We start from the raw sequence: 72,089 nt of genomic DNA on the forward strand, positions 1-72,089 counted from the left end.
GGTAATACGACAATGGTACGGCCATGCTTATTGCATAGTTTGGTTACGTACAGTTCCTAAGTTATCATTCATACTGTTATAATTTATGTAATGAATTGTCATTGAATTTTTAAATTGATCCATCTATTAAAAGTCAGATTATTTTAAATAAGCCAAGCATCATCCGAAAGAGTTTTTTTCTGAGCTTTAATCAATCAGGTCCTAAGGTTCGTCAACCAAGCTCTTAAAAAACGTAGCCTACGAGTTTGGGGGCTTATTTAGCATTCATTTAATGTGTCCTAATGTTTGTTATAACGGTAAACGACATACGTTTTCTTGTAAAATTATGTTCCTCTAGACTTTAATCAGTTTATACAATTGTGTTCATAAAGATTTTTTATTTAACATATTTTACAGTTTCATTTTAAAACAATAATGCGGCCTGGTCCACATTGATCCCGTGACTCTTTATTGTACAACATTGAAAACTATTTAATCCTGACGACGCGTTTCCACGCGACGTCAACAAAGTTAAATGTGTAGTCGTGATAGAACGAAGATAATGTGCTTAACACTGTATTGCTAACGCTGCATATTATCAGCCTATTTTGGAAGAAGACCATAGTTTCGCTTGACTATACCTTCTCAAACAGGACATAATTATAGTTTGTTGCAATTACTGGATTGAGTTATTACAGTAATGAAATGTAAAAGCTCAATCCAAATATGCCACCTGCTCAATCTGTTTAAAATCGAATATACACCTGATACATACCCGCGTCGAGTTAAACCAAACAACAAAACACAATGTATGTTAAATATCGCAACCAGATAACTTTAAACAAAGTGTAAACCTCCATGCTGAAAGTGTACGTAGCAATATGTCTGGCTAATATCAAAACGCGTAGTCTCACAAATATAGCTGATGAAAGTATGACGATCAACAAAATTGTTTCTAGACCAGGACACAATTATCAAATGAAGTGTCGATTCTCATATACACCATACAGCTACGATCAACGGCGGTCAATGCCTTGACGTAATAAGGGGGTTAGTTGGGTCAACATTATGATTTTTTGTTAATCCCATGCATATTATTTCTACCACATTGTCATAAACAGGCAACTTCGGGCATTTAAGGAGGGGAGGTCGCCGGGTGTAAAATCCGCTAATGACGATGTTACTCGAACAGGAATCTGCAGTTTATCAAATAATAGCTTTTGTTAAATCAGTGTACACTACAAAGGCAACCTCCATTTTGTCCATTCTAACTGAGCAATATCCACCTTTCTTTATTTTGCGTATCTGTTACAGAAATAATATTGAAGGTTTATTTCAATAAATTTAGCCTAAATTTGTCACATTTTTGAAGCTAGCTCTAAGACTCGTTCCGTTTTCATGACGGCGGTTACTGTGAGAGTTTACAAGAGCTCGGCACCATTAAGGACTATTGGTTTACGTACCATTTCTAAGAGACTCGCAAAAGTTACGAAATTTATATCAAAGGAGGAATTCCGTATTGACATTAATGAATATATCGATTAAAGACCTCTTGCATCGAACGCGATACTGCATTTCATTATCTTTTTAAGTTCAATTCTTACGTGTTTGGCTGACTCGGAAGAGTAGATAGAGAAGCAATTTATCTGTTCTGATTCATTTTTGCGCGATTTGTAATCGAAAATGACACATGAGCATTAAATGACAGTCGTTGAGTGGGTATCCCAGTCTGTTGCATAGGCACACACAATGTCAGTTTGGTTCTGGAATGCCAGTTTTTTATGGTGCCAGCGTGATATTTTCCGCCTTTAAATGCCCTACGAGCGATCCAAGCTAGGAGGCTTCTAGGTCTTTGAGGACCTTGTCGATAAACAAAGAATCCTCCTTGTCCGGCTGACGACTTGCTTCACCGAAAGTTGTGATGACGAAAATTCGTTTACCAAAATATATTCATAAATAGATCTTCCTTGTTATCTTCATGTCAACAAATGTTTTTAGTTATTACTTAACTATTTATGATATATTCCCTTCTGCCTTACGCTGATTATTATGCGCCGCCTTGATGATTTCGTTCCAGTATGGCTTTGCATGTTCATTATATTTACTGGGTGGTTATTCCTGAGATGCATTTTCAATATAATTCAATATGTGTCCGTAAAGAAACGTAATATTTTCTTAAAATGTCCTTGCATTTAATACAAGCGACAAGTAAAGTTATTCCATGCTATAAATGAGCTCGCGTTGATGCTTAACAAAATCAAAGGGATGCTCAATTGTGCAATAACTGGAAGATGATCCGAAACGGTCCAGCAATCACGGTTTATAATGGCGTTTTCATGAATTAAACACATATGCCATTTGCCCATCACGATATAGTCAAATGTTTTGCGTGTAGGCGTGAAAGTTTGATTTCCGGGTTCGTATGCTGCAACGGGATGCAAACTGTTCTTTTCAAGGAACGCCGTTAAATTTATCTTATCTTATCTTATACTGCGCGCGTTCATCGTTCTTGATGATCCGGCGGACGTGACGTCACAATATGATCACTGTAGAATATCAATTTCCTTTTGAATAATATCAGTCTTTAGCAAAATGTCTACGTATTCCATATAGTTTTCTGTATCATAGTTCACTGTCGGCATGTTAAAAGCAAACAGAAATACTTCAAAGAATATTTTGTACATATTTAAAAAAAAATTACCGTATTGTATAAATCATATTTTTATTGGATATACATTTTAGAGTTTGGTTAAATAAGAGAGTAAAACCACTTTCCCCACATTAGGGGGGATCGTCAGATGATAATATGCCGTTGTAACTGTAATGAATTGTGCTTAAAAATAAATTTGAACTTGTTCATAATCTTATGTTTAGTAACAACCGCAATGTTAATACTGCGTTTATTAAGCTAATGCCTCAAGCTCTCGTCATATGAAATTGCGCTTTTAATGCCACATGTAAGTAATAGTAAACGTAGGTTGACAATGGGGTATGTATAAAGTTCATCAGTTTATAAAGTAAAACAAGTTGGTGTGGACGACCGACAGGCGACGTTTATCTAACTATTGTGAACGCTTGCGGAAACAGAGAGTCTTGATTCGCCCATGAACCAATCTCTATATGTTGCTTGAATCTTCTTTAAGGTTTGCTTCAAACACTGTAAAATGTGAGCTGGCGAGCACTGCATCTTTAACTGAAAGGTCGGACAACAAAAAGGAAGGAAACTTCCTTATTATGGCTTTGTTATGGTCAGACTTTTATTACCTGTCGAACGACTGAAACAGAATATGGATTTATATTTTAGAACATGTACAGATTCAGCATTTGATGTTAAAAGGCTTTGTAAAGAAATGCCGATAAATATAATTTTTCATTGTTCTGCTTATACAAAACAGTTTGAAATAAATACGTTTGAAAAGCTTAATTTCCTTATAAGTCTGTTCACATGGCATTTTTTATTTGTAAAACTTTAAAGTATGGTAAAATGACGCTCATTGTTTGATAGTCTTAAAAATAAATAGCTATTAAATCACGGGGTAAATTTAAGTTCCTTTTTAATTCATCAACCAAAAAAACGTAAAAAATGAAGGTTGCAATCTAAGCTGCGTCATTCATGTAGTATAGTGCAATATCAAACACATTTAAATCTGTGCTCTGTATATGATAGGATTGTAAACGCTCATGATAATTTTACATGATGCATGTCTGTAAGTATTTGAAAAGGGATATCTTAGATACACGGCCTCTAAACGCCAGCTCCACCACTTTACGGTGGTGCAAAGAAAAAGAGCTGTCGACACTTCCGTGGTGGAGCTGTGGACTATGTTTACATAAACAAACGTGAGTATGATTTATATTTCATTTGATAATTTCATTTAGCGGACATATTTCGCCGTTTGTTTTCGAAATAGTTTTCAGTAAGGTTAAGGTAGTTCGCGTAGAGTTTTGTTTCCGCAAGTAGTATGCATAACCAGCATAATGTTCAATGAATGATAAACATAGCAACTGTTGTATTCATTCCAAAAGCGTTAACTTTTTATATTACTTCGAGCGCAAAACATACTCGATAGCGCCACCAATAGGGCAACAGCGCCACCACTTTTATAAATATGTGCATTTTACCATTTTAAGAAGTGCTTATCAGTTTTGTTGTGTTCCGGCATAAGTACCATACATAACAGTTATGTTTGCATGCGTGAGAATGTTCTTACGGGGTGTGTAAGCACCGAAATGTACTTGCTATTCAATCAGATCTCAAAATATGCACAAGTTCGATTCGGGAGAAAAGCTCCTGACACCACAGTTTGCACAATATTGAACTGAAATAGTAACCAGCCTACAGTAGAAGTGTTCTAACACGGTACCACATTCTCCGATTTTCGAAATATGTCAGTAAAATGAAATTATCAAATAAAATATAAATCATACTCACGTTTGTTCATGTAAACATAGGGCACAGCTCCACCACGGAAGTGTCGACAGCTCTTTTTCTTTGCACCACCGTAAAGTGGTGGAGCTGGTGTTTACAGGCCGTGAGATAGAGTAGGTGAGGAAAAGTGTTCATATACACTAATTTAAAGGGGCTTGACACCAGATGGTCCAAGACTCGGGAAACACAGTATTTCCTCAAAACAAGCTTACAATTGTCAATGCGAGCTAGCAAAAGACCGATGATACGTCACTTAACATGGTTAATATGATAAACGCAATAATCGTGTTGCTGTCTCATCTGTGTTTTTCCGTTTAAATTAGCGCATTATAGTTTCCCAGTTTAAATCGTATATATCTATGAGTTCAGATAAATAAACCGATGCTATTTTTAAACTGACTGGGATTTACTTGGTAACTCTAGCAAAATTCAAATTGGTAAATTGCGCGAAAACTGCGAAAGATGCATGCGACGTAAGCGATGTGATACGTCATTAATGAAGATTCAATGCGTTGTACACAACGATGACGATTTTATGTAAGCTTTTGACAATTTTCTCTCTTTTTCTCTTGCAATTGTACCATCTGGTGTCTAGTCCCTTAACCAAAAGTAAACCCGTGTTCGAGTTACCTCAAGCGTCATGAACGTGTTAAGGCTTTAATGCCGTCACTTACTGATACAGCTATTGTCTGCTTGCGATGTTAATGTGTTTTGTGTGTCTCTCTAAATGTCGTTTTGTTAATAACTCAGCCTCTAAACAGGGTTTATATTTTATGTTTAGCTACTGTTCGCCCCTGTAGTTTTCATTTTGTATTATTTATACATTTTTAGGGGGGGGGGGGGGGGGGTAACACGCCATTGTCAATTTCTGAACTGATACAAACTGAGGCATTCGGAGCTCCTCGGCCATTTTTTTCAAAAACAACCTCGGATGTATTTGGACGGTTTACATACTAAAAAAGTGGTACGTTTAAGTCCGCTGTAAATAGATCGCGTAGTAATCTTCTTCGGCAGTTGAACTTTGTGACTTAACTCTTGGGAATCTTAATAATGTTTGCAATAAAACACTTCACTGGCAATCAATTTAAACCAAGATCAATAAATACAACTCTTAAACACACCATTTAATTAATAATATTATTCAAAAATTTACGAACTACTTCAACTAATGCACCGGCATACATCCGAGGTTGTTTTCGATAAAATGGCCGAGGATTTCCAAATGAAACTGAGGAAGTTCCTTTTAGTTTCCATTCGTTGAATTATTATTTTCCGTGTCCAATTTAAATTGCCGTCGTTGCAAAACAGTGAAATAAACAAAAACGAATTTCTTATACAATATTATAGTAAACTTTATTTTTGTTTTGCCGGTATACAAGGCTAATGTGAATTAACAGTTATAGACATGAATCTAAACGAGAGCAAATTTGATCCAGTTAACAGTTGCAATCTAATATGTAAATAAAGCAAACACTTTATGGGAAAAGGCAATTATATTTATAAACTGCACAACCAATGTTATTCTTTAAATAATAGACAATGAAATCTTGAGTAAGCATATATTGTTTGCGCTACTGAAAAAAATGGAATCATAGATATTTAAGCAAAACACTTATTGGGAAATATAAGAAAAAAAAACAATATTAAATAAATATGCAATAACTGATGTTTAATATTCTAACTCAGATATCCTGAATAATGCAAGACATTAGATTCGTCCATTTTAATGATTTTTTTTTTTCGTGTTTTTATCATCTTGATTTACATTCAACGATGTATTATGTATGATTCCTTTGGAGTAAATCGATGGGATCTTCTTCATGTTAAACAAGAATCTCTTTAATCAAAACCTCATAAAAATCTCTAAACACGTTCTTTAAATAATATAAATCATATAAGGTCTTTGTGTTCTATAGTTTCAGAAAGAGTATTGTCCAAATTATACAAAGACGTGTAATGCTCGTTTTAAAACGTCTATGCATACGCAAACATGATACATAATATCATTTTTAAGACCAAACATAATTTTACCATGCTAGATTATATTGTTACATTATTGTAAAATGACAGTGTTAGGATATGTATATATGAATATATGTGCTGATAGTCCCTTGTTATTCTATAAAAGAATGGCCACATGCATATTATTATATTGTACAATGTGGACTTGGTTTAAATGAATGTATGTGGATAAGACTTTCATAAATAAGATATAGATGCAACATTTTGCTTGCAAACTCTTCGAAATCCCCCTTACAGGAATGATTTTCAATTATGATTTTATACAAGATACAAAACAAATATCAAAACCGCAACTGATGGCATGAGGGGTATCGTTGATGAGGCACTTTTTTGTTTCGCAGGTATCGTGTCAGATCTGGTGCAGTAGTTGCCATTAAATTTGATGGAAACAAACGTGTTTCTCATTGCCTCGAGTACATTCATAATATAGCCTAGACCCTTGGCGTCTACAAGTGTATCAATCGTGCGGCAAGAGTCTTCGGTGCCTTCTGGCAATGCGATGCACCGACGCGTCACTACCGTTATATTCAGACCGACATCTGGAATATATATGACTGTTTGGCCTGTGTACTTCCGAATTTTTTGGTAATTGACTATCAGTGCAATAATATGCATGTACTGATTTAATATGGGGTTAAAATATTTTATGTAAGAGTATGCAATATTTATTTATTACATTGAGCTAGACATGTATCATAGACGTTTTTTAGGGATTCAGGAGATAGATCAAAGCAAAAATTATTACCACTACCTGCCTACTGAAAAACGTGCTCTTTTAATCTCTTTTTATGCGACAAAGTTGCTTAAGGGAGTCAGGGCCTGCTTTAACAATACATCAGTTAATCTTAATTGCAGTTGAATTATACATCTACTGGCCTTGTTGATGATTGTATTATATATTTGCATGAATTCAATGAAAGCCAGTATTATAGGTTAATACAAAGTTAAGAAAATGAAATGAAAGAAATGTGCGTGCTCTCTTTAGGAAGTTTCTACAGATTTTATGTTGGTTGTTACGACTATGATCCTTCCATCAATTGGACCCAAGATGAAACTCATTTGCTCAGGAATTGAATAGTGCTTGCATTAACAATATACCTGGCAGCAGAAAGTAACCCATACACGTCATGGTGAATGTGGAGCTACTGCACGTGTCAATAAGACCTCGAACAGCAACTGCGCAAGCTTTCGTCGGGGCTGTGTTGCTAGCACATGACTCGTCCCGTAAATAAGTCAGGGACGACAGCATTCCATTAACTATGCTTTCGGTTTGGGCCGGCATGTTGAAGTATTTAAAGGTAACGTGCATACAGGTAGAGCATTCTGAAATAGTACAGTAAGAATTCATCATTAAATAATATTCAATGTGTGGTCAGAATTATTTCCAGTTTCATTCGTGATATAATTTTAATCGACAAAACGTTTTAACATGTGTTGAGTTTGTTATACATATCAACACAACAATCTATCCTTTAATCCATCCGTCCATCCATTCCGTGTAATCTAGATCCATTTATCAATTCAATTCAATTCAATCCCATCCCATTTGATCCAGCTATCCATCTAATCAAAACACACTCCCATCCACTAATCCAATCAATCCAAAATCCCATCCACGCAACAATTCATCCATGAATGCTTGGGTACACCTGTCTTAAGCTTCGATGCGATACATGAAATATTCACAAAGATATTGACTAAATGTGCTAAGCCTTTACCAGAACGTCGAATAATGAAAGGCTATAATGAGTAGTGTATACAAGAAAGAGTTATTTATTAATAACTTGATCAAGTTGGATGGATGGAAACTCGTGTCAAACACGATATATGGGGTATTTGCTGAGATAGTGACTTACATGCAAAACCTTAACAAAGGTTTGTCACCCGAGCCGATGCCAGGGTGAGTAGAACAGCACTCACTGTTTTCAAATATTCCAGCTTGAAATGGAAGAGATATCCCCAAAATTCATGAAAATTGTCCATAAAGTAAAAGCTTTTAATCGATTGCTCGCCTCTTATATATATTTCTCTCTATACAAATTAGCGGAATATATTTATTTGTAATACTGTTTTAATAGCTTCAACCATGTGAACAACTTAAAGATCACAATGTTAAGCATATTCATTTCATTCATAATTTGAAATGACATTTGTTAAAACACCCTAAATGTAAATGATCTTAGCCAAAAAAGAAGCATAATGTCACACTTTGATGTTCTTTTATATGTGACATAAAGGTACATACGAGTGTGTTTTGAACAAAATAGGTTAACAGTTTCCTATCCAACAATAAGCGTAGTCTTTCAACATTTTAATAAAAAATGTATAGACTATTTGACTTTTAATATAAAGAAATGCGCATTAATATGTTAACTATTTATAGTACAATTTTAATGCAATTGAAAGGTCATCGATTCAAGTCCATCAGAGCCCAATATTCCGAGCACTCTATTCCTGTTATTAGCCTACTTTCCTGAGTCGATTCATATTTTCGGTCGTGACGTCATACTAAATGATGTAACTAAGGTATCCGTTTTACAGCTAAACGTTTCATTACATTAAGCCGATGGTTACTGGTAACCCCATGTTACTTAGATAAATAATGAATTAAATTAATGCAAAAAGAGTTATGACAGTTGATAGTTTTGTTCTTTATTTCATCTGAAACGGGAAGTGAAATTACTGATGTGTTCAAACAAGTCAAAACAGCAGATTTGCAATATGGTATCGGTATAATTTATATTTGCATATTCTTCGTCTTCACATTAAACCCCTATTAAAGATACTCCAATATTTATATGGCTACCAGACATCAAACGTTCACATAAATTTACATTGAATACCCTTAGGTTACAAGACTACACTCGTGTATGGTTTAACGGTATGTGTACCATGTATGCCGATCGATGTTGTTGTCTAGACAATATGTTTCTTTACTTTATAAAGATTAGTGTTTTATGATGTTTTCGATTGTTTGTATTCAACAAGTGATTTATTCTTTACCTGGCACATTTTAACAATATTGAATAGATCAAACTAACTTTAAACAACATTTTTGTCCTTCACATAGTTATAACATAAGACCAGTTTTCATACCTAGACCAATGTTTATTGGAAACCTTTGGAAACAGTTAATTCCTTCGCCGTGAAATAGTTGACCATTAATGTTATGCAACCGGGTGTAGTTAACAGTTTTAACAATATTGGATTTCTTTCTTGAACCATTGCTACATCTTCCTAATCCCTGTCAGGAACGTCGCCCGGTCGACGCACATTGAAGTCTTTTTCTTTCTTTGATTGTTCAACATTTTGGATTGGCTTGTTAATTTATAACTATTCTTTATTTAAAGTGGATATCCCACATCAACTAGCGATGCTCCGAGGCTGAACAAACAATATTATCATATACAATCAATGGTTTAGTTAGATTTTAATTGTTTGATCTAGAATTAATCCAGATTATTTTGAATATGATATTATTTGTCTTTTTGAATCATGCGGGAACCCCTCCCCCCCCCCACATTATTTCTGTATTTGAAATAATGATTAAACAAAGAAAATTTCCCAATCATCGAGCTAAAAGAAATGAAATAGCGGCGGATTTATAGTTTATAGACTCATTACGTCTCTAGCATAAGCAAATATTTCCGTTTGTGCTGACTAGACTACTTTTTTGAGCAACAACAGATATATGTGGGTAAAAAAAAAACCCGAAATAAACAATTTATAATTACTACCATATTTTGCTTTGCATTCAATTTAAAGGTTTTCCACTAGTTACAATTATACAAATGCTCAATATAATTCCAACAAATATCAATGATATTTATCCCTACCTGAGCATGTCACAATCTTAACATTGACTCATTATTTTGAATATGAAGAAAACCATGAATTGTTTAATGATATGGTTTACCTTAATTTATAAACCGAGCGATAGGCAGCTTGGTAAACTCGTGCGTAAGCCAAACAAAAACATCGCTTTGTATGCGTTATATTAAAATATGTGAAATCTGTATCAAAAAACAATATAAAAAACTTCCTCGCTTTGGTTCAAGTTGTCTTAGTCGAATACACACCTCGTTGACATATCTATGAAATACGAGTGTGAATATCAGATCTTCTCCCCCTGTTATGTACCTATAAACTTTTTAATCGTTTTTGGAATACTCTTAGTATCTCGACAAATGTTAATTACAATCGCTCGTATTGGAAATCATACATTCCTGGCCGATTGCTCAACTTTTCTAAACTGAGATAACATGATTAAAAGGATTAAAAATGTTTAATACTAATTATACATACCTAAAGCGATGCATGGTGAAATCGTGAACAAAAACAGCAAACAAATCCTTGTGTCCATTTCGAAAATATGCTTAATTGCAAAGCCAAGATTTTATTCCGTTTTTTTTTCAACTGGCTTATAACAATACATTTACTAAACTATAACATTTGCTGCGATGTTCTTTCTAGATAGAGATGCGCTAGGCTGAGCATCATTCTTTGTCGGCGCGGGGTCTTGTTACAAACAAGGAAAAATTTGGGTAAATTACTTAGTTTCCGTCTTTACTGAATAACAGTCAGTTTTGTGGAGTTGTGTGCGGTTGTTTCATGTTTATGATTGGTGATTGTTTGTTTTGTGTTTTATGTCTTTGGCGTTGACCCTTGGCCATAAAACGGGGTTTATATTTAAACTTTCGACTACTGTGCTTGTTTCTGTAGTTTTTCATACAGACATTGTGCTTAAATACCAACTCAACTAAACAATTGCCTCTACGGTCACCTGGCGTATCGAATAAAATATGAATTTAGGAACAAATAAGTACTTATTCCAGAACTTAGCCATCGGCATTTTGTTAGTTGTTGCAGCTTGCCTTTTTTTATTTAAAACGGTTTATTCCCATTTTCGACATTGCCTAGAATATGATTGTCTGAGTCTTGCACCCTTAACTGATGTAACTGCATAAGCAAACTGACCCCGTAAATAATAATCAAAGATATTTGTTATATATGGAAAATGTTGAGTGATTTATACAACCCCCTTTTCATTTGAAACAAAACGAATTATTTTTCATTAAAAGAAGAATAATCAAAAACTTATCCAGAGCTACTGCAGCCACAATGTTTGAAAGAGTCTTTAAAGGGGACCAATTACAGAATCACCAATCAGTATAAATAAATTACTAGGAACAATTTATGACCATTTTGGGAACAAGCATTTTGACCAAATAGAAGATGGCTGTGTAACTGGTATTGAATCAATTTAACCCCAACGTAGTGATCTCCCTTGATGAGCATAGTGTTTTATAATCTAAAGCAAAGGAAGTGCAATGTAGTGTTTTTAATGGATTTAAGATCAAGACTCTAATATATATAAATACATGTATGCTTGAAATTCTATGTCGCAATACACTTTATTAGTTGCCATTACACTTTATTGAATGAAATTCCAAAATGTTCGTTCATCTATTTAAGTAAATCAACACATTGCCAACTTTAGAGCTTATCAGGGTAACGACGGTCTCTGTCGATTTATCCTCTCAGTGCAATAGTAGCGTTAAGATACGCTAGTTTAGCAATTATTTATCTACTGGACGTAGTGTAAGATTTAGGCAGATAAGAAATACAGAATTTAATTTAACCCATATGTATTTCCAAAACTGCTATTGAAACTTGAAACATTAATATTTTATAAGACGAGTAACGTTTTAACTTTCTGTAATAGTGATTGCGATTAAAAATGGGAATAATATTTGCCAAATATATTACTTTCTCAAGTTTTTGTACACAAACACAATATATGACATTTCTTAACTACTAATGTAAATGAATAATCGAGTATCATATATAATTTCATTATATAATAATGATAAATGGGAAAAAAATCGAAATAGTCATGGAATAATTTTATTGTTATATATGACGAACTTCGTTGCACATGTCATACCCAGTGTCATAATTTTGCCGATTGATAATTTCTATCCTGCTGTGAATAAGCCGCGGGATGGGCCATAAAACCATTATCGTACAGTTGAATACACAATTTCTGGGAATCGATTTCCTACAAATTTACATGTTCAAAAAGGACCAAAAGATATTTAAAAAAATATTCATTTCGAAAAGTGCATTTGAAAGAGAAAGAAATTCTGCATCGTAATCCGTTGGAAACTAAGCGATCGGATGTCTATAATAACTTAAAATAGCAAAACAAGTTTTAGCTCCTTCTTATTTCAATGTAACTTTTAATGACCAACAAAACCCTATAAAAGGACCAAAATGTAAAGATCATACAATTAATACAAAACCATCATCTTCAAGGGCAAGAATTATCCTAACATATACGTAGGAAGTAAGCTGATCTGTTGAAAGACTAAGTCGTGAGAAATATTTAACCATATTTTCCCTATATAACTCTATAGGCACTTTCGCTTCAGCGGATTTCTCCAAAGTTGGCAATGGCAACATCAGCATCTGTGACTCTCTTATTCTATTTTTTTTCGGATAAAAGTTAACTTATAGCCTTTATCCAATTGCTATCTTAAAAGAAATTGTTTTGGATCCATAGAATTTGTCCAGCAACCAAACCAACGCAAACGTGATTGTTGACCATGTAAAACACAACGTAAACACAATAGTTATACCAAAACAAGTTAATCAGTTTACCCCTTAAATTATGTTGAGTTTAAAAAGCATTGCAATTTGCTGCTCTATCGCCTTTATTTATGATGTATTGAGAGATTGGGAGAAATGTAATTTTAATAGGTGTTTCTTTGTGATTTTAAGAAAGCATTTGACCCTGTTCATTTTGACAAGCAAGATATGATCACGCTTATTCTAAACTGCTCACTTACAAACTACCTGTTGTTTAAAATAACTGCATATATGTATATATATATATATATATATATATATATATATATATATATATATATATATATATATATATATATATATATATATATATATATAATTATATATATACATATATGCAGTTATTTTAAACATTACTTTATATAGATTATATATATATATATATATATATATATATATATATATATATATATATATATATATATATATATATATATATATATATATATATATATATAGATGCTATTATTAGATCTTGCACTTCAACAATCAAGTATCCCCCATTCATTGAAAAATATTACAGAAAATGCCGAAATGTTGCCGAAAGTCATTAGTAACGCTATAGAAAACTTATTGACGGACATCAGCTTTGAAATTACAAAATTCTGTTCAAATTAATATCAACAATAATGTGTTTGTGTGTTGATTAAATAAAGTTATCACTTTGAACAAATTTTGAAAATAAAATCACGTTACCAACATTAAATCTTTGAACGAGTACTTTTTAATATCAACAATAACTTCTACTGTGCTTTTATCAACAATAACTTCTACTGTGTTTCCAGGTGTTCTTATTGTAGGGATATATAATAGTTTCTATAAACACCAAACACTTGGTGGTAACGTCCTTTTATCCTGGATGTTTAAACATTTATTCCTTATTCGGATCCTTTTAGTTCAACTTTATCTGTACCAAAACTAATGATTCAGTACCATTAATCTAAGTTTAAAGACTGAACGCTCCTAGAAACATTTTAGACAAAAGTTATTTCACCGCGCCCAGGTGTAAAGTTCGTTGTTTTCATTTCCTATACATGAATTAACGTCAATTGTAATTGAATTTAACAATCAGTCCGCTTTTTAGGTATTGTTTGTGTCTTCAATTCATGAACACTTATGCGTGTCTAAGGACATTGATAAGATTTATATTAAATACCCTCCCTCGTAGCCATTGATCAAGATAATAATTGCTTTGAGGCTATTCAGCTTTTTAGCGCGGGCCGAATAACCAGCTAAGATATCGATTTACTTTAATAGTAGAATCTGAGTGTTTTGATTGGACTGTAAACATAACTGGCCAATAGAGTGAAAGGAACTACTAAGGCATATCTAAGGATAATAACAATATTGAATACTGACTCAGTACAATCGTGTTCTTTCGATTAAAATTATAAGTGTCCCTTAGGAAAATGTGACATACATTTTGTGTTTTCTTTGGGTAATAACTACTAGAGTATTACCTGCATTTCTACACATTGAAAAAAGTATATCGACCTTTAATAAGCTGAATCGTTATGAATTGGAGTTTGTTAATAAAATTGACGTCATACACGTTCGCTTCTCTCGATCCACTATTGAATAATGAAGATTTTACATTTCATATACCAACTATTGCTTAACGAATTGTTACCCGAACGGGTGCTCTTAAAATTAACTTTAATAAAATAGAAAACATAAACATCTTTGAAAAAAGTGTGACAACGAGTTTTATTTAATGAAAAATAAAAAATAAAACACAGTAAAATACAAAACAAATGTATATGAATGGGCAATTTAATGACATGCATAAGGTTGATTAGGTTTCTGATTATTTAAGGCATTCAGAATATATAAAAATGACACATGATGTGTAAACACTCAAATCCAATGGTTGGTTGTATCGCCGATAAACTTTCGTAACAGACAATAACTCGGGATTGTAAAACAAGTAATAAAGAAATAAAGGTAAAAACTCCCAAAAGCACGGCACGGCAAGCAGATAGAGAAATTCCAATAAAAGTATTTAGGCACAGTCATGGTCCTTGCTACGCAAGTGCGTATATAACGCCTCCAAAATAAAAGACGCAACGCCATTGGTCCAGGACTGGTCACGCGGTGGCCCCATATTTTTCCATATTGGGTCACCAAATTTTATCGTGCCAAAATGGCGTCAATTTTCTGATTCCGATTAATAAATGAAACATTTAAACATGAAAACAGGTTGTCGACGTGATATATACGTTAAAGGGTTAGTAGGTGACCCGGTATGGGATATACGGGGCGCAGGAAACCATATTCGTGTACGAGCTTCGCTCTCACCCGATATGGTTTCCTTTGGTCCGTATATCCCATATCGGGCCACCTACTAACCTCGTAACTTATAATATTGCTAACACACATGTGAACCTTATATTAAATTTCACGTAAATATCTACTAGTAGAACGATATTTTAGTTATGGCCAAAACAATGATAATAAAGTAAAGGACGATGCTGTGTCAGAATATAGGCCGATTATTTTTTTTTTAAAATGTTGATAAAATGGAGAATTTGTTATAGGAAAATGAATATTCATGCTTTTTATTACACCAGAAATTTGTTACAAAAAGGACACTTGACAAAATCTCCCAGGCTGTTCAACATGTCAAATTCATCGTTAAAGGTTATTGTTTAAAGTTGTTTCCGACAATCTAAACTTGAATTAGAGTTGTGTTTGTTGCGTTTAATGTATTTTTCTTGATACCGTTCATGTGTTCAATACATGAAGCACCATTATTGTACAAAAGTTGTACTGGGAAACACATGGAAATCAATAAACATTTTGTTTAGTATAACTAACGTTTTTACAAGTAGAAGGTAACATACCTTCTTTTTTCCCTACTGCATCGTCATCTGAGACTGTGATGTAAGTATATCGAGTAGCTGAGTACTTGAGTTTTTTTATTTATCATCTTTTCCCAAACATGATCAATGCTACATCACTTAGCGAAGGATCACCGTATACGATTAAGGAATGATACTGTGTTTGAAATAAAACCATTAAAAAAACTTTGATGACTCAAGCGAGAAAGAGGGACAGGCAAAAGGTAACAAATTTGTCGAACAGTCAAGCTTTATATACTGGATAAAGCTTAAGAAAGGATATATCTATATACTCCTAGCATATATGCAGTCATCTTGCATTTTCGTCAGTCACATTACACAGCTTTAGGGTAAAGAAATAAGTGCACTTACTCGATCTAGACGATTCTTGCGCGTATACCACCGCACTACGGTTATACATACTTCATATAAGCCCCACTACTTTCTGTCAACTAGCTACATAGAAACGGTTTCGGACGGACAAATGTAAGACCTTTTCATTAGTCAAAGGGCCATCACTATTGAGTTATTTACTCGATCTAAGTGAATCGTCCATGCACCATTGCACGATGGTGAAACATACTTAACATCAATTTGATTAATTTCTGTTACGTAGTTACATATTTATGGCTGAGGACGGGTGTACGGGTGGACAACGTTCTCACATATCAGCCTTTGTTAGGTATTTTCCAATTACTCGCTTTATAAAACATATACTAACTTAGTCCCTACTTACCCAAACTAACCCTTACCAACAAGTGTATGTCCTATACGTACTGATAGAATTCATACCAAATATATACCCATTTGTGTGCGCGGAAATACATACGAACGGACGCACAAAAAGACGGAGGGATTGATATTGTCAAATATATATATTCATCCACCGACAGCGTTCGGCCGGAACAGAGCTTTTGTTTACGTTTAGCATTATTAACGGCTAAATGATATTGCAAGCTTATTTGTACAACTTTTATTCATTTATACTTAGTCAAAAACATGCAAAGGTCCGGAGAGTTCATAATACGTAAGTGAAGTTTAAAATTTCAACAAAACTGCCTCTGTTTTTTTCATTGTCCAATAAACTGATCAGATGTAAATGTGTTTTCGCTACCTAACTTAACAAAGTACACATTTCCAAAAGATTACACATCATCATCATCATCATCATCATCATCATCATCATCATCATCATCATCATCATCATCATCATCATCATCATCATCATCACACTGAACGAAATGAACTGCAGATAAAACTGAAACAAACAATCATCCTCTCTGTAAATGTTTTTTTTAAAGTTTATTTTTGGTCTTCTAACATAGTAATTGAATTGAAACGTTCTCACTGTTGTGTGCAAAATGCATCGTAAATGCCTTTATAGTAGCCAATAAGCATTTGTTAGTTTCTAAATTACTCGTGACATTATGGAAATTTTGCGGTTTTATAATCTATTACCTTGAACTTTAAACGTACGCGCTCTTCTAATCATTAAACGTGAATCAATCGGTGGTTCCGTTTGCGCAAGCAAGAGCCTAAAAACTAAATATCAATATCAAACAAGAGAGGTTTGTCATTATACACCCCCCCACCCTGAGTGCCACGTTGTCATGATTATTTGGACAACTGAATGAAATTTGCATGGACCGAAATGACAGCTGATTTGTCATTGACATTGAATGCCTTTGAAACAGTTTAAAGATTATGAACATTTAAATTGTGGAAATAGTATGTACAGATTTTAATCATTTTCAGATAATGACTGATATTTGCCGATAAAAATGTATCCTCTGAATAGCAGGGAATAAGAAAATATGACAAAAGTTTAAAAATAAATATGAGTTACGACCATGACTGTTGACCTAAACATCCATAGGAGTCATCAACTGGTCAGCTAAAACCTAAATGTTAAGTTTGAGGGCCATGGCTGCAGGCATTGTCAAGTTATCACACAGTCACGCTTTTTGCACTCAAGATCACTGTGACATTGACCTTTGACCCGATGATCCCCAATATGATAAAATGTAAATGATGAATACGACATATGACCATGACCGTTGACGTAAAAATCCATAGGGGTCATCAACTGATCACCTAAAACCTAAATGCTAAGTCAAGCGTTTTGTGCTCAAGGTCGATGTGACATTGACCTTTAACGCAGTTTGAGCGCCATGGGTGCAGGCATTATCGAGACAACATTTTCACATTGGCCTTGACATTTGACCGGATGACCTAAAATCCATAGGGGTCATCTACTGGTCAGGCCCAGCCTTCATGTAAAATATGATGATCATAGGTCCAGGCATTGTTGAGATATCAGTGAGAAAGGTTTTGTTATTTTTTGGCATTAAAGGTCTCTGTGACTTTGACCTTTGGCCCGATGACCCCCAAAATCAATCGGGGCCATCTTCTGGTCAGGCCCTATCTTCAAGTCAAGTTTGAATTGTAGAATAACCTTCAAGTTCACTGTGACCTTGACCTTTGACCCGATGACCCCTAGAATTAACAGGGGTCATCTACTAGTCAGGCCCAACATACAAGTAAAAGTTAAGGGTCATGGGCGCAGGCATTATCACTCGGACAACCTTTTTTATTCAATGTCACTGTGACCTTGACATTTTGCCCAATGACCCCAAAGTCAAAAGTGGTCATCAACTGGTCAGGCCGAACCTCCAATTCAAGTTTGAAGGCCATGGGTGCAGGCATTGTCGACAAATCACTGGGACATCCTTTTACCATTCAAGGTCACTGTGATCTTGATCTTGACTCGATGACCCCTAAAATGAAAGGGGTCAACAACTGGTCAGGCCCAGCCTTCAATTCAAGGTTAATAACAATAGGTCTAGGCATTGATGAGTTATCACTCGGACAAGCCTTGGTCTATCGACGGACCGACCGACCGACCTACCGACCGACCGACTGACTTGTGCAAAGCAATATACCCCTCTTCTTCGAAGAGGGGCATAATTAATATGAGCATATACATAGATATTTTATGCGTATCTTTGAATACTTACTCATCGAAACGAATGGTGTAAACAACAGCAATAACAAGAGACCAACGTTTATATCCATTTTATTTTATACTATAATAAATAGAAAATAATACCGTCGTGTCAAGCTAAACTTAGTTATTACTAGTTTGGCCGATGGTCATGCTGTTATCCTGTTATGATAAAACAGCAGTATTGGACAAAATTCAACAACATAATACAGGAATACAATAAAAACAATACGAGTAGATGGTCTCCTGAGGTCATTTTCACATACCTTACAAGCACATTCAACGGGGTCGGCTTATAGCAAACCATATAACAACGCACTTTTTTTTGGTAAAAACAGTAGTTAGAATCATGCTAAGAAGATGATTCTATAATAAAACTACAAAGTATATCAGCAGATTCAACTGGGGTTAAACCATGAATAGAAACCATTTAAAGAATGTCAATTCAATGGTCGGTCCGATTGCAACAAAGTTCCATGAATGGTCATAACTGGACAAGGTGTTGATAAATTGGGAAAACTTGTAGTGGCCAATGCTGCACGTACTTAAGCCAGAGTTCAGTTTGGCTATACCTTCACGAACAGGAATTTATCATAATTTGTAGCAATCATTGAACTGAGTTTTTACATTGATGTTAATATCTGAATCCAGAAGCTAAAAGCAATGGCGGTCACAAATGGACTCTTTTAGTGTGTGTGTGGGGGGGGGGTATGAACCCCTGAATCTGCTTGTGTCGAGATCATTCCAAAATAAGCTTCCAACTTACAACGCTTGCAAAATCTGTGTACTCTTTATCGAACATGATATGAACACAATCAGCTAACGTGCCGCATTCAAAAAATGAAAATAAACTTTTCTTAGAATACTTTGTATTTCATTTTTACTTGCAACCTTGAGAAATTTCTCTAAAACTGCTACAAAATAAGACTAATGGTTTCTGGTAATATTCTTTCCAAAGTTTGCAGCATTGCAATGTAGGAAAATCCAACCCATTCCTTTTAACGATCATAATGTTGTTTTTTTTAAATAACCACTTGAAATATTTCCAAATCGAACACCGGTTTCTAAAATTACTTCCTTTTACGTTTTATTGCCGACCAATTGTTTGCATGGATTGTATTTTGTCGTACAATTTTGAAGGCAGATAAGCAAACCTTTTAAGGATATTTGAAGAGTGCTCGAGATAGTAGATGTCATTTAAATTAGTTGTAAACGGCGGGCATGCAACGAACATCTCATGATTGTAATCGCTGACGTTATCTTTCGCCCATGAACAAGTCAATACATGTTGCTTGAAACTTCTCTCAGGTTGTGGTTTTGCGTCGAACATTGTAAATCGAAAAACGGCGCTAGTGAACAAGATCTCTTAAACTTAATGCTGTACAAAAATACACAAAATGAACCTTCCTTATTTGTTGGTGTGTTATGGTAAACAATTGTAATATTTTCATGCGGATATTCATTTACCGTTGGTTATTTGTTATGCCAGCTAGCTGATAATTATATATTCTTATTGTTCTGTATAATCAAAACCGTTTGAAGATTTTCATTTGCAAAATATAAGAAGCGGTAAAATGACACCTATTCTTTAACAGTGATAAAAATGTTATATCTGCGAAGTCAAACCTACAGGTTAAGATTAAGTTCCTTGATGATTTGTCAACAGACAGAAAGTAAACAGAAAGTTTGCGAAATAGCGTATTGCATCTGTGTCAACCAGGTAGTTGTAAAATATGAACAGCATTTATATCTGTGCTCTGTTCAGAATAGGGTTGTGCACATACAGGTACAATGATATCGACATAAAACATAACGTATTCGACCTACAAACAAGCTATTGTGCTGACAATTTCATTTAAGTCCATTAACCATGGTGTTAAATTTTAATGCCTAGTGTTGGTATCATTTGAACGGTGTTAGTTGTTGTATTCTACAATAGGAACTAAATGACCGGGGGTTTATTAGTATACGTTCATTACTTATTTCCGGTGAACTCTTTTTTGCGCTGATCGTTGTAATGCAGTATTCCCATCATTTATCAATAAAGCTATTTTAACGCGTATGTGGTCTGTTTGACGTGATTTGGGCCCTTACTTTGTGCCCTTACTTTGTGCCTTAAAACAGAGTTTGAATTTGTATGTATTACTTGGGTACTGTATTATTGTTTTAACACATCATTTTTAATGATAAAAAATCTGGCCCCATAAAACATGAGAATGTCCAATAGACATTCTATTCAAGTAATCATTATGGTTTATGTTAGTCTACTGTATTCATCGTTGTTAAGCAGTGAAAGAAAGAAATGAAACAAATACTCATTTGTTTTTGTTTTTATGTACAAAGGCAAGGAAGAATAATTAAAACCCATGTAAGCACACTTGATTCAATTTAAATTTGCTTTCTATGATGTACAAAATGCAAACAGGAAAATAGGAGGTCAAAATTTATTACCATCCTGTACAACCAATGTTCCTGTGAAAAATGCCTTTATCATTTAAATTTTGTCAATGAAATCCCATTAGATCATATAAGCCTATTTTAATACCTTCATGCTGTTTTGTAAACTGTTGGAGATTGAGAGGACACTTATTATTTTTTTATCGCGCTACTGGCACTTTAAGATTTTTTACATAAATTTTGAAATATAGATTTTTTAGCGAAAATATTTATTCACATAAGATGTTCCCAATGCAAAATCAAAATTGATGAAAATTTCGAAAATGATTTTTTTGTTGGAAGATATCCACACTAAGTTATCCTGATATTTGCAAAATATTTTGTCCGTCCATTTTGAAGATTTATTTCATGTTCTTGCTTTTATTACATAATATGTATTCAGAAAGTTCTGGACAAAATGACCTTCTTCAGAATAACAAGGAGTGTTTCTTTTTAACACAAAATCGTCGTATTTAAACATTTGATAAGAAAAACAAAACATATAATGGAGGTTTTTTCTTTAGAATCACAAAGGAATTATCTGAATACAACTAGAACAAACAATCAAAGCAACAAACGCATGTCGCAGCGATTAATTATACAATGTTTGCTGGCAATCTGTACAGAACTACAAAAGCAGGAATTGTTTAATTTCGTTTTTATTCTCATGTTCTATTATCTAGATTTATATTCAACGCACTATTGTGTATGATAACTTTGGAGAACATTTATGTGACCTTTGTCAAAACAAAGTGGAAGCACTTTCAACAGAATATTATCTTATTTGCGTAACAGGAATGAATAGTACAAAACTAACGTATTTCATTTTGTAATATATCAAAGGCTATTGACCGAATTAATAAACTAAAACGAACAATCGCTGGAACAAATGAATGTTAAGTTCTCCCAACATCGTCTAAACATACAATATGCAAACTGCTGAAAATCCCTAAAACATAATCTATTTCCTTCACTGGATTTACGCATTCGTATAATGATTTACACAAGATACGAAGCAATTAACAAAATGGCAACTGATTGCATCAACAACATCTTCGATGAAGCGCTGTTTCTTTTGCTGGTGTCTCCTGGGGTATTAGGGAATAAACCGGTTGATGAGGTGCAGTAGTCGCCATTATATTCGACGGAATCAAATAATGTGGCCAGAGACTGGACTGACTGTAAAAAGGCGAATTGATCCTTTGCGTATAGTGTATCCTTTTTGACGCAGGTGTCCACGGTGTCTTTCGGCGATGGGCTACACTGACGGTTCACTACTGTAACCGTGATTCCGGTATCTGGAATATGAATATTTGACCTCAGTTCTTAAAAAGTTATTGTTCAGCTACTACTTCAAGTTCCTTTATATACATGTACTGATTGAATATGATTGTAATGAGTTTGATGTTGGTTTAAACATTATTTTTGTAATAAAAAAAAACTGATCTAGCCGTATATCATAGAAGATATCTTAAAAATTGAGGAGAAACCTAAAAACGTACATAAATACCAACATACTGTAATGTAAACTGTTGGAGATTGAAAGTTATAGCGTTAAAAAGCTCATATATGTGGACCTTCTCCTAGGGAAAACTAGATAATTAAGACCAAAACAACACCCTTCTAAAAATCATCTAGTGTTTGAAGTTGTATCTTTGCAAGGACAAAATATCATTTGGAAAGATATACACGCTACAATTGTCTGTGAAAGTGTTAATATATTGAACGTTGTTTAAACATGAAAGCTGCATATCTGTATCATAAGGTCCCTTTTATGGTGAACAGTTACACTCTTTTAAAATGTCTTAGGAGCTCACGAGAGTCAGTGGCCTGTTTTAATAATGTCTTAGTCAGTATTAGTCTTAGCTATAATATATGAATCTGATATGTTCAGGATTTTGCCATGTTTTTGCGTGATCTCAACTTTAGTGTATAAAATGAAAACGCACTTTACAAAAAGGAAATAAATCCACGGTTGCCATTGATGAAGTTCCTATAGTTTTTGTATATGAGAAGTTACGACTAAGACACTTTTATGAAACAGGTCCAAAAAGAAACGTATTTGCCAAGGATTCATGTCGTACATGATTTTTAACTACATACCATGCAGATTAGCGGCTGTGAATCCCATACACTTCATGGTAAATGTAAACCAAGTACAGGTGTCATTGAAACCTGGACCAGCAACTGCGCAATTCTTTGTCGGGGCTGTGTTTCTAAAACATTGTTCGTTTCTTAAAGTTTCCAGGGTCGACAGCTGCTCGTTTAGTACACCTTCAATATCGTCCGGCATGTTGATGTATTCGAATGCGAAGTGCACACAGCTGGAGCATTCTGAAACCGCATCAACGAGTGGACGACAAAACATATTAAAGTCAGGAATAGTCATTAATTCATAAATTAACGGCACAGATTTAATAAAACGTGTTATCACATGTATTTTTTGTTTCCGGTTTAATATGACTATCACGTTTTTTTTCTGAATTGTACATGTATAATAGAGCACCATCACTTAGAATGTTTGTAGACAATATAATAGGTTACAACAAGTTCTTAATTGGTAATATTCCAGCAAGTTAAAGGTTTATTTCATATATTTAGTATTTATAATAAATATTTATTTGAATCCAGTAGTTTGTTTTTCCTTTTAGTCGTTAGATGAAAACGTGATATTTTCACTTCATTCATAAAAAACATTATTATAACCTTCATCACTTTCTCTATTTAAAATGACGTCATAACCATATTACAGCCTATGACGTCATCTTACCAAGTGTTACGTCACCATTTAAACGAAAGATAATTTCGTTAAAAGTAAGTGTTGATGCTTTCCTGGGTATCATCGTATTAGTCATTCTACTTATATCGGAGTTTAAATGATCAGATATATATTTTGTTTTAAATTCTACGGGAAATACATTTTTGATGAGCTTTTACCGCGGGAGATAGCATTGCTGAAACCAATATTAAACCCAAACTAGTGTATTATCAAAAAAAAACGCACTAAATGTATTAATATACACATTTAGAATTAAAATCAAAGAGCTTAAAGCACTGACAGGCTTTTAACCTGCTACAAATTGTGCGTATAGTCATGTAAAGCCGAAAGAAACGGAAAATGTGCGAATAAATAACTCAATTTGTCTTAATAGTTTTAGCCAAGAGTCATGTTGCATGTTTTCGAATTAATTGAATATCAGCTTTAAAATTTAAAACTATATGCGAAGGAATTCGTGAGAATGCATTTTCTAGATGTTATTTATATTAAATATATATAAAATGTGTATATTACTTTGTTTTACAATTACTTGACTGTACTCATGAAATGTATCAGGCCGAAAGCCTTTCAAATTTTCATTTTATTTTGTTGTATTCGGTTTATCTTCAGCGCTTCAAATCTTTTGTGTACTTTATACCAGAAGAATTAGATGAAAAGTGATAAAAATAACCTCAATAATGATTGATAATAAGTTCGCAAGGGTCTCGTTTGTCAACTTTCCTAGCTCATTTAATAAAAGTGTGTATTACATGACGATTCATGACAGATCCTTTTTTTATGGTCTGAATCAAATATCTGAACTGACCAATAAAGGTATTGTTTGTAATAGCTATCACTACTACATAGTAATCGGTTCAAAAAAAAACAAGCGTGCGCTTCATTCGTGTACAGTAACGTTTAGTGATTTCAACGTGTTTTTAGTAGAGAGTAGAGCAATTTCCCGGTGTATAATCTAGGAATACTTTCAGTAAATGTTTTATTAGATAAAGCTGCTGGTGTATACGTTTATATAGATCTTGCAAACTCTTTGACACAAATATTTGTAAACACCAACATTGCACGTCTGTTTTGACGTCCTAGAATTACTACAAGAGACATTATATACAAACTGGCTGTATAGTTTACAACGCTTCTGAAGGCTGTATTAAAGGTTTCAATATAAACAAATAAAAAAATGTTTATAAACGCAATCATTGATTATTTTCGCATATAGGACTAATATTCCCTAATAACGGACATGACATGATGCATTTGTGATGACTTTCCACTTCTTATCTGGAAAGGTGAATATTCATCATCATGACCATTATTATCTATAACATTTATACATACTCTTCAAAATGGCGTTTATTATTAAAATGGGGTTCATTCCCCATAGCTTGATAACAAATGAATATAAGTCATTAACTATGATGGCAATGTTGCCAAGTTTATTAGTTTTTTACTGAAAAATATACTTCTCATGGATAGTTTGCTTCTTGTATATTTTTCTCTATACCAATCAGAGGAAATAAAAAATAATAATCGTTTTAATATGTTATCATGTAAACAATTTGAATATGTAATTCATAATTCATAATTTGAAAATAAAAATGTAAACACATCCTAGATGATAATGACCTTAGGCATCACATGCCAGACAAAATAAAAAAAAACTGTTCTGTGATACTTAACAAAATCAATTGTACTCAATACGTAAACTGTGTTTTGTATTAGGGTAATGTATGAATGAACACCTTAATAAACACATACGGACTTAATATATTTTAATATAAAGAAATACATTTACATATTTTAAATGATAATTGTACAGTTTGTATGCTATTTAAAGGTCTGAATTGAAAGCCAATCAGGACCAATATATTTCGTGTAATCTATTTCGGTTATTAGCCTTCTCTTTTAAGTCGATTCATTTATAGGACCGTGACGTTGTATTCCATCGATACAATAAATAAATGTAGGTGCCTGGTGATCACAATGTAATTGTAGCATTATCTAAAAGGGTATTGCTTATTGATAACTAATATGTAAAATTAATCACAGGTGTCCGAAGTGTTCTTTTGACCCCATCTACAGACTAACATACTTCCTAAATGGCATAGTTTAACCACATATGACCAATGTCTTATCGCCGATTTGTTAAGAGTTAGCATGCACTTATTTCAACATTTGATAACGATATTCATACAAAATGTTTTTCACTCTTATAAACTTCGCATTGTTGTATTTTTGAAGTTGTTCTTTGGCTTTTAAATAATACAAGTCCAAAGTTCAACGTCAATTCATATTAGTATATACATGTTGAATAATTATAATTATAGCATCCGGCCTCAAATACGAGTGAACTTCACTGAATTAGATGTGCACTAATCCTAGACCTTAATACATTAAATGAAATAATTATCAAAATATACATACCCAGAGCGATGCATGGTGAAATTGTGAACAACAGAAAACAAATCCTTGTGTCCATTTTGTAATGATGTTTAATTGCAAAATCAGATTTATTGCGATGTTTTCTAACTTGTTAAAAGTATACTGACAAATAAATCGCCGGCGATGTTCAAGGTAACTGCTTATCAGGACATCTGGAGGCACGTTAAAACGACCTCCACTTTTGTTTGCAAATCTCGAAATTTCGCAAACTTAAGTACCCTATGATTACGATGCAGCCTAAATTTGCGATAAGAGCCTTGCCTTAGATATGATTTTGGAGTATTTTGTTTGCGAAATGTGACATATTGAACCGTATATTGCGTTTCTCGGCATATATTTGATGAAAAAAAAACTATTGTTTACCCTCCGTATCATTTTTCCCAGGCTTTTGAACAGCTGGGGGAAATTTTGCGAATTACTAAAACCTCAAGATATAAGTTATATTAATTAGCACAAAACATCAGTTTGCATCGAAAAGATAATAATGCTTCAACACCGGAAATGAAATAAAGTAAAACCAAACGAAAACCTATAATTTTACTGGGTTTATCTCCTGTGGTATAAAATTACCATATTTTATCGATAATGCACACTCAATTAACGCGTTATTGTCCTTGGCTTATGCACAATAATTATATATAGATAGTAACTTATACCTGTAATTTTATTTCAACCCCTTTAAGTCACAATACGAACGGCACGTTGAAAGCGAGATAAAACCATTGTGTTCTTATGCTGCTGAAGTCTGAATCTGTATGAGAATAAAATCTCAATTATTCATCCAATTTAACTAAATATATGACCGGCACGCACAGTTCAATTAAAAGGGTGTAAAACATAGGACATAAATTAGTAACAGGACGGAGATCCAATTGAAACTTTTCTGAACTGATATGGTTATGTACTGATCAACATTTTGTATTTTAACTGGGATCAATATTCAAACAGATTTCACCATGCATCGCTCTGGGTATGTATATATTGATATTTATTTCATTGAATGTATAAAGGTAAAGGATAAGTACACACCTAATTGTAATCAGTGAAGTTCACCCGTATTTATGGCCGGGTGCTAGAACAACAAATATTCAACATGTATATATTGATATAACATGTCGCTGAATTTTGGACTTGAATTATTTAAAAGCCAAAGAACATCTTCAATAGAAATACAACACTGCAAAATTTATAAGAGTGAAAAACATTTTGTATGAATATCATTGGCAAATATTGAAATAAGTGCACTTTTTACTCTGGACAAAATGGCGATAAGACATTGGTCATATGTGGTTATACTATGCCATTTAGGAAATACGCGAGTCTGTAGATGGGGACAAAACAACACTCCGGACACATTTTTATGTGATTCATTTTACATATTAGTTATTAATAAGCAATACCCTTTCAGATGATACTACAATTACATTGCCATCACAAGACACCGAATATAACATAATTGCCAATTTATCGGTGGAATACAAAGCTTATATTTACAATGGATACGTTATGTAGATCATTTATTATGACGTATGACGTCACGGTCCTAGAAATGAATCAACTTAAAAGAGTAGGCTAATAACCGAAATAGAGTGCACGGAATAAATTGGCCCTGATTGATTTTCAATTCAAACCTTTAAATAGCATTAAAACTGGACAATTATAATTTAAAATATTATATGTTTTTCTTTGTATTAAAATATATTAAGTCCGTATGTCTTTATTAAGGTGTTCATATATTACCCCAATACAAAACTCAGTTTGCATATTGAGTACAAAACATGCTCATTTTTAACACATTTACGTTTTATACAATAGACATGAGTATAGTTGTTTTTGTAATGTATCACAGAACTTTTTTTTTATTTCGTTTTGCATGTGATGACTAAGGTCATTATCATCTAGGGTATGTTTGCACTTTTATTTTCAAATTATGAATTATGAATCACATATTCAAGTTGTTTACATGGTAACATATTACATCAGATCGATTAAAATATTTATTTCCTCCGATTGGTATAGAGAAAAGTATACAAGATGCAAACAATACATGCCAATTTTATTTTTTAGTAAAAATATTGAAGCTTGGCAACATTGCCATCATATCTAATGACTTATATTCGTTTGTTATCAAGCTATGGGGAATTAACCACATTTGTAAAAATAAACGTCATTTTGAAGAGTATGTATAAATGTTATAGATAATAATGGTCATGGTGATGAATGTTCACCTTTCCAGATAAGACGTTAAAAGTCATCACAAATGCGCCATGTCATGTCCGTTATTAGGGAAAATTAACCCTATATGGGCAAATAATCAATGATTGCGTTTCTTGATTTTTTTATTTTGAAACTTTCATAACAGCCTTCGGAAGCGTTGTAAACTGTACAGCCAGCACATATGTTATGTCTATATGAAATTGTCCCTTATAGTAATTCTAGGACCTCAAAGCAGACGTACAGTGTCAGTTGTTTCCAAATACTGGTGTTGAATAGTTTGCAAGATCTATATAAACGTATACACCAGCAGCTTTATCTAAATAAAACATTTACTGAGAATATACTTCGATTGTACACCGGGAAACTTTTCTACTAAAAAAACACGTTGGAATCACTAAACGTTACTGTACACTTATGGAGCCAACGCATTTTTTAAACCGAGTACTATTTAGTAAAAGCTATTTCAAATAAATACTTTGACTAGTCACTTAAGATAATTGATTCAGACCATAAAAATAGGATCGGTCATGAATCGTCATGTAATACATACTTCTATTCAATGAGCTAGGAAAGTTGACAAACGAGACCTTGGCAAACTTACTTTCAAGTTGAGATTATTTTTATCACTTTTTATCTAATTCTTCTGGTATTAAATACACAAACGAACTGAAGCGCTGAAGATAAACCTAATAGCACAAAATAAAAACGTTGGAACGCTTTCGGCCTCATACATTTTGTAAATACAGTCAAATAATTGTTAAACAAAGTTACAAAAACATCTTATGTATATTTAATATAAATAACATCTAGTAAATGCATGCTCACGAATTCCTTCGCAAATATTTTTGAATTTTAATACAAATACTCAATTATTTCGAAAACGTGGAGTATCAGTGACTTGAAATACTCATTTAATGTGTGGTATTCCCAAGTATTTACTAAAGTATGGAGTAATACTCAATTGAAAAGGAATCGATTACCATTATAAATGGTAAACGGTATATGAATCTGGAACTTTGGTTTCATAAACAATGCACTGCCACGGTTAAGGCAATTTTACTTGACATTTGAAACATGACTGAGTCGTATTTAATTTACTACCTGGGTATGACCACTAAACCTTATCTATCCAACAAAATACATTGGACATGTTAGTTAAGTTTATGTTTTAAGGTTTCTTTCTTTCAACAATTATGACAGGATCATGTCGTAATATTCTTTTTGGATCGAATCTCCTGCATACTATTTATTCCTTTTATGAATTGATGTATCTTAATATTGCTCTCAGCCTTTGTCAGCCACGGAAGAAATGAACAGATTTATATCAGTATTTTATAAATATGAATATACAACATGACTCTTGGCTGAAACTACTAAGACGAATTGAGGTATTTCTTCACACATTTTCCATTTCTTTCGGCTTTACAAGCTTACACAAACAATTTGTAGCAGGTTGAAAGCCTTTCAACGCTTTAAGCTCTTTGATTTTAATTATAAATGTGTATATTAATTCACTAAGTGCGTTTTTGTTGGTAATACACTTGTTTCGGTTTAATATTGGTTTCACGAACTATTAATTTCCTGTGACAGTTTCAAATAAAATGAAACCAGTTTTACCTCATGCTTTACGAAAACCGAAACAAGTTTTTAAACTTATCGAGGTTGTTTCGTCGGTGCGTTCCATCTGAAAACTTGCTCACTTTGACAAACCATGGCGGACAGTGATCCAACACGTGTGTTGAATCACGATTTAGTTAAAGCAGGCAAACGACCATCTGGGGTATCATTGTATTGAAGAACTTCTACATTAATGGCTACATGCCTAAGCCCCATCATGCTGTTCAAGAACTCTGCATATGCTACTACAGGCAAAACTGTCGAAACAGGTTCCAAGTCGCCAAAACCCTTGAAACCAAAACTAAAAACTAAGACAAGTGTGTGTTTTTTATCAGCAAAAACGCCCTTTAAAACGGTTACAGATTGTAAGTTTGTACTTAAACAAGTAAATGTTTGATGCGACACAGTCGCATTACCATTTTTTTTTCCTGTACTTTCTAACAAATGTTAATACCAAATTGTCAAGTTAGAGGCGATTTAGACTATTTCTTAAATTTCAAGAATTGAAAGTATACTTATGAATGAGTTACAATCACCATCAACACTGATTATAGAAAAAAATGAAATAATATCATTTCATTTTAAACATTTTTGTTTGATTTCTTATGCCAAACGGGCATTTCATTGTATCTTAAAAAAGATCCATTTCTGTCTTTTTACGAGTTTTCCGGGGTAACTTCCGGCGAATTAACCTGTAAGAATCTAATTGCACAGATTCTATTTTAAATCGATAGTATATTGTTCCCTAGCCGCGGGCAAAGTGTTAACACTGGGATATACATGTATTTTTTTGTATTCAGTACGCATTCGTCTTGAAAAGTTTTCGTATTCTGCTTTTTATACTGCGTTTTGTAACTCATCGATATTAATTTTTTTTCTTTTTTTCGAGATTTTAAAATAATAATAACGCAAAAACGCAGCATATTCGCAATATATTTACCACATTACATAGAATAAATACTCGTCATATAACTTCCTTTTGCAAGTTTCTTAATATGCAGAATGCAGCCCGTACAACATATATTTGGGCAGGTTTTTAATTGAAATTAGGTCGTTGACCACCCCAGTTCTAACATCGCTGGCTTTGATACGCCCGAGCAAGCACTAATTCGTCAAATGTTAACAATGCTATGTCGATCTGCCGATGGTAGATTCCGACCTAACGTCCTACACCCTAAACAGCAATGCTTTTTCCCGCGGTAGATGCATTTCAGAAATGTATTACCCGTAGAATTTAAAACAAACTATATATCCGATCTGATTATATTAAACCAGAAACAAGAAATACATGCGATAACACGTTATATTCAATTCGTGATGTCAATTTATGAATTAACGACTTTTTCTGACTTTAATATGTTTTGTGATTCACTCGTTGAAGCGGTTTCAGAATGCTCCAGCTGTATACACATGGCATTCGAATACATCAGAATGCCGACATATATCGTAGGTGTATTTAACAAGCAGCTGTCGACCCTGGATTCTTTAAGGGACGGACACTGTTTAAGAAACACAGCTCTGACAAAGACTTGCGCAGTTGCTGGTCCAAGTTTCAATGACATCTGTACTAGCTTTCCATTTACCATGAAGTATATGGGGTTTACAGTCGCTAATCTGCCGGGTACGTTGCTCAAAAGCATGTACGACATGAACCCTTGGCAAATACGTCTCTTTCTGGACCTGTTTCATAAGAGCATCTTAGTCGTAACTTCCAATATCCAAACACTGTAGGAACTTCATAAAAGGCAACCGTGGATTTATTTCCTTTTTGTAAAGTGCGTTTTCATTTTATACACTAAAGTTGAATTCACGCAAACTATGGAAAAATCTTGAAAATATGAGGTAAATATATTTTAGCTAAAGATAATATTGACTACGATATTGTTAAAACAGGCTCTGACTCCCGTAAGCATCTATGGCATGTTAAAAGAGTGTAACTGTTCACCAGGAAGGGGACCTTATGATACGGATATGCAGCTTTCATGTTCTAACAGCGTTCAATATATTAACATTTTCACAGACCATTATAGTAAGTATATCTATCCAACTGGTATTTTGTCCTTGCAAAAGATACAACTTCAAACACTAGATGATTTTAGAAGGGTGTTGTTTCAGTCTTAATTATCTCGATAAGCCTTGGTGAAGGTCCTCTCAATTTCGAACAATTTAAATATCTGAATGTTGATATTAATGTACGCCTTCAGGTTTCTACTCATTCCTGTAATGCAACAAGACGAGATATTTTATGATTTTATTTTTTCGATCAACCTGTGCCATTGAACGGGGTTATGTTTAAACTTTTGGCTGAGTTTGTTTCTGTTGTTGTCATATAAATATTCATCGCCAAATAAGTTATGGCAACCATTACCATTTATTTCTGTTGGAATTTCACGTGAACAAACAAGGAATGTGCGCTTGGAAGTTAAACAAAGGAAGTTCCATACGTGTACTTTTTATCTTCACACATGGGCAAGACAAGGATTTCCAGCATGGCCAAATATTTAATTTACTTTTCTTGGGTGGAAGAAATATATTAATAAAGATAGACACGTTCAACTCAAGATCCTCTACGAATAATACAATCAGAACTTGAAAAACATTCCAAATATTTTGCTGTAGCTGCTATAGACACATGCTTATTTTGTTCTGTTTTATTTCCACCCCTATACCCTTTATTGACGAGGTTATCAGCAAACCTTTTAAGGATATTGAAGTGTGCTTGAGATAGCAGACGTCATTTAGAGCTGGTGTAAACGACGGGCATGCAACGCACATCTAATGATTGTTATCGCTGACGGACTCAGCGTGTTATAGTTCGTCAATGAACAAGTTGCTACATGTTGCTTGAAACTCCTTTCAGGTTGTGGTTTTGCGTCGAACATATAAAATCGGAAAATGGCGCTAATCAACAATATCTCTAAAACTGAAGGGTGGACAAAGATGCACAAAATGAACCTTCCTTATTTGCTGATCTGTTATGGGAAAAAATTGTGACATTTTCATGCTGATATTCATTCGACGTTGGTTATTTGTTATGCCTGCTAGCTGATAACTTATATTCTCATTGGTCGGTATAAATAAAACCGTTTGAAGATTGCCACTGTCCACACGACATTTTCATTTGTAAAATATGAGAAGCGGTAAAATTACACCCATTCGTTAACAGTGGTAAAAATTTTACATCTGCGAAGTCAAAAATACAGGTTAAGATTAAGTTCCTTGATGAATTGTCAACAAACAGAAAGTAAACAGAAAGGTGGCGAAATAGTGTATTGCATCTGCGTCATCCTGGTAGTTGTGAAATATCAACAAAATTTAAATCTATGCTCTGCACAGAATAAAGCTGTACACACACATGTACAAAATGATATTGACATAAAACATAACGTATTCGACCTACAAACAAGCTATTGGGCTGAAAATTTCATTTAAGTTCATTAACTATGGTGTGAAATGTGAATGCCTAGTGTTGGTATCATTTGAACGGTATAAGTTGTTGTATTCTACAATACGAACTAAATGACCGGCGGTTTATTAGTATACGTTCATTACTTGTTTCCGGTGAACTCTTTTTGCGCTGATCGTTGTAATGCAGTATTCCCATCATTTATCAATAAAGCTATTTTAACGCGTGTTTGGGCTGTTTGACGTGATTTAACGCTTGTATCTCTCTCAAGTGTCGTTTGGGCCCTTTGTGCCTCTAAACAGGGTTTGAATTAGTATGTTTGGCTTGGGGACTTGTCCTGTATTATTGTTTTAACAAAGCATTAGTCTGGCTCTATAGAACCCAAGAATGTCCCATCACCATTCAATTCAAGTAATCATTAGGTTTTATGCTCATTTACTGTAACCATCGTTGTTAAGTAGTTAAAGACACAAATGAAAGACATTCCATTTTATTTTTTGGGGTACACAAAGGCAATGACATTAATTTTAACACATTTAAGCACATTCAATTCAATATGCATTTGTTTTTAAGATGTACAGAATCCAAAAAGATAAAAAAGTCAAAAAAAAAAATCCATCCTGCTATTCCTCTGAAAAATGTGTTTATCATTCAATATTTGTCTATGAAATCTCATTAGACTATGTAAGCGTACTTTATTACCTCTGTGCTGTCTTTTAAACTGTTAGAGATTGAGAGGAAACTTGTTATTTTGAATCGAGCTACTTGCACTATAAGTATTTTTTACATATTTTTTATATAGAGATGTTTTAGCGAAAATATTTATTCTGATAGGGTGTTCCCTATCCAAAAAATAAAAATGTTTTTAGTTGATATACTCACTAAGTTATACTGATATTTTGCAAAATATTTGGTCCATCTGTTTTTGAAGATTTATTTAATGTTCCTGTATTTATTATATTATTCAGAAAGTTCTGGACAAAAAAAACCTTCTTCATAATAACAAGGATTCTTTTTAAACACAAATTGTCGTCATGTAACACTTAATCAGAAAAACAAAACATATAATGGAGGTTTTTCTTAAGAATCACACTAAAAGGAAATATCCCGAATACAACTAAAAACAATCAAAGCAACAAACGCATCTCATAGCGACTAATCATACAATATTTTGCATGCACTCTGTATTGATCCACGAAAAAGTAAGATATTTTGTATCTTATTTGTTCTCAGGTTATTTTATCTAGATTTATATTCAACACACGATTTTGTATGATAACTTTGTAGAATATGTATCTGACCTTTGTCAGAAAAAAGTGTAAGAACTCTTAGCTGAACTTTGTCTTAATTTCGTTTTACATATAGTACAAATCCAACATGCTGTTTTTATTCTGTATGAATTAAAAACTTTTGACTGAATTAAACTAAAATGAATAGTCAAAGTAACAAATAAATGTGAAGTTCTCCCAGCAACGTCTATACATAAAATATGACGGTGGATAACTGTTCGAGATCCCTTAAACAGGAATTATTTGCTTTGCTGGATTAACACATTCTTCTTTAGATTTACACAAAATACAAAGCAATTAACAAAACCGGAACTGATGGCACCAACACCATCGAAGATAACCGCTGTTATTGTTGCTTGTTCCAGTAGGGAAAGTACCGGTTGATGAGGTGCAGTGTTCGCCATTAAATATGACGGAGTCATATATTTTGGTTAGTGACCTGAATGAATGTATGATGGCGGCTTGTGTCTCGGCTTCGCAAACTGTATCCATATTGCGGCAGGTGTCCTCGGTGCCTTCCGGCGATGCGCTACAATTACGCACTACTATTGTGATCTTCATCCCGCTATCTGGAACATGAATGTTTAAACTCAGTACTTCCAAACTAATGGTTCATGGATACCAAGTTCCTCTCTATATATGTACTGATTGAATATAATTGAATTGACTTTTATGTTGGTTAAAGCATTATTCATGTCATTGAAATAAATTGAACTAGACATATATTATATAAGAAATCGAAGGTATACATTAATACCACCGGACTGTGATTTAAACTATTGGAGATTGAAAGTTACAGCGTTGAAAAGTTACGATTTTTAATGGACCTTCTTCATTGCATCACTACATTATGAAGGCAAAAACAAGACCCTTCTCAAAATCATCTAGTTTTGGAAAAGGTATATCTGGCAAGGACAAAATATTATTCGGAAAGATAAACGTAATACGTTTCTGTGATAGTGTTAATCTATTGAAATCTAAACATAAACGTCCATGTATTTGCGTGCATTCAACATTAGTACAAAAATGAATACAAAGTCTAGAAAAAATAAAGAAATCCTCGGACTGCCCGTAATAATTTTTTATAGTTGTATGTTTGTCGTACAAGCGACTTCTTTTAACCCCTTACATTCAACTAAACATACTACATACCGGGCAGATGAGCGGCTGTTAAGCCCATACACGTCACAGTAAATGTAAAGCTAGTACACGTGTCGATGAAATCTGGAGCAGCAAGTCTGCAAGTCTTTCTCGGGGCTGTGTTTTTAGCACATAGCTCGTTTCTTAACGAACCCAGGCCCAACATCTGACCGTATGGTATACCATCGGTATCGGCCTGCATGTTGGTGTTTTCAATTGCGGTGTGCATACAGTTGGAGCATTCTGAAATAGTATCGTTATAATTCAATATTGCAAAATGAAACACATATTATTTGGCTGCGCTGAGCCCTTTTTCTGAATTTCTTTTACCTAGAATTAAAACCTGCAAAACTGAATTCGATTTTTTATTAAGTACTTCCAAGCTTTATGATTTTCGGGGGCAAACATCCCTCGTTACGGACAAAATCACGTCTGGGTAACAGCTGATATGTGTTTACAGTCTTTTTGTCGGGAATATTTTGCAGGAAGCACGTTGTTTTTCATCCGGTATAAATTTGCAATTGACTTTCATTTTTTCACGATGTAAAATACACGTTATAAGTAAAAATCAGTGTAATAGTCAATAGATTATAACAACAGCACTTTCACAGTGTCAAGAAGGATATAATATGTATGCGTGTTTTAAGTAATTCATAGTTTTGTAACTAACATTGAGTGCTAATTAAAAATAAAAATAAAAAATCAGATGAGTGCAAAATCTTCAAATACACGGACTTACGGGAAACAAATATTTGAGCATGTTCAACGTGAGATTTTATTAAAATTCTAATATGCACTTCTCAGTATCCGTATACTCATAATTGTTATAAACAGAAAAACCTATGACAAGCTTGTAAATGTTTTAGAAACACTATCTACTATATGTATTTACACAAGTATTATGACATGACTGTTGTTGTTTTTTCAGGTTTTGTTCTTATCTCACTTTTATATAGATTGGTAATAAATTGCCCTGTTTTTTATCAGCATACATAAGCCGCATTGAAGCAATGAGGCATTCATGTTTTGTATTATAGAGTCGGGGTCTTCAAACAGAAGCACCATATTTCACCAACAGCATTTGATATAATGACCAGTGCCACATTTGCAGATCTGTTTCATACTGCTTCAAATATAGTGTCCCACAATTTAATCCATGGTGTCATTTGTTTACATGCCCTCTGCGCTATGAACATTTTTCGTCTTTTCAATCTGTCATCATGTCAATACACGTTTATCATGACTTCATCTGGTTAAAATTTAGACCTGACCCAATATTAAGAAAAGCTCAAATGGTGAATTACTCTTACTAGTCTTAAAATGCTATTGTGATAGGTAAATATTTAATGACTTCAATGGTTGTTCTTTTATTGTCTTTGAGCAATTGCAAGTTAATTCTGGGAATGTTGTCTTTACAATATAGCTACGATTAAATTGCTCTCGCAATGAAAGTAAATAGTGAAGCACTTGATCTGATTACAATTTGTTGGAGACAGATTTTCATGTGATACGACCAATATCTTTTCATTTATAACTGGGAACCTTTTTGCAATTAAAAAGCATTTCTTTACATTTTATTATGATAACTTTGGTAAGAAATATATATTTTTTTGCTTTTTGCTTTACTCTCTTCTCTGAAATGCCTCAAATTAAAAACAAATCAGGCAAAATGCGTAGAACAAATTATCAATTTGTTTTGGCCTATGTAATAAAAAGTAAAACAATAATGAACAGATTATAAAATATATTTAATATTCAAGTCAATACGTTATATTATCTCAATATACCATATGTATAGACGTGTGTTGAGGTTGTTACAAAAATTAACGCAGTAAGTCATGAGAGTTTTGAACTAAGAAATTCGTTTTTTTTTGTTTACCATGTCATCAATCTACCGTTCATCTCATCATATCCATCAATTGTATTGGGATAATTATCAACTGTTAAAACCCTTAGCATCATACCTCGGGTCAGCTCTTTTTAAGGATAATTGGGCGTCCGCATAAACGATTGAACGACAAAATATATTAGAGATAGGAATATTCGTTATGCATGTATATTACCATCCCAGATTGTATAAAACATTTTATCACAAGTATTCTTTGCTTCCGGTTTTATATAACCATTACGTATTTTTTCTGAATTATACATGTATAATAAAACACCATCACGCCGAATGTTAATAAAGAACATAATAGTAAGCAACTAGGGCTTAATTGGTAATAATCGAGCAAATTAAACGTTTATTTTATATATTTTGTTTTTATAATTTAGATTTATTGGAATCAATTTTTTTTCTTTGAGTCGTTCGAAGAATGATGTTTCCACTGCATTTCATGAAAATATTCTATTAACCTTCATCACTTCCTGTATTTTAAATGACGTCAAGAACATATGGTGTGACGTCACTACTTATACAAAAGCAGATTGCGTTTTAGGTTAAGTGTTGATGTCTTACTAGGTATCATCTAATTAGTCATTCTATTTATAATTGGATTAAAATGATCGGATATATTTTTAAATATCTGCAATATACCGCGGGAAATACCAAAATGTACTGTAAGCTGTATGACGCCTCGTGAACTCCGAATCTACAAAAATAAACTCGAGTCAAATACAACCTCCCGGATCAAAACGCAGTTATAATAACCTTATTGTATTACATAACATAACTTAATAACGACAAGTGACATATCCTACTTTTATGGTGTATATCAAACATCTAAACTGACCAATCAGACTATAATTTCTGAATAAGCTATTACTACTTCATATTCATATGAGTTCGAAATAAACTTATCATGGATTGTTTGCTTCTTGTATGTTTCCTCTATACATGTACCAATCCGAGTAAATGAACCTTTCGGTGTAATTTGTAATCATGTAAACAACTTAAACGTGTGATTCAAAAAATAAAAAAATACAAATGTAAACACACCCTAGATGATGATGGCATAATGCATCACATGCCAGACGAAAAAATAACTGTTCTGTGGTACTTGACAAAATCAACTATACATATATATATATATATATATATATAGATAGTAAACGGTTTTAAAGTGGGCGGGCTTGGTATTCAATACGTAAAATGAGTTTTGTTGTATTAATTGGGTAATAAATGAACAACTTAATATACACATACGGACTTGATATATTTTTATATAATTAAATACATTTACATATATTAAATCACAATTGTACAATTTTAATATGCATGTTATTTGTAGATCAGAATTGAAAACCATCCAGGGCCAATTCATTCAGTGCACTCTATTCCGTGTATTAGCCTACTTTTTTGAGTCGATTCATATATAGGGCCGTGACGTCTTACTTAATGATTTACGTAAGGTATACACTGTATAACTAAGCTTTGTATTCCATCGAGCCTTTGTCAATAATGGTTAAATGTTGATGCATTGTGATCCCCATGTCATTGTACTATCATCTGAAAGGGTACTGCTGATTGATAACTAATGTAAAATGAATCACAGGTGTCCGTAATGTTGTTATTAGCCCGTCTCCCTCTTCTAACCCACCCAACTCCCACCCCGTACAACCAAACAAAAATGTCTTAAACATACCCAAAAGGGCCAAATAGAGTTTAAACATCATAATATGATATATTAGTAAATAATAAGAAGAAGGACATTAAAGTCTGCTGAAAATAAACCATTTCTTGCTAAAAACGCAATAATTTTGCCAAAAGTTTTACAATCTTCACAATCATTGGCTATATTCGTGGGAATGTAACCTTTGTGAGAAAAAAAACACAATAAAAACGTTCCCTCTTGTAATGTTCATTTACTGACTCACATACTTCCTAAATGGCCAATTATAAATCATAAATTGTCTTGTCGCCGATTTGTCCCGGGTAAAAATGCACTTTTTTAACATTTGCTAACGATATTCATACAAAATAAAAACACTCTAAAACATTGCACGATGTTGTATTCTATAAAAGTTGTTCTTTTGATTTTAAATAATTCAAGTTCAACGTCATGTCAAATTAGTATATACAAGTTGAATAATTGTTGTTATAGCATCCGGCCATAAACACGGGTAAACTTCACTAATTACAAGTAGATGTGCACTAAACCTAGTCCTAAATACATTTAATGAAATAATTATCAATATATACATATCCAGAGCGATGCATGGTGAAATCGTTAACAAAACAGCAAACCAATCCTTGTGTCTATTTTGAAATGATGCTTAATTGCAAAACCAAACTTATTGGGATGTTTGAAAGCAAACTGACAATAAAATCGGCGGTGATGTTCAAGGTATCTGCTTATCAGGACATCTGGTGGCACATTAAAACGACCTCCACTTTTATTTGCAAATCTCAAAATTTCTCAACCTTAAGTACCCTATGATTACGATGCATATATTTGCGATAAGAGCCTTCACTAAGGTATGATTTGGGAGTATTTTGTTAGCGAAATGTGACATATTGAGCCGTTTATTGCGGTCCCCGGCGTATATTTGCAGAAAAAACTGGGTCACAGATCATTTTACTCACCGTTTTATATTTGGCTTTTGAACAGCTGGGGGAAATATTTCGGATTACTAAAACCCCAAGATTTATGTTATATTAGCACAAAACATCAGTTTATATCAAGAAGATCATAATGCTTCGACACCGGAAATGAAATAACCTAAAACCAAACAAAAACCTATAATTTTACTGGGTTTTCTCCTGTGGTATAAAATTACCATATTTAATCGATAATGTACAATCATTTAAAACGTTATAATTAAACTTTGTTGCAATACAATAATCATATGTAGTAATTCATACGTGTAATTAAAATTCCATCCACTTTACGTCAAAATAAGAACGACACGATGAAAGCGAGATAATAACCGATAAATTGGCAATTATGTTAAATGCGGTGCCTTGTGAACGCAATGTAATTATAGTATCATCTGGAAGGGAATAACTTATTAACTTATATGTAAAATGATCGCAGGTGTCCTGAGTGTTGTTTTGACCCCCTCTACGGACTCACATACTTCCTAAATGGCAAAGTATAACCAAATATCAACCATGTCTTATCGCCGATTTGTCGGTTATTATCTCGCTGGAATACAAAGCTTATATTTTCAATGGATACGTTAGTTAGATCATTTAGTATTACGTCACGGCCCTAGAAATGAATTAACTTAAAAGAGTAGGCTTATAAACGAAATAAAGTGCACGGAATAAATTTGCCCTGAGTACTATGTAGTAGTAATAGCTGTTTCAAAACAATATTTTGATTGGTCAGTTAAGATAATATATTCAGACTATAAAAATAGGATCGGTCATGAATCGTCATGTAATACACACTTTTATTCAATGAGCTAGGAAAGTTGACAAACGAGACCAGATTATTTTTATCACTTTTTATCTAATTCTTCTGGTATTAAATACACAAAAGAACTGAAGCGCTGAAGATAAACCGAATACCACAAAATTAAATAAAACGTTGAAAGGCTTTCGGCCTGACACATTTTGTGAGTACTGTCAAGTAATTGTTAAACAAATTAACATAAACATCTTATGTATATTTAATATAAATAACATGTAGAAAATGCATGCTCATGAATTCCTTCGCAAATACTTTTAAATTGTAATCCTATTTATTTAGAAAACGTATATGAATCAGGAACTTTGGTTACATAAACAATGCACTGCCACGGCTAAGGCGTTTTTTAGAAACATTTACTTTACATTTGAAACATGACTGAGTCATATTTAATTTACTACGAGGGTATGACCACTTTACCTAATCTATCCAACAAAATGCACTGGACATGTTAGTTAAGTTTATGTTTTAAGGTTTCTTTCTTTCTACAATGACAGGATCATGTCGCAAAATTATTTTGGATCGAATCACCTGCATACTATTTATTCCCTTAATGTATTGATGTATCTTAATATTGCTCTCAGCCTTTGTCACCCAGGGACGAAATGAACAGATTAATATCAGTATTTTAAAAATATTGTAATAGTATGGTTGTCATTTGTCCGAAATGCATGTCCGAAATTTATGTAACTGGTTCCATTGCTGACTCATGTAATAAGTAATTGACTAGAGAACGTGAATAAATTAATAGAAATCCTGACAAATCTTGAGTTTCAATCTTGAATGATTAGAAGTTTGAACCGCCCGGCTTACAATTTTGGTGTCAGAAGTGGGATAATTTTATCTGAGCGATACGAGCTTTTCCTAGGAAATATATATTACGAACAAGTTTATTATGCACAAAAATCAATAACAAATAACATATATAACAAATTAAGTAGAAAAAATAACAGTTAATAACCATGAGTTCCCCTGACCCAGAGGTGTATTTCAATTTCATTCATGATGACGATGACAATGAATCCCTCCACACTATTGACCAAGTAGATGCTGACCAGTCCAACACCAATTCTGATGACACACGAAACATCAATGTTGTTCATAATCCTTTCGTACCATTTAGATCCCATAGTCAACAAAACAGAACAAACAACAACAACCCATTTTATAACTCCAGATCAACAGATCATTCCAGTTCAAATAACCATGATAATAGTGACATTTCTCGCCCTCCTACCCTTGATTACCAGTCCAAACCTCTTTCATAAAACCAGATGCCTATGATGGGTCTGGTATGTTCGACCAGCGTATGTCGCACTTCGAGGACTGTGTAGAACTGTCCCGATGGGATGAAAAAACCAAAGTCCTTGTCCTTGCGTCCAGCCTTAAGGGTACTGCCAGAAGTTTTTATATGTCCTTGACTGAAGATGAAAGAAGAGACTATAGGCTCCTCGTCTCTCGGTTGTCAGACCGGTTTGGTGAAAGTAGACTCCAAAACCTTTGGCTAGCCAAGTTTGAGGGCCGACGTCGCACACGTGGTGAGAGTATTTCCACTTTTGGATATGACCTACGCCATTTGGCTCAACTACCTTACTCGGATCTTGATAGGTTTGCACAGGAACGCCTTGCCCTCAACCAGCTGTATAAACACATTCCAGCAGATATGCAGTGCAGATGTATTGACAAGCAATGCAGAACTATTGTTGAAGCTATTCATGTTATCGAACAGTATGAGGCTGTTCTTGGCTCCATGCCTCCAGCAAACATCAGGGCTGTTGATGTCGCATCGCCTCAGTCCTCTGCTACGTTGGATGATACTGTTCAGCAGATTATGTCGCGCCTTGACAAGCTTGAGAAATCACACAGTATGACCCCTCGCCATTCAAAGGGCAACGCCCAAACGCCACGCTTATGTTTTGGCTGTAAATCCCCCGAACATTTCTGGGCAGAGTGTCCACAGAATATTACCCGTAGTGGTTTGCCTTCTTTCATGCAACCCCGTGAATACAATAAGTCTTTTGGGAGAGGTAGAAGTTCACAACCACCGCCACTTCTGCCTACAGTTCAACCAAATGCTCCTGTAAATTCCAGGTCAAGGCAGACCCAGGAAAACTAGTAAGCGCTGGCTCTGATGGCCAAGAGTCAGCAAGCTATGAGAGGCCTAAAAAATCACAAGATGCTTATGTTCACTCAGCTCGGTCAGGTCATAGTTTCAATAAACTTGACAACGGCTTTTATGTCACTTGCAAGGTTGGCTCCCAGTCCATTAACTTCCTTATAGACTGTGGTGCAACCACTTCACTTCTTTCAGACAAATATCTTCATGAACTTGACCATAAATTTCTGTTTCACCTACAACCTACTACAAAATTTCTCAAAACAGTAAATGGGGAAAATATCACCACCAGTGGCAATATTGATTTAGTTCTTGGAATGGGCCATGAGAAGTTTGATGTTCCATTTGTTGTTTGCGCTATGGATAGTGATGACATTTTGGGCCAAGACTTTTTACGCAAACATGTGGATAGCATAAACTATAAGCGCTCATGTCTCCTGATTGGTTCAAATGAAGTTCCCTTGTGGACTGGGGGAAAAGCGAATCAAATATGTCGGGTAGAGCTACATGAAACTGTTCGCCTTCCACCTAACACCAGAAAAAATGTTTCTGTCAAAATTCCTCAACGAGAACATCTTGCACAATGTGGTTTCGTAGAGCCTTCCATTGAAGTGATGGCTAAAGAGGAAGTCTGTCTTTTGGGTGGTATAATTGACACTACTTCAGAATCCTTGCATTTAAATTTGATGAACTATGGTAGCATTGAAAAAGTCCTTTTCAAAAACACAAACATGGGTACATGTGAATCTTTCTATGCAAACACCACATAAATCAACCACATTGCAGCCGTTAAAGACGTTGAATCTCCTACTTCTCCCGATGAAATTGGCCTACCGGAACACCTCACTGATCTATACTCTCGTAGTTCAGAGCACTTAAATGACATTCAAAAATATGACTTAGCAAAAACTCCTTTTCAAATACTAATCCACCTTTTCCAAAAGCGCTGAAGATATCGGTCACACTGATATCGTGAAGCATTCAATAAATACAAGAGATGCAGAGCCAATACGCCAGCCTCCACGTCGGTTGCCCTTCGCAAAGCGACAAGTTGAACGCGAGGAAGTTGAGAAAATGTTGAAGCGAGGTGTTATAGAGCCGTCTGCCAGCGCCTGGTCTTCGCCGGTTGTCCTCGTCACAAAGAAGGATGGGACGTCAACGTTTTGCGTTGACTCTCGTAAGCTGAACGATGTCACCGTAAACGACGCTTACCCCCTCCCCAACATCAATGACTGCATCGACGCTTTGTCAGGTGCAGGTTTTTTAGCTCCAAGGACCTCAACTCTGGATTCTGGCAGGTGGGCATGAAGCCTGAAGACATGGAAAAGACTGCTTTTGCAACAACTATGGGATTGTTCCATTTTACGGTTATGAGTTTCGGACTTTCAAATGCTCCTAGTACGTTTGAAAGGCTGGTCGAAAATGTTTTCCGTGGTCTCCAGTGGGTCGAGTGCTTACTCTATATGGACGACATCATTGTTCCAAGCAAAACAGTGACCGAGGGCCTCGAACCTCTTGAACGTATCGTTATACGACTTCAGCAGGCGTGTCTAAAGTGCAAACCTTCTAAATGCATTTTCTTTCAAAAGAAAGTAAAGTTTCTTGGACATATAGTATCTGAAGATGGTGTCTCAACAGATCCTGAGAAAATATCAGCTGTCAAAAACTGGGCAACACCCACAAACGTAAAACAATTAATGTCCTTTCTTGGTCTATGTTCCTACTACAGACGCTTTGTTGAAATTTTTGCAAAGATAGCCAAACCACTTCACAAGTTAACTGAAAAGAGTAGCAAATTCATCTGGTCTGATGACTGTTGCCGGGCGTTTACCAAGTTAAAACAAGCTCTTATTTCAGCGCCCATTCTCGGTTATCCTATTCCTGATACCAAGTTCATACTTGACACAGACGCTAGTAATTTTGCAACTGGTGCTGTTCTTTCTCAAGTCCATGGTGGAAGAGAGACCGTGATTGCTTATTTCAGCAAAAGCATGAACAAACATGAACATAGTTACTGTGTCACTCGTAAGGAACTTCTTGCACTTGTTAATGCACCAAAGTCCTTTCATCACTATTTGTATGGTCAGCCAATCTTATTACGAACAGACAATGCAGCGGTGTCCTGGATGCGGTCATTGAAGAATCCAACAGGTCAAGTCGCTAGGTGGTTGGAGACTTTGGGCACTTATGATATCACAGTTGTCCATCGGCCAGGACTTCAGCATTGTAATGCTGATGCCCTTTCACGGTCACCTTGTACAAAGTGTTCTAAGCAGCAAAGTAACCAAGACGAGACTGAAGAAGTATGTCATGCTGACCACGATGAAGTGTTGACACACGATACTAAATCCATGAGTGCTGTAGCAGACCTCGCTCGAGTAGTAACTAGAAGCCAAACTGACCCTTTATCAGCCTTTAAGCATACCACATTTTCAATCCATGGCTGGTCACTAGACAATATCAAATCCCAACAGCGGTCTGATTCTTCACTTCATATTATTATTCAGTCACTTGAACGGCCAAGCACGAGACCCTCTTGGCAAGCCATATCTTCCAAATCAAATATTGTCAAGTCTATGGCGAATGTGGGAACGCCTTGTCTTAGAAGATAGCTGTCTAATGCGAACATGGTTTGACACTGAGACAAAGAATCAAAAACAAATTATTGTACCACAGGAGCGACAAGCAGACCTTTTAAACTATATGCATGATACTCCCTCATCAGCACATTTAAGCACAGATAAAATGCTTGAAAAAATAAGTCAGACGTTCTATTGGCCTGGTATGTCCAGTGATGTTGAAAAGTATTGCACACAGTGCCACCAGTGTGGTTCTCAGAAACCTTCAAAGCCAAAGAAGTCTCCACTTGGTTCTGTTCATGTAATTCAGCCTATGGAACGTGTTGCCCTTGATATTTTTGGACCGTTGCCAAGAACTGACCAGGGGAACCAATTTGTCCTAGTTATTTAAGACCTGTTCACTCATTGGACCGAGGCTATTCCGCTGCCAGACCAACAATCTGAAACATTAGCAAAGGCAATTGTGAATAACTTTGTGTCTAGATTTGGTGTTCCTTTACAAATACACACAGACAGAGGTACAACTTTTGTCTCTAACCTATTTGAAGACATGTGCAATTTATTACAAATTCATCATACCCGTTCGACACCATTACACCCTCAATCAAACGCTTCAATTAAGCGGTTGAATAGAACCTTACGTGCTATGTTGAGCATGTATTGCTCAGAAAATCAGAGAAAATGGGATGAGTTTCTCCCTCAAGTAATGATGGCATACAGATCTTCCATTCATGCTAGTACAAGGCAAAGCCCAAACAAAATGGTATTTGGACATGAAATTGTCTTACCCCTGCAGGCTTTTGTTGGACTCCCACCATTGGGTGTGGTCACACAGGATCTTCATCGCCTTGTCAGATCCCAACATCCCACCATCTACGTGACACTTCCTCCCAGAGCCCTTTCTACATCCAACTGCTTCTTTTTTTCACGATGCCCGCAGCCTTTCATCAACATCCATGAAACTGTATCAGATTTCAACTCCCCAGAGGCCCAGTTTGCGATGGACTGTATGGCACGTTGGTGCACAGGCCGCACCCCTGTGGTAACCAACTGGATGGAGGGTTGGAAGTTAAGCAAACCTACAGCTACCACCAAGTCCATCCTCAAACGCCCAGCCCCTGAGTTTACACTTAATTCGGTAGAATTTTCCAGTGACGATGCTAGAATTTACCTTTCGTCCACAGATGACCTCTACAAAGTCCGAATATTGCACAAATCCCGCTCCGACCCAAAGGTGATTTCACGGCTCGCCATTCTCTCTTCAACCCTCCTTGAGAAATTCATCTCTCCTCCTCCCGCGCAATTCCATCCCTGCTCCGACCCAGAGGTGATGAGAGAAAATATAGGGTCATTTTTGGACATAAACCCCTGCCATCTGTCTGGCGTCTGGAGGCATCAATACCAGTTCAAACGACTCCCACTGCCCCCTACAGTACCAGAATTCTGCGCCCAAAGGATTGATCTTCAAGCAACAGCATCCATCGACCAATGCCCACCATTCACTATCCCTTCCACTACGTCATCTACATCTAACAAGACATCATCCCCGCCTCAACAGCCACAAGTTCCATCAACCAGTCTCCCGCCACTGATCCATCAATATTGGAGAGCACTCTTCTAAAATGTCTAGATCGCCATCCACAAATGTGCCATGTTCACCAATTCCCTCACTTAGTGACCTGAGGACACCTTCCCCACTGTCCATTGGGTCTCCTTCTAGACAAGATGATGAAGTTACCCGTCTTTCATCATTAAACCTTCAAACAACAACAACAACAACTGCATCATCATCATCCGTATTGTCTAACTCAGTAGTAGTTTCCAACATCAACCGCTTTATCATCACCAACAACACCAGCATATGTCCCGTCTATAATAGGCTTCAGACCCATCTCAACGCCCCTTCCAATGCCGCCAATAACCCCAGAGCCGCTCGTCCCTTCCAGCAACTCATCAGCCCACCCAATTCAAGAATCTTCAGCCAGGCAGTGTGATGGAATACCGCAAATCGCCCAAAACCTACTCCTAATTGGAAACATGCCGTTACCACCTCCCGGCAGACGCGAATGGAGTCACGTCCCAGAAGAAAGTGTCATGCTAACTACCTCCATCCATTGGCCCGCAAAAGGCTGGAAAGACTACAGTCCTGAAGAAAAGGCAGTGGCCATTGAGGTTGCCGCAGCATCAATAGAAATGAAAGACGGGATTCACCCAATAAGCCGGCAAGTGCTTTTATAAAAATATACATACAATCATCTTGTTCTTCCCGGAACCAACCTCCCTGTCGGGAACACTTCCACGAAAATGATGTATTATAACCATGAAACAGTCAGAAACATTGCACTAGGCATCAGCCCATTCCCTTCAGCACTCCAGCGGAAAATCTTAACTTCTCTTTCTCCCCCATCTCCAGTCGACATGTCTGCCTTCTCTGCTGTACCCCTTTGACTCAGGAGTTCTTCAACGTAGATGTTTCCTGATGTTCGCCCCTTGGACCGATGTTTCTCTTCGCCTCCCCGAATCCGTTCGCCTCCCGGAATCTGATGTCTCTCTTCGCCTCTCCGAATCCGATCGCCTCCCGGAATCTGATGTCTCTCTTCGCCTTCCCGAATCCGTTCGCCTTTCGGAATCTGATGTCTCTCTTCGCCTTCCCGAATCCCGATGGAACCCTCTTCCCTTTGATCGACGTCGCCACCGCTCCCTATGGACCTGAAAGAAAACCTTCAACTATAAAACTTTTAATAAGTGATAAATAGTAATCAGTAAACAGTGTTTAAAAACTATTAAAGTACTCAGGAAACTTAAAGGACTATTGGCACCTATTTAAGGTGTAAGAGTAAGTTATTTTCAAGAACTAGAATACTAATCAGTTTTTATTGTATTTTTAAATTGTATTATGATATAGAGTTTGCATAATATATATATAATGAGCCAACAAATACTTAAGATGTGTGTAATTCTCCTCTTTTGTTTGGTGCTTATTGGACTTTTTCTGAAAATCAAAGCACTTAAAGTCTTTAAAAGGTGTGTACCTGAAATAGATAAAAAGGTGTTACTATGATAAACTGCATTGTATGATTGTTTATTGTTATTTGTTGTTAAAAATTAATTCTTAATACTTATTCATATTGAATGCACCCCTTTTAACAACTTCAGGAGAAGTTTAATCTTTTAAGGAGGGGGAAGTGTAATAGTATGGTTGTCATTTGTCCGAAATGCATGTCCGAAATTTATGTAACTCATAAATCAATATACCTGTTTGAAGTAAGTAGATGGAATTTCCACTGCTGCATCACATTATTATCATCCTTAGTAATTGTATGAACTGTCTAGCAAATGCTTTCTCCATAACTCTACCAGATTAACTCGTAGTTTTGAGTGCCAGCATTGAGTCAACGCTGTGCACTTGTCAAACTTGTCCGCCATTTGCATTTTGTAGGTTACAGCGTAGTAAATTATTCAAATCAGTAAATCGAGTCATTTCTAACATTTAAATGTGATGTTATATTGTCTTTATGTATGATTTATTGTATTGTTTTAAATTCATATTAATATGTTGTGTGTTATTTAAGGTATCACCCCAGATCTCTAATGCTGGGGAGTACTATTTCACTATTGTTCTTGCGGAATGCTGGTGTAATGCTGGGCTCACTTATCTCATAAGCATCACTGTTTTGCTTCAAAGAAGTTAATGCTGCATTGTATTGTTAAAGAGTATATGTTAATTTCTCTACTTCAAGACCTTATATTCACCTTTTAAGTGAATATTATATTATTTATCTTTCATACAAAATATGAGCCGCATTACTCAGCCAGCGTTGCTGGTGAAAATACCCAATTCTGATTGGTTGCCAGCAACGCCAGCATCAGCAACCACTATATAAGGCGATGAATTTTTGCGATGGAGTCAGTTGTCAGTAGTCACTCGTCTGTAGTCAGTTATCAGAGTAACCTACACTTAACTAAACCAGCCATGAAAAAGAGCTTTGCTGGTAGTTTCTACATTATATAAAATTCTAACTACATTTCATACCTTAATTAACTACATATATACCTACAAAATACTACTAGCATACTTAAACAATTAAAATACAAAATTGACTACTGGTTCCATTGCTGACTCATGTAATAAGTAATTGACTAGAGAACGTGAATAAATTAATAGAAATCCTGACAAATCTTGAGTTTCAATCTTGAATGATTAGAAGTTTGAACCGCCCGGCTTACAATATGCATATACAACATGACTCTGGGCTGAAACTACTAAGACGAATTGAGTTATTTCTTCATACTTTTTCCGTTTCGTTCGGCTTTACATGCTTACACGCACAATTTGTAGCAGGTTGAAAGCCTTTCAACGCTTTAAGCTCTTTGATTTTAATTATAAATTGTATATTAATTCATTTAGTGCGTTTTTGTTGGTAATAAACTTCTTTGGGTTTAATATGGGTTTCACGAACTATGAATTTGCTGTGACAGTTTCAAATAAAATGAAATCACTTTTATCTTATGCTCGACGAAAATCGAAACTAGTTTTTAAAGTGACACTCTTATTCAAAATCAATACTTACTCATGTAAAAGAAACCAAAAGTTTGATTGATACATCCTCAACTACGTACTAAATAATGCATTTATGGAAAATATTAATTACTATTAACACTAGTATAACCGTGTATTTAATAGCTGAAAACTCAAAAACATTAAATGATTGGTGAATGCTAAAAGATTTACTGCGATCTACTTTGGTTTCATAAGGTAGCAATACCTTGTTTTCTGCACATTTCTATTAAATTAAACTCGGTATCCTTCATAAGCATCATTGTTTTCGACATTTGATCATCCTTTTTGGTATATTAAAACAAATGTATTAAATGTGTTAAATCTTATTTGGGAGTAATAGTGCAACTTTAAAACTATCGAGGTTGTTTCGTCGGTGCGTTCCATCTGAAAACTAGCTCACTTTGACAAACCAACATGGCGGGCAGTGATCCAACACGTGTGTTGAATCACGATTTAGTTTAAGCAGGCAAACGACCATCTGCGGTATCATTGTTTTGAAGAACTTCGGAAATGATGGCTACATGCAGAAGCCCCATCATGCTTTTGAATCTGTACACAGAACTCTGCATTTGCTAGTTTAAGCAACCCTTTCGAAACAGCAGAAACGCCCTTTAAAACGGTTACAGATTGTAAGTTTGTACTTGAGCAAGCAAATGTTTGATGCGACACAGTTTTCTGTACGTACTTACAAATGTTAACAACAAATTGTCAAGTTAAAGGCGATTTAGATTCTTTCTTAAATTTTAAGAATTGAAAGTATACTGATGAATGAATTACAATCACCATCAAAACTGACTATTGAATAAAATGAAATAATATAATTTCATTTAAAACATCTTTGTTTGATTTCTTATGCCTAATAAGCATTTAATTATATTTTCAACGTTTTTTAACGAGTTCTACGGGGTAACTTCCGGGGAAATAACCTGTAAGAATCTAATTGCAGTATATTGTTCCCTAGCCGCGGACAAAATGTTAGCACTGGTATGTACATGTATTTTTTTGTATTCACCTTCATTTTGAAAAGTGTGCTTACTCTGCTTTTTATACTGCGTTTTGTAACTCGTCGATATAAAAATAATTTCGTTTTTCGAGATTTTAAAATAATAATACCGCAAAAAACGCAGCATATTCGCACTATATTTACTGCATAACATAGTATAAATACTCCTCATAGAACTTCCTTTTGCAAGTTTCTTCTCAGAATGTAGCCCCGTACAACAGATATTAGGGCAGGTTTTTAATTGAAATTATATCGTTGACCACCCCAGTTCGAACATCGCTGGCTTTGATATGCCCGAGCAAGCACTAATTTGTCAAATGTTAAAAATGTTATGTCGATCTGCCGATGGTTGATTCCGACCTAGCGTCCTACACCCTAAACAGCAATGTTATTCCCCGCGGTAGATGCCTTTCAGAAATGTATTACTTATAGAATTTAAAACAAACTATATCACGGCTACCAATCACGTGACCTTTGTTGTGATAAAGTAGAAAACCTACTTTCTACAAAATCGAAGAGCGCCGGTAAGTTTTCAAGTTTTTCATCTTAAATCAGTATATTGTAACAAAATTAACGGCCATGTTTTAGGGCCCATTTTCCTCGACATGTTGGTAAAATTTCCTTACAGTATTCTCCGTAGTTTGCTTAAGTACTTTGCAGAAAGTTTACAATCGGGAGCAAGTGCCTCTGATTTATATGGTATAATTGGAGAACCGATGTGTTTTTCCTCCATTATGTCACTCCTAGGCAGTTCAGATAATGATCAGTGCAGTAGAATGCCCACATGTCATTCAAAATGTGTACAGAAACGGTTTCGTTTTCAGAATGTTTAAAAAAGTAGAATAAGATAATTATTTAAAAAATAAATGAAACAGTAGGCGAACAAAAAAAGGGGATAAAGTAGGCTAACCTTTATGTGTTGTACATAGTTACTGGTGAAATGAATAAATTAGTACCTGAAAATGAGTATGCGAACCAAAACTATCTTTATATGGTGAATAAGTAAATACTTTTTGATTTGAAAATTCATTCACATTTAGAAATATAAAACATTAGTTTTTAACAAACACGTCATCTACGTTATTTTTTCAGTAATTGTAAGAGCAAACGCTAGTATACCTGATTAACCTCAAACAATGCAGGTTATAAGTATATTATTTTTAACATGTTTTGATAGTGGCATCTTCCTTTACAGAGTATGTCTAGAAAAAAACCTTGTTTGCAGAAATGTGTTTGGCGAAAAAGAAGCGTCAAAGTCAACCCGAAACCCGATTTCTTTCAAAGAGACAGGGAAGCAAAATACATTTAAAACACCACTTTAATCGCCATTCAAAACGCCAATAAACGCTCCCAGATCAGATCCCATCTGATTTAGATCCCAGCTGTATAAAGCATCTCCCTCTTACAAATGGCACAAAACAGTGAAAGCAGCTTTGTTTGAAGATGATGGCAAACCACAGAGTGTGAAAAACGTTGATAATTCTCCAAATACAAGTCTGTTATCGAATAGGAATGCCGTCATGAAAGGAACTTCAGGAGTGAGACGGGAGCAGGCGAGACGCAATTATTCAAAGAAAGTTCCCCCTAACAGAAAGGGACTTGACAACAACAACACATAATAACGTGAAAAGATCGAGAGTCGTTCGATTTTTCCTTTAACTGAATTTCTTTGAATGAGTTTGGTGTTAATTCTGACCTTATTTGTTGGCTATGAATGTTGACCTAAATCAGCATTGATAATGAACTTAAATCGAAAATAATCTGTAAAAACGTGAACATCAAGGAACTCGAAACAATTCTTCCACTGGTTATAGTCGGTAAACAGTATAATTCATATTTACTGTTAAACGTGTCACCCCTTTCCTTCAAATGTTTTGTTTTTCAAATAAAATTACAAGACACGAATAAGTATACATGTAGTTATCCACGTGATTGTTTAGATTAAACATATTGTTTCACATACTAAAAATTCCTGATATATTGCCTAATATACAGAGAATTACAAGATTAGCTATGAAAATAAAGATATATTTTTTTTATATTAGCAATGAAAGTAAATTGCCTACAATAGTTACCAGGTGGCCTTCACAGAACATATACTATATTTTTTTTACTTAACGTATGAGATGAAAATTTCAATCGAACACTGTCTTAAGTTATCAAACGATGTATTGAAAATGACAATATTGAAGAATTAAATCAAATAAATATTATTACTAGCAGCACTTATCATCCAGGTTAAGTATTACATAATGCTTCCTTAAGTACACTAGGCAAAATGATATAATAGTTGAAAATGAAACATAATACACTTATGGCACTAAACATCTTCCTGATATATGTCAAATTACTAGTATGAGACTGTCTATATTATCTCTAAAAGAAAGCACTTGAACAAGTTATCTTTTACAGTTAAGCTTGTGCCGTGATAACCAGAGGTGTATGCATTTCCGCAGTCCGAAACATAGCTCTTTTGTCTAACATTGGAGTTTAGATGGTCTTGAAGGTGACATCTTTCATGAAACACATGATCACAAATGTCACTCTTGAGCTTGCGCTTCCCATGTATAGCACAGACATGTATTTTTCAGCTCCCACTCTGTCACGAAGCGAGATTCACATAACGCAAAGGTCACCTCCCTTCTCGCTCCATAGGCGTTGTACCTCTTCATCACGTCAAAATATTTTCAAATGAACAATTCGTTTTAACCACTTTTAGGCTTCGAAAAATGGATGACGAAAATACATGGTATTTTCGATAAGAGAACATGTGTCTTCATTAAAACGCAGATGATTATGAAATAGTGTTGAAGTAATTTTAATGACAATGATACATATATATGTAATACAGACAAAGGGTACAGCAATGTTTCATTTACTTTAGCGCGTTACATAATATATTTCCCATTGATGATTTATCGTGATTCTGATATATCTTTCAGCATGTTCATATACATGAGAAACAAAGAATCGAAAAATAAAACACGCCCGCCCTAGTTTTATGCAAATGTCATTGTATAACAATGTCGGCAAAACCATTAACTGTATTTAATTAAAAAAAAAAAATGTCAACCTGATGCGAATAAAATTGTTGGTCACAATATCGGTTCGTCGCATCCTTCCGATCCTTCCTCTACGATGGACACCCAACCTTGACTTGCTGCGGAATATTTTTCGCAGTACGCGCAAAACTTTTGTTCAGCTTTCATGACTGTAATAAAGCGTTGCATATGCAACATTACAGAAAAAAGACATACGGATGTCCCATGTACTAGGTTTTTTAATGTTCATGAAACAGTTATCCTATAATTAATGTTCGCCTACTTTATCATTTTTTTAATAGTTATATTACTCCTCTTTAGGAACTTTCTGAGAAAATAAGAAATTCTGTACACCTTTTGAATACCATGTCGAAATTCTACTTGAATAGTCATTATCTGAACTACCCTAGGAGTGAAATAATGGAGGGAAAACACTTCGGTTCGCCAAATACCATATAAATCAAAGGCACTTGCTCTCGATTGAAAAATATCTGCAAAGTACATAAGCAAACTACGGAGAATACTGCAAGAAAAGTAATACCAAAATGTCGAGGAAAATGGGCCCTAAAACATGGCCTTTAAAATGTGACACACTATACTCATTAAAGATGAAAAACATGAAAACTTACCGGCGCTCGTCGACTTTGTAGAAAATAGGTTTTCTACTTTATCACAACAAAGGTCACGTGATTGGCAAGTAGAATGACTAATACGATAAAACCCAGGAACACATTTATAAACACTTACTTGTAGTGAAATTATGTTTCGTTTGAATTGTGACGTCACAATTGGTAGGATGACGTCATAGTCTGTAATATGTTCATGACGAAATTTTTAATACAGAAAATGATGAGGGTAATGATAATGTTTTTCATAAATATAGTGTAAATATCACGTTTTCATCTAACGACTAAAAGGAAAAACAAACTACTAGATTCAAATAAATCTTAATTATAAAACCTAAACATATGAAATGAACGTTTAACTTGCTGGAATATTACCAATTAAGAACTTGTTGTATCCTATTATATTGTTTACAAACATTCTGAGTGATGGTGTTATGTCATAAATGTATAATTCAGAAATAAAACGATGATTATATTCAACCAGAAACAAGAAATACATGAGATAACACGTTGTATTCAATATGTGATGTTTATTTATAAATTAACGAATTTTCCTGATTTTAATATGTTTTGTCATTCACTCGTTGATGGGGTTTCAAAATACTTCAGGTGTATGCACATGGCATTCGAATACATCAGAATGCCGGCCGATATCGTAGGTGTATTTAACGAGCAGCTGTCGACCATGGATTCTTTAAGGGACGACCTATGTTTAAGAAACACAGCCCCGACAAAGACTTGCGCAGTTGCTGGTCCAGGCTTCAATGACACCTGCACTAGCTTTCCATTTACCATGAAGTGCATGGGGTTCACAGTCGCTTATCTGCCGGGTATGTAGTTAAAAAACATGTACTACATGAATCCTTGGCAAATACGTTTCCTCTTGGACCTGTTTCATCAAAGCATCTTAGTCGTAACTTCCAATATCCAAAATCTGTTGGAACTTCATAAAGGGCAACCGTGGATTTATTTCTTTTTTTAAAGTGTGTTTTCATTTTTCATACGTATGTTGAATTCACGCGAATAATGGCTTAATCTTGAAAATATGAGATTAATATATTTTAGCTAAGAATAATATTGACTACGATAGTGTTAAAACAGGCCCCTGACTCCCGTAAGCATCTATGACATGATAAAAGAGTGTAATTGTTCACCAGAAAGGGGACCTTATGATACGGTTATGCAGCTTTCATGTTTTAAAAGCGTTCAATATATTAACACTTTCACAGACAAATATAGTACGTATATCTATCCAATTGGTATTTTGTCCTTGCAAAAGATACAACTTCAAACACTAGATGATTTTAGAAGGGTGTTGTTTCAGTCTTAATAATCTCGATAAGCCTTCATGAAGGTCCTCTCAATCTCCAACAGTTTACATATCTGCATGTTGATATTATTGTACGCCTTCTATTTTCTCCTCAATCCTGTATTGCAACAAGACGAGATATTCTATGATTTTATTTTTTCGATCGACAATGATAACGCAACTTCTCTGTGCCATTGAACGGGGGTTGTGTTTAAATTTTTGGCTGAGTTGTTTCTGTTGTTTTCATATAATTTTCATCGCAAAATAAGTTATGGCACCCATTACCATTTATTGCTGTGGGAAGTTCACGTGAACACACAAGGTATTTGCGCGATGACTTTAAACAAAGGAAGTTCCATACGTGTACTTTTTATCTTCACCCATGGGCAACACAAGGATTACAAGCATGGTCAAATATTTTATTCTACGTATCTTGGGTGAAAGAAATATATATAAAGATGAAGATTTTTATATACAGAAGTGTGGAAAAAACAAAAAGACACATAACCAAAAAGACAATCCAACATTACCCAAAATAATATGTTCATACAGCTGATAGACACGTTCAACTCCATATCCTCTAAGAAAGATATAATTGAAGCTTGATAAACATTCTAAATATTTTGATGTGGCTGCTTTAGTCACATGCCTATTTTGTTCTGTTTAATTTACTTCCATTTACGCTTTATTGCCGACCAAATGTCTGCATGGAATGTATTCTTTTCGAACAATTTTGAAAGCGGATCAGCAAACCTTTTAAGGATATTTGAAGTGTGCTCGAGATAGTAGAAGTCATTTTAAGCAGGTGTAAACGACGGGCATGCAACGAACATCTATGATTGTTATCGCTGACGGAAACAACGTGTTTTCATTCGTCCATCGACCAGTCTCTACATGTTGCTTGAAACTACTTTCAGAATGTGGTTTTACGAAAAACGGCGCTATTGAACATTATCTCAATCACTGAAAGGTGAACAAAAATACACAAAATGAAACTTCCTTATTTCTTGGTCTGATATGGGCAAAACCTGTAGCTTTTTCCTGCGAAGATTCTTTTAAAATTACCTATATGACATGCCAAGATAGCTGATAAACATGATTATGTTCTGTATACATAAAACCGTTTAAATACCCTCATAGGCATTGTCCACAATACATTTTTTTTTGTAAAAATATGAGAAGCGGTAAAATGATGCCTATTCTTTAACAGTGATCAAAATGTTATATCTGCGAAGTAAAAATACAGTTTAAAATGAAATCATTTGAAGCACTGTTTACAAGACAGTTTTGTTACATTTGACAAACAGTAAAATGACACCCATTGCTTAAAAGTGATGCATATTAAATACATGTGAAGTCAACAATACCGATGAAAATTAAGATCCTTTATCACTTTTCAACAAAAAGAACGTAAACAGAAAGGTTGCAAAAAAGCGCATTGCATCTGCGTCATCCCGGTAGTGGTGAAATATCAACAGCATTACAAATTGTGTTTTGTACAGAATTGGGTTATACACACACATGTACAAAATGAAATCGACATAAAACATATGTATTCGTATACATGGGCTATCGGGCTGGCAATTTCAACTTGGGCCGTTAACCATCATGTTAAATGTTTATGACCGTATACAATGTTGGTATCATTTGAACGGTATTACTTGTTGTGTTCTACAATACAAACTAAATCTTATAAGGCTTATATTAATACATTCATAACTTAATTTCCGATTAACTCTTGTAGCGCTGATCGTCGTAATGCAGCATTAATTCCATCATTTATCAATAAAGCTATTTTAATGCGTGTGCGGTCTGTTTGATTTAACGCTTCCATCTCTTTTTCAGTGGCGTTTGGGCCCTTTATTTGTGGCTCTTAACAAGGTTTGAATTTGTAAAATTGACTTGAGGACTTGTCCAGTATTATTGGTTTTACATTTTCAAAGTCTGGCCCTTCAGAACCCGAGAATGTCCCATCAGCATTCATTTCAAGTAATCATTAAGAGCTGTGCTCATTTACTGTAACCATCGTTGAAAAGCAGTAAAAGATAGAAATTAAAGAAATACTATTTTATTTTTGGGGATGTACAAAGGCAAGGATATTACTTTAAACACATTTAAGCAAATTTGATTCAATATACAACTGCTATCTAAGATGTTCAAAATGCACAAAGAAAACAGGTAGTCAAATTTTATTTCCATCCTAATTTTCGCAACGAGAATGCGAATAGTACAAAACTAACTTGGTTATGTTATTTTGTATAATAACATAAAGAATAGACCGAAAACTAAAACAAATAATCACAGGAACAAAAACATGCAGAGTTATCTCATCAACAACGTCCATACACACAATAAGATGATTACAAACTGCTCGAAATCCCTAAAAAAGGAAGTATTTGCTTCACTGGATTTACACATCCTTCTATGCATTTACACAAGATACGAAGCAATTAACAAAACCCAAACTGACGGCATCAATATCATCGTCGATGAACCGCTTGTGGCTGTTGTGGTTGTTGAGGTGCAGTAGTCGCCATTGTATTCGACGGAATCAAATTGTGTGGTTAATAACTTGAGAGACTGTAAGATAGCGGCTTGTCTCTCGGCGTCTACAAGTGTATCCGTTTTGCGGCAGGTGTCCCCGGTGCCTTCCGGCGATGCGCTACACTCCCGGCCCACTACCATAATTGTCATTCCGGCATCTGGAACATAAACATTTGACCTCAGTTTATGATTGTAATGACTTTGATCTTGGTTCAAGCATTATTTGTGTCATAAAAATAAATTGAACTAGACATATATCATAGAAGATATCTTAAGGATTGAGGAGAAACCTAAAAGCGTACATAAATCTCTTATAATAATCTATATGGACCTTCATCATTGCTAAAGTAGATAAGCAAGGCAAAAACACTCTTCTTAAAGTCATCTTGTGTTTGAAGTAGTATCTTTAGCATCGACAAAATATCATTTGGAAAGATACATGTACTACGATTGTCTGTGAAAGTGTTAATCAATTGAATGCTGTTTAAACATGAAAGCTGCACAACGTGTCATTAGGTCCCCTTTCTGATGAACACTATTTTAACATGAAAATGATGCTCACGGGAGTCAGGGGTATGTTTTAACAATGTCTTTATCAGTATTAGTCTTAACTGAAATATATTAATCTCATATGTTCAGGATTTTGCCATGTACTTGCGTGAATTCAACTTAGTTGAACATGAAAAATGAACATACAGTTTAGAAAGACGTACGGAATCCACGGCTACCCTTGATGAAGTTCCTATAGTTGATGGATGTTGGAAGTTAGGACTAAAATACTTTTATGAAACGGGTCCAAGGAGACACGTTTTACCAAGGATTGATGTCGTATATGCTTTTTAACTACATACCCGGAAGATTAGCGAGTTTAAACCCCATACACGTCATGGTAAATGTTAAGCTAGTACAGGTGTCATTGAAACCTGGACCAGCAACTTCGCAAGTCCCTGTCGGAGCTGTATTGCTAACACATTCCTCGTTCCTGAAAGAATTCAGGGTCGACATCTGAGCTTTTAGTGGACCTTCGATACTGGCCGGCATGTTGAGGTATTCGATTGCGATGTGGATACAGGTGGAGCATTCTGAAAAAGTACCATTGGAATTCATCATAATATAATAGACTTCAAAAATTACTGTGTGCTTTTGGGGGGAATCGAATCCACGACCGCTCGCTATGCATGCGGACGCCTTACCGGTTCGCTTAACAAAACTAGGTCTATAGCGCGACAGTATAACTGCCGCTGCATACATATGGAACAGCCGGTTACACTTTTTATCCTCTTTTCTGAAATTCGATCTCATGAAATATTCAATTTTACATATTCAATGTTTGGCCAAAAGAAATTATTCTTTCTTTGGCGTTTGTTCAAAATATCAATTCTTTAAGACTGTATAGGCATGCATGCCGTTTATATCATCTTTCTTTTCCCCATTTCTTAACAGTGCGATGTACTATTAAACAATATATTTAATCACTTATATATAAAGAGAGCATATTAAATGATAAAAGAATTCAACAATAATAAAAAGATTATAGAATATATCTCATAATTAGGTAGTACGTTATATTAATTCAATATACCAAATGTTTCGACTTGTGTTGAGGTTTTACAAAAAATTACGTAGTAAGCCATGAGAGTTTTAAATTAAAAAAAAATATTTGTGTTTACCAATTCTTCAATCAACTGTTCATCTCATCCTATCCATCAAATAAATAATGGAAATTATCAACTGTTTAAAGCTATCATCATCATACATCGGTTCGGCTGTTTTGTAAAGATAATTGGGCTCCGAAATAGCGTATTGCATCTGCGTCATCCTGGTAGTTGTGAAATATCAACACATTTAAATCTATGCAGTTTTGAGGTCCTAGAATCACTTAAAGGGACACTTCCGTGCAGACGTTACATATGAACTGGTCGTACAGTTTACAACACATCGGGAGGCTGTTTTGAAATGTTCAATATACATAATAAAAATACGTTAGACGTAGTCATTTATTATTCCAAAATGCCTCAAACATACCCAGATATTGTTTAAACATCATGATATGACATCATATCCAGCTTCTGACAAGCCCGATCCGTGACAAAATATATAGTATGAAGGTTGAAATGTTAGTTTGCTGAAAACATCCCTCCTCTTGCTATAAACATTGCAAACAGTTTGACAATCATAACCAAAAATGACCCTATTCGTGGGAAGGTAACCTCTATCAGAACAGTCAACAAAAAAGCTCTCTTCCTCTTCAAATGTTTATCATCAACAGACTTACTCACTTCCAGAATATCCTGGTAAACCACAAATGACCGATTTCTTTCATCGATTCATCCAGAGTAAAACATGCACTTATTTCAGTTTTTACCAACGATATTCATACAAAATGTTGTGAATTCTTATCAATTTCGTATTGTTTTTTTATTGAAGTTGTTCTTAAGCTGCTTTATTTCAAGTCAAAAGTTCAACGTCATGGTATATAAGTGTATACATATTAAATATTTGTTTTTATAGCCTCCGGCCATTAAATATACGAGTTAATTTCACTGATGATAGTTTGACTAAGGTGTTTTGAACTAGACCTAGACATAAATACTTTCAATGATACAATTATATCAATAAATACATACCCAGAGCGATGCATGATGAAATCGTGAACAAAAGCAGCAAACCAATCCTTGTATCCATTTTGAAATGATGCTTAATTGCAAAGGCAAAAATTATTGCGATGTTTTCCAACTTGTTAAAAGAATACTGACAAATGAATCGGCGGCGATGTTCCAGCTGTTTGCTATCTGCTATCAGGACATCTGCAGGCACGTGAAAACCACCTCAAGTACCATTTGATTACGACGCGGCCGGATGTGGCCTTTATTTGCGATAAAAGGCTTCACTAAGATATGATGTTGGTGTATTTGGTTGCGAAATGGTTTTAGAAATTAGTCATATTGACCCGTGAATTTCGGTCCCCCGCGGTTTTTTTTTTGCAGAAAAACACATGGGTTTTTCATTCTCCTGTGTTATTCCCCTCTCGCGGGATTTTAAGATCTATGCTTACAAAATTATATTAACAAAAGCTGGGAGGATCTTGCGGGGTTTCAAAAATCCAAAATATATATTAAATTAGCACAAAACATCAGTTTATATCAATAGGAGCATAATGCTTCGACATCGGAAATGAAATAACGTAAATCCATACAACACGTATTTCATTACTGGATATTTCTCCTGTGGGATACTATAACCAGATTTCATCGATAATGCTCCCTCAATTAAGACGTTATTGTTTTGGGCTGAAATACAATAATCATAATATGATTATGTAGTTAGAAGCCTATACGTGTTATTTTATAAAGTTTTCATCCAATTAAAGTCAAAATAAGAACGGCACGCTGCATTCGTTTACAGAAAGTACAATACAGCATAAAATTAGTAGTGAGTGCGATATGTAACCCTTGTGTTTTTATGCTGCTGAAGTCTGAAACTGTATGACACTAATATCTCAATATTCACCCAATTTAACTAAAAAAATGACCGGTACGCTGTTTTCATTTACAGGATGTAAAAAATAGGACATACAAAGTAACAGGACGGACAACAAACTGATACTTTTCTGAATTAATATGGATTTGTACTGATCAACATGAATTTTGTATGTTAACTGGGATTATTATTTAAACATGCAACCAGAAAATACGTATGCATCTTTATTATAGATTACTTAAGATGTATGTAGTATTACTATATGAGAAAGAAGAAAAGTGTATGAACTTCATTAATAAGGTTATAGTTATTCATAAATTCATTTTAAATGTTTATAGTAAAGAATACTAGATACTTGCCACCGAAATGCCAACAATATCAAGCCTGATGCTATTTAAATCATGAAATGTTCCAAAACAACATGTTGTGGTTCAAGTGTGTCCTTGACATATAGACATGGGTATTGTATGTGTAAGCACACGCTTGGCCAAGTAAAAGCAAGCTCGAACAAGCAAATTTCGGTGGCACGCACTCACGCACCCACAGACGGATGAACGCACATACACCGAACTGCCATTAGGGCGTCCTTGTAAAATCAATGCAAATTTGAGGATCCAAAAATAAAAAATAAGCACTGTTTGTGTCGCATTGAGTGTATAATGATAAATTTATTAACTAAATAACAGTTGAATCATTTTCTTATGTAGTGGGGATGGGGCGGAGGGAAAAGCCCATTCGGCGATAAGTTCCCCTACGTGACCTCAATGTATATAGCATGGATGAGATCAAATGCATACCAGCCATTAATATAGGTTAATATACTTACCATACAATCTAATTACAATGTAAGTGGTGTGCAGTTTAATGTTAATAAAATAAATTATTACTGTTTTAAGTAGCTTTTCCAAAAGTAACGATGTAGTCATTCCACCCAATGGTAAAGTATCTATTGCGTTTGAATAGGCGAGCATTTATCAAATAGTTTTGGTCTGGGCATGTATCTTTGTGAACTTCGTGATTTAACTTAACCTTGATCTTCGCCCTTGTCAACTGAGATAAGTAAACAGTGATTACAAACATTTCATCTTATCAATGTAATATCATAAATGGTTTACAATTCATTACATTAATACCCTTTTATGCATAATAAGATACATCGAACCCAGCAGCAATCAAACAGACACGACTGCGGTCTTGTTGCAATTGTAAATGCAGTATAATAATGTTTTTACACATACAAGTTTAATGTAAACCAAACATACGATGTACAAGAAATGTGAGAACATATACTGTTTTGAAAATAAAATAATAAAATGTGGTTGTCTTTTCGTAAAATCGAAATCAAGTCAAGAGCGACATACCTTTTCCGGGAGTACCAAAGTCGCTGTTAAAAGTGGATGCCATAGCCATAGGTGTCATAACAAATGTGTCGGAATTCAATGCGGGGAAAAGGCGTGGAAGTCGCCTGCAAAAACACAAACTTTTAAAGTGAAAGCCAATAATTTCGCAAACGCGTTGAAGTATGTACCTATACATAAATCACTTGTCAAATGTACATGTACATGTATTACACACAAAATTGACCGATAAATGGTCCTGTATAGTACATTTGACATTTTACAATATAATTTTACATTCATTTATGCTACTATTAACATAATATTATAATGTTTCATTATGTCGATTACATGGTTATATTTTTCATTATGTGTTTGCGAACTTAAACATCATGTATGTTTAAATTATTACATTGCTTAAAACTGCATAGTACACTGCTTTATAATAATACACATTAAATTATATATTCATATTCTTCATTTTTAATTGTTTCATTTGTCCTTGGTGTAATTTCAAAGATACGTAAATAAAAAATGAAACATTCAAGATAGTTTCATATTTCATACTTTCGTATTACTTTGCACTTTGCACGTAATAACTTTATCACTAGACAAGTAAAAAAATAAGTCATACAATATGCCTCAAAAACAGCGATCGTTATCCGATAACCATACCTTCCATAGGTTATAGATACAAGGCCATGTGATACGGGATTTATCATCTGATACTAACCCGGTATCACCTGGCCCGAAATTATCCCGAGTCGTAAAGTGATACGGGGTACCGGGCGATACCGGGCACCCAAATACTTGTGTTGTATATTTTAAAGTTACCACGGGTAAATAAAAGCAACTGTATAGAAAGTTTGAAAAAAATGCCTATTTGAAACTTCTTCTTCCTTGAGCACATACAACTGTCATTAAGCTCACAGCACAATTAACTTTAAAATGAAGTATTTTTCAAATCCATCTTTTGTTAAAACTTGCATCAAAATCTGTGTCAAAAACTTATCATACATGACAATATTTCACTTTAGAAGGGCTCATTTTTGCTCTTACACTGAATGGTTTAAATTCATTATCTTCTTATGCAGGCAACGTGTTTTATACCAATTTTTGACCTTTTACCTTTGACATGACTTTGATCTTTCATGACATCATGTTAACCATTTGAGTTAGGTAGTTTGAAAATTCCGATCCACGCTTTAACTTTAAAGCAAGTATATATATATCAACGATTAATCAGCAATTATCACACCTCCTGGACGAGTCAATAGTTTTCATACGCCAACTTAAACTTACCTTTTTTAATCATGTGTATCGAAAACTCCATATATTTATATCCAAATCCTGCTTGCCAAATAGTTAAAAAAAATGAGATTCTGCACCCAAAATGCTGTTACTGTTTCAGTTAACTGTGTATGATATTAGTACCAAAATAAGTTTTATTTTAAATCAATTATAGAGGCATACCCCCATCCGCCTTGTATTCAGGGCTTTAAAGGAGTTCTCAAAACTGAAAGAGGTTGGTACGCAGTAAGCAGCAAAGCTTGGCATTATTTAATACGCAGTCTCACAAAGTAGTTTCATATTTCATACTTTCGTATTTCAGTAGAACAAAGAGGAACCGGTGTAAAGAGCAAATTTCCAGCTTCAAAACTATGGGATTCAAATTTACCAAACCATCTCAGTCATGTTACAACTGAAGCATCTGGCTATATCAAAACGGTGAGTTTTCAAAGTATCGAACTCGTCTCCGGTCGACCGATTGGAATTCTCTTCTCAACGTCGACAATCTTGACAAAATTGCTGTCAATATATCTACGACAGTCTCATCAGCTGTATCAGAGAGTATACCAAACAAAGTAGTAAATATTCGACCAAACGATGTTCCCTGGATGAAAAATGAAATTAGAAAAAATATCAGAAAACATAAAAAAAGCTTCAACGAGCCAAAGTAACAAACGATGGAGAAGCTTGGTCTAAATTTAGACAAATCCGAAACGAAACAACATCTTTCATTCAAAAATCAAAGGCTGACTACCAGAATAAAAGTATTGAGCAAATAAACACACAATATAACAGCAAAGAAGTGGTTTAATCAAGCGGAACAGCTCACAAACAAACAAAAATCCTCAAGTATCCCTACATTGGTTTGGAAGCAAAAGCAGACGACGCTAAAAGATGAACCGCCAAGGAAATGGCACTTTCCGCATTGAAATACACTATCAGAACTCGTGATTAAATTCTAAACGAACATACCCGTAAGGAAAAGTTGTTAGAGGTTTGTTGTAAAATGCCCCAAAAATTGTTAAATATTTATACTTAAAATATCCGAAGCTAACATATAATTGAAAAAATAACAGTTTAATTTGAAAAAAGGTTTAAAAAAGTACACATGATTGCTAAAATCTAATAATTTATATTAAATTAAACTTTGAATTTGACCTATACTTCTGCTTGTATGATTATTCGTTTACGCTGAAATCATTAAAGTCATTAATATACAATAGTCTTGTTGTATTCAGGCGAGCATATCCCATTTTAATTATATAAGAAATATCAATAGGCTCCCTATAGTTTCGTTTTGTAAAAGGTATGCGATGTAGGAAGTTACAAATGTTTGTTAATATAACTATTGTCATAGAACAATTGTTGAAGATATCGTGTGGCAATATATTCACAGCATGGATTAATAGAGACAGTACTTACGTACATTACTATAAGTATTATATTACCCACTTTAGTATTGATTTGTAAATAACAATATGAAATTGTTTGATTTCAGTACCTTATGTAGTTGCTGTATTTGCTTTATTCAATGTTTATGCTTATCTTTGGCATTTTTTTTTAGTTTGTGTAAAATGTTCATAGAATTATCTGCAAACACCTTAGTATTAATGCATTTGTCCACAAAGGCCATAGCCTTCTGGATATGTTGCAAATATATCTTGATGTTAAAAGCATGCAGCTTAGGCTTAGTAATTAAAGAATCAATAATATTATAAACGCCACAAACAGACTGTAAACACATCAGTAAAGGTTAATCGATTAACGAGGGGATTGACGCCTAGGAAAAGTGAGTGGAACTCAGAATTAACTGACTTGCATATAAAAAACGTAGTGATATTTCAGTCGAAGCGTACCCTGAGTTAAACATAAGTCACGTTTAATTAGTGAACAGAGTGCAAACTATATAACAACGCACTTCTTTAGGTAACAAAATAGTTAGATTCACGTTAAGACGAAGTTTTCTAAGGTTGTACGACAAAAATTATGTTTATGATTATACTATATACATGTATACGACAAGTAAGAGATTAAAAGCATCTTCCAAGGCCGGCGATCATTCCAACCAGAGCGTCGGACGTTTTGCGAAATCAAAGTTTACCCTGTGCAATTGTTTGGATGGACCTATCTTACACGAGCCGCCATGGAAGATGTTTTTTTTTTCTTTGTTAAACAAAATATAGTAAACAAAATAAGAAACTTTACGTAGTGAAAATAATTTGCGTATAGGTGTGTGATAACTTGTGGTTGCCATAGTGCGCGTAGTGATGCAAAATATGTGAATAGTCAAATCTTTCTGAGGAGAGTGGAGCAACATTCCTTGAATGCAGTGTCAAAGCCAATACTTCATCGCAAGATAAGTAATGGCACCAATTACCGTTTATTGCTGAAGAAAGTCCACTTGAAAAAAACACAAGGTAATTGTGTAATGCCAATAAAAATGAAGTTTCATACGGTACTGATTACCCGTGCGCTAGACAAGGATTTCCAGCATTGTCCAATATTTTTATCTACTTAAACCTTGATCTGGGATATACAGCTATTTAACAAAAAGGTCGCATAGCCGAAAGGACAATCCACTATTACGCAAACCAATCTACTATTACCCAAATTATTAAACCACAATTACGCGAAAAATTATCCACAATGTTTTACCAACATGTGTCCAACAATACTCAAAAGATAAACCATTATTATCAAAAAGTTTATTAAATATTACTTAAAGGTAATCTACAATTATCAAAAACATAATCTTATATTACCCAAAAGAATGTATTCATACATATCATGACCACGTTCAACTCAAGATCGTCTACAAATAATTTAATCGAAGCTTGAAACCCATTCCGAATGTTTCACTCTAGCTGCTATAGACACATGCTTTGACCTGAAGTCACAAAGAGATACATTAAGAAGGAATACGTAAAAAAACATTGGCCTTTTCGGATCGCTAATACTTTATGTTGATGCACGTGTTAATGTAACAAAACATATAGATACATTGATTTGCAAGTTGTGCAGTAGGAATTATTGAATCATCATGCTGCACTGAAATGACCAAAAAAGTTAATTTTAATAACAGACAAATTATCAGATTCTTAAACAACACTACAAAGTATATCATCAGATTCAATTTGGGTCAAAACCATGAATAGAAACCATTTAAAGATTGTAAATTCAATGATCTGTTCGATAGCAACAAAGTAGAATGGTCATGAATGCACGAGGTGGTGATAAACTGGTTAACCTTGTAATGGCTAATGCTGCACGTAGTCAGGCCATAGTTCAATTTGGCTATACATTCAAAAACAAGAATTAATAATAATTGTAGCAATCATTCGATTGAGATTTTTTCATTTATGTCAATATCTGAATCCAGAAGTTTCTACAAAACATGTCATCTGCTCCATCTGCTCACAATCTTTCAGATTAAAGATATGCCCAACATATGCCCATGCATATAATTTGTGCCATATTGTCATACAATTTTGGCAAGTTTATAGTGTGTGTGTGTGTGTGTTTGGGATAGGGATTTATGAACCCCTGAATACGCTTGTGCTGATATTATTCCAACAAAAAGCATTCTAACTTACAACGCTTGCAAATTATGTATACATTTTATTGACCACTTTATTGATAATTGTTTCTTTTTTAAATATAATCTTCGCAAGGGAAATTTGAACACAATATGAGAAAGATTAAAAATCTTTATTATAGTATAAACAGTTATGTCATGTATGAAGTAACATGAGAATAATAAAAACTTCATGGTAGACAGGATTATGAATGCCCCCGAAATGAATTTCAATCCTTAATTATTGCAATTTTAATTCGAGTATAATACCAAAAGAAACATTTCTCTAAAACTGCTACAAAATCACACAAACGGTTTCTGGTAAGATTTGTTTTTAAAATTTGCAATATTGCAATGAAGGAAAATCTAGCACTGTCCCTTTAAAGGGCATGGTTTTAACTATAAGGAACGTCTTTACAAAGGTCAAAAATATTCCCAAATTAAACATCGGTTTCATAAGTCCTATACGCTTTATTGCCGACCAAATGTCTGCATGGAATGTATTGTTTGGAACAATTTTAAAGAAGGTTCAACCAAGAATAATTGAAACGTGCTTGAGATAGAAGAAGTCATTTAAAGTAGGTTTGAACGAGGGGCATGCGAAGAACATCTAATGAGTATGATCGCTGACGGAATATACGTGTCTTGTTTCGCCAATGAACCAATCTCTACATGTTGTTAATTTCAGGTTGTGGTTTTGCGTCAAAATTTGTAATTCGAAAAACGGCGCTATTAACGGCGACATTATCTCTTTAATTGAAGGGTGGAAAACATACACAATATGAGTCTTCCTCATTTGTTGATCTGCTATGGGTATAACTTTTTGATGCGAAGATTCATCCACCATTGGCCATATGTTATGACAAAAGGCATTATAAAGCTAACTGATAAATATATGTTCTCATTGTTCGGTATACACAAACTCGTTTGAATACGCTTATAGGCACTCTTCACACGACAATTGTTTTGTAAAAGTATGGAAAACGATAAAATGACACCGAGTGTTTAATTGTGATAAACATTATGTATCTTCGAAGTCAACAATACAATTAAGAATTAAATCCTTTGAAGCACTGTTCACACGAAAGTGTTTTTGTTAATTATGGCAAACAGTAAAATGACAACCATTATTTAATAGTGATACAGATTACATATATATATATACATATATACGGTATATATATGTATAGTCAACTATACAGGTTAGGATTAAGCTCCTTTATGTCTGGTCAACAAAAAGAACGTAAACAGAAAGGTAGCTTATTGCATCTGCGTCATCCAGGTAATTGTGAAGTATCAACACAGTTTAAATCTTTGTTCTGTCCAGAATAGGCTTGTACACACACATATATACAACATGAAATCAACATAAGGCATACGTATTCGACCGCCAAATAAGCTATTTTGGCTGCAATCTCATTTAGGCCGATTGACAATCATGTTAAATGATTATGCCCAGTGACTCTAAACCATGTTGGTATCATTTGAACGGTATTACTTGTTGTGTTCTACAATACGAAATTAATGACCGGCGGCTTATAAGTATACGTTCATTACTTGTTTCCCGGTAAACTCGTTTTGCGCTAATCGTTGTAATGCAGTATTCCCATCATTTATCAATAGACATATTTCAATGCGGGTGTATGTTTGACGTGATTTGACGCTTGCATCTCTTGTTCATTGTCGTTTGGGACCTTACTTAGTGCCTCTAAACATGGTTTGAATTTATAATTATGATTGACTTTGGGACATCTACTGTATATTTGTTTTAACACATTATTTTTGTGTCGCCCAACAAATCCTTCGAATGTTCCATCTTCATATAATTCAAATAATCATTAAGTTATATGCTCATCTACTGCAATCATCGTTGTAAAGCAGTAAAATATAGTAAGGAAGCAACACTATCTTAGTTATTTGTATGTACAAAGGCAAGGATATTAACACATTTAAGCAAATTAGAATCAATATACATTTGCTTTCTAAGATGTTCAAAACGCAAAAGGAAAACAGGAAGTCAAATTTTATTACCATCCTAATTTTCGTAACGTGAATGCAAATAATACAAAACCACCTGGTTAATTTTTAATCTGTATTATAACATAAAGAATATACCGAAAACTAAAACAAACAATCACAGGAACAAAAACTTGCAGAGTTATCTTATCAACAACGTCCATACACACAATAAGATGATTATAAACTGCTCGAAATCCCTGAAGCAGGAATTATTTGCTTAACAGGATTTACACATTCTTCTATGGATTTACACAAGATACGAAGCAATTAACAAAACCGCAACTGATGGCATCAACACAATCGTCGATGAACCGCTGTAGCTTTTGCTTGTGGCTGCTGCGGAAGTAGGGAAAATACCGGTTGATGAGGTGCAGTAGTCGCCATTATAATCGACGGAATCAAATACTGTTGTTAGTAACCGGAGTGATTGTAAGATGGCGGCTTGTCTCTCGGCGTCTACAAGTGTATCCATTTTGCGACATGTGTCATTGGTGCCTTCGGGCAACGCGCTACACCCACGCACAACTACCATAATCGCCATCTCGGCATTTAGAACATGAGTATTTGACCTCAGCACTTCCAAATGTATTGTTCAAGGATTCCAAGTTCCTCTATAAACATATACTAATTGAATATGATTGTAATGACTTTGACATATGTCATAGAAGATATCATAAGGATTGAGGGGAAAGCTAAAAGCGAATATTAATACCAACATACTGTTTTGCTAGCTGTTGAAGATTATAGTGTTGAAAACTCTTTAAAATGGACCTTCACCATTACTAGATAATGAAGGCCAAAACAACACCGTTCTAAAAATAACCTATTTTTTTAAGTAGTATCTTTGGTAAGGACACAATACCATTTTGAAAGATATACGTAGTGCAATTGTCTGTGAAATTGTAATCTATTGAACGCTATTTAAACATGAGAGCTGCAAATCCGAACCATAAGGTCCCCATTCTGGTGAACAATTTTAACATGACAAATATGCTTCCGGGAGTCAGAAGC

At 34.6% G+C, this 72,089-nt stretch overlaps 3 protein-coding genes across 4 annotated transcripts; all 3 read right to left on the reverse strand.

Annotated features, from left to right (window-relative positions):
• Positions 1-5,760: 5,760 nt before the first annotated feature.
• Positions 5,761-10,912, reverse strand: LOC128245072 (uncharacterized). Its single transcript, XM_052963274.1, has 3 exons — positions 10,736-10,912; positions 7,529-7,753; positions 5,761-6,969 (listed from the first exon to the last, which is right to left on the reverse strand). Exons 1-3 carry the CDS (start codon positions 10,791-10,793, stop codon positions 6,689-6,691), a joined length of 564 nt encoding a protein of 187 aa, XP_052819234.1. The 5' UTR covers positions 10,794-10,912; the 3' UTR covers positions 5,761-6,688.
• Positions 10,913-22,004: 11,092 nt separating this feature from the next.
• Positions 22,005-26,736, reverse strand: LOC128244644 (uncharacterized). The gene is made up of 3 exons (XM_052962665.1): positions 26,559-26,736; positions 23,465-23,695; positions 22,005-22,659 (listed from the first exon to the last, which is right to left on the reverse strand). Exons 1-3 carry the CDS (start codon positions 26,611-26,613, stop codon positions 22,361-22,363), a joined length of 585 nt encoding a protein of 194 aa, XP_052818625.1. The 5' UTR covers positions 26,614-26,736; the 3' UTR covers positions 22,005-22,360.
• A 32,181-nt stretch (positions 26,737-58,917) lies between these two features.
• Positions 58,918-62,150, reverse strand: LOC128242089 (uncharacterized). 2 transcript variants are annotated; one of them, XM_052959131.1, is made up of 3 exons: positions 62,006-62,150; positions 60,230-60,460; positions 58,918-59,536 (listed from the first exon to the last, which is right to left on the reverse strand). In XM_052959131.1, exons 1-3 carry the CDS (start codon positions 62,061-62,063, stop codon positions 59,265-59,267), a joined length of 561 nt encoding a protein of 186 aa, XP_052815091.1. In that variant the 5' UTR covers positions 62,064-62,150; the 3' UTR covers positions 58,918-59,264. The 2 variants fall into 2 exon arrangements, with proteins under 2 accessions (XP_052815091.1, XP_052815092.1); XM_052959132.1 differs by lacking the exon at positions 62,006-62,150 and adding an exon at positions 61,049-61,239.
• Positions 62,151-72,089: the final 9,939 nt, after the last annotated feature.

Source organism: Mya arenaria, chromosome 8 (assembly GCF_026914265.1).
Source record: "Mya arenaria isolate MELC-2E11 chromosome 8, ASM2691426v1".
NCBI classification, from domain to species: domain Eukaryota; kingdom Metazoa; phylum Mollusca; class Bivalvia; order Myida; family Myidae; genus Mya; species Mya arenaria.

Excerpts from the sequence above, each read along its gene's own strand:
- LOC128244644 (XM_052962665.1), bottom strand. The coding sequence starts at position 26,613 with ATGGACACAAGGATTTGTTTTCTGTTGTTCACAATTTCACCATGCATC. Across the intron at positions 23,696-26,558 it reads TTCACCATGCATCGCTCTGG|AATGCTCCAGCTGTGTGCAC; the intron begins GTATGTATATTT and ends ATGCGGTTTCAG. Across the intron at positions 22,660-23,464 it reads CACAGCCGCTAATCTGCATG|ATACCGGAATCACGGTTACA; the intron begins GTATGTAGTTAA and ends TTCATATTCCAG.
- LOC128242089 (XM_052959131.1), bottom strand. The coding sequence starts at position 62,063 with ATGGATACAAGGATTGGTTTGCTGCTTTTGTTCACGATTTCATCATGC. Across the intron at positions 60,461-62,005 it reads TTCATCATGCATCGCTCTGG|AATGCTCCACCTGTATCCAC; the intron begins GTATGTATTTAT and ends GTACTTTTTCAG. Across the intron at positions 59,537-60,229 it reads TAAACTCGCTAATCTTCCGG|ATGCCGGAATGACAATTATG; the intron begins GTATGTAGTTAA and ends TTTATGTTCCAG.
- LOC128245072 (XM_052963274.1), bottom strand. The coding sequence starts at position 10,793 with ATGGACACAAGGATTTGTTTGCTGTTTTTGTTCACGATTTCACCATGC. Across the intron at positions 7,754-10,735 it reads TTCACCATGCATCGCTTTAG|AATGCTCTACCTGTATGCAC; the intron begins GTATGTATAATT and ends GTACTATTTCAG. Across the intron at positions 6,970-7,528 it reads GGGTTACTTTCTGCTGCCAG|ATGTCGGTCTGAATATAACG; the intron begins GTATATTGTTAA and ends TATATATTCCAG.